The following is a 72089-nucleotide window of genomic DNA, read 5'->3' as shown; positions in this document are numbered from 1 at the left end:
GATTTCCTGACTTGGAAGCAAAGGCTGTTGTGGTGTCAGTTACCGGAACATTCGTTGAGACAACACCCTCGAGTGATGTAGTACTATGACATCAGCAGGTGTCTGGGATGGATGTGCCCAAATCCCCGGATGTATTCATCACAGGTGTTCTGGCACATTGATGCAATGCTTTGGGAAAACCATTCATGTTTCCCAAGTCAAAAGAGTCTTCATTCACTTTAGATTAGTAATTTCAGTCCCAGGAAAGCTTCCTTTGGAAACAATATTTTTAAAACCAAGTGATATATTCATAAAGATGCATGATCCAGCTGTCGTCTGGGGCATTAATGTTCACGGAGCTCTGATTAACATTGATGAACTCCTCAGTTCCCAGCGGCATGGCCAAGACTTTGGATTTGAAGGCCACACCCATGTTCTCATAGTCACCTCAGCCCTCGGGTCCTGGCTTCTGTGCACGTAGTCGTCACTAACACCACATCCACTCTGAAAGGAAACCCAGGTCTTCCTCACTCACACCACATGGACACACCCACACCCATGCATGTGCCTTTGAAAGCATCCGTGAGGGAGTGCAAGGGCAACTCCAGAGTCCGGAATGGCTGGGGGGGCGGGTGCTGTAGGGGAGGTCTACATCATGGCCATGCAACCAACTTTGGATTGACAATCGGGCATTCTATTTTGAAAATATTCTTTGGCCATTCAAGAATTTCCTCTTGGGGCGCCTGGGTGGCTCAGTCGGTTAAGCAGACGACTTTGGCTCAGGTCATGATCTGGCGGTCCATGGGTTCGGGCCCCAGATCGGGCTCTGTGCTGACAGCCAGCTCAGAGCCTGGAGCCTGCTTTGAATTCTTTGTCTCTCTCTCCCTCTCTGTCTCTGACCCTCCCCTACTCATGCTGCCTCTCTCTCTCTCTCTCTCTCTCTCTCTCTCTCTCTCTCTCAGAAATAAATAAAACATTAAAAATTTTTTTTTAAAGAATTTCCTTTCAACCCTTTTACTGTGTTTTTGTCCTCTCCCATCTGACTTCCCCATCCCCTCTCACCCGGGATTACACCTCCTCCCTGGTCTAGAAATGGCTCCCATTTCTGTTCGTTTCAGTTGTGACTCTGTGCGAATAAAGCCAACTGAGGCCAAGGTCTTACTCTTTTATTCAGCATCAATCGCCCCGCCCCTGACTCTCCTGACTCTTTCACTGTCTTCCCTTCCCGCCTCCCCCATGCTCCCCATCACCCGCATTCCTTCTCGTTCCCAACTCAGCAACTCCTATGCCAGACTCGCCAGCGCAGGCCATCCCTGTGGTTTCCTCATCCGTCAGAACATCTGGCTTCACCCGCGGGGTTCTGAATTTGCAGTATTGTGATGTGGACACAAGTCTGTTTATTCCCCCAGATGCATGAAACCTCTAGCTCTTGACTCGTTCAGAGAGAAGAGCGACCGTGATGGTGCAGGTCCACGACTCTCAAGGTTGACGTTGAGGGTGGTGACCGGCTAGCGTGCAGCTATTCCTCATCCCACATAGACCGAGGTGAGTTGGTAATGACTTACTTACCAGCTGAGACCATGCTGGGCAGAGCTACCGAATTCAGTGCAAGTAGAAGGAGAAGGAAATCATATGCCTCAAGATTCTCTTATAATTTTCTATCTTCTCTTCCAAGATTTTTCAGATTAAAATACACAGTTGCTTGCTTCAGCCGGGGCAACGTGAAGATATGTGGATGTGTTATTAAGGAAGTGGAAGTAAATACTAAATGTTTGCAGTGAATGTTTGAAAAGCCTGATTAGTAGGTCTTCTCACTGAATGGCTAACAAACGTGGATATCCTCGCAGATCCACACTCTTTCCTCATTAGATGTAAAATGGATTTTCTCTCTTTTTTAAGTTTACTTATTTGTTTTGAGAGAGAGAGAGAGAGAACATGCGCACATGAGCAGGGGAAGGGCAGAGAGAGAGGGAGAAAGAGAATCCCAAGCAGGCTTCGCATTGACAGCATAGAGCCAGACAGGGGCTGGAGCCCATGAGCCATGAGATCATAACCTGAGCTGAAATCAAGAGTCAGACACTCAACTGACAGAGCCACCCAGGTGCCCCTAAAATGGATTTTTTAAAGGCGATGGAAGTTATTCAAGCACAACAGCCTTGGGATAGAAACGTTCATCATCAAATTAGTCATGGGGCTAATAAAAGATCGAAAATACCCAAGAGAGAAGGGAACGGACATTCTGTTCCACACCCCTCGGCAGGAGGCACACCCCTGCAGGTCTCTGGATGAGGCGTCAAGCGCGAGATCAGCCAGGAGTAAGGCCCCCCGCCAAGACTTTCCATGGAACCGTAGGGAACAACAACTAAAACCATCTGGTTGACAAACGCTGAAAGCAGAGGAGCCCATTGAAGGAAGAGAGATTCAGAGTCCAAAGCAGGATGAGAACAGATAGTGAAGGACCTTGAATACCAAGCTAAGGATTTGGACTTGTTCCTGTGGCGGGTGGGAAGCCACGGGAGGCTCTGGGCCAGGTCTGGGGCGAACAGCCGTGTCTTGGGAAGATCACGTGGTCGCAGAGAGCGACCTGTCCTGTAGACAACAGACGGACAGGAAATGCAGGGATGCCTAGAACGTCAGAACTGGATGGCACAGTGTGGTCGTTTGGATCAGGTCCAGCTAGACACGTGAGGCCAGGGACCCCAGGGCTCAGTGGGCACGAGCTGGTTTGTGTGAGAGACAGGAATCCCTCAGGGGGAGATTTCGTGCTTGAGCCCCCGGAGATGAAAAGATGAAGCCAGAGACTTGAGCCAGGAGATCTTTGTTCTCCAGCCTAACCCCAAGAACCAGAGGACAGGGCTGTGAGCAGATGAGCTGCTCCAGTGAGGACCTTTGCAGGGATCAGGGCTGGGCCAGCTGTCACCTGAGTCGCCGGGGACACAGGGGGAGCATGAGTCAGGAGACTGCAGCTCCTCACCTACCTGGCCCAGAAAAGACCCCAGGTGATGTGGTTATATATTACATATATAATACATACATCCTCTCTGACGAAAGGAATACAAAATCACAATATAATCGGATGTGACAAGGAGTACTTCTTTTGCACAAAAAAATTACAAGAAATTACAGTTGTTAAATGACCAACAGACATCACACTATTCACAATAACAATGTTTTATTAATTACCTGACATGCCGACATAAAGAGATTTTCTTTTTCCAGATATTTTGGCCACACGCTCTCAATAACTTTTAAATTTGTCAACACCTGATATCATTTTATACAGAAAGAAAAAAGGTAAGTTAGTCTTTGTCGTAACATGGCCGAACAGGATGAGGGTTTACAGACTGACAGGGTAGGAAAGGTTCAGCCTCTCAAATCTTTACTGGTAACGTGATATAAATTTTTAGAAATGTTATCAAATTAAGGGACATTTCTATACAATTCACATCGAATAGGAGATGTAAGAAATGTTTGGGGGCATTCCAGAATACCTAGTCTATTAGCTACTGCTAAATATTTTCTGGATTGATGACACTACTTCACAAGCTCGTCACCGACGTCCTCACTGGCGTGATGTATTACGAGGGTATGGTATCTTCACCGGTATTGGGATTTTGTACCAAACAGGGAGAAATTAGCAAGATTTCCCAGAGATGTGACGGACAAGGCCTGTCAAGCCAAGGGAAGAGCATGAACGAAGACACGGTGAGGCAGGAACACAAATTTGCTGGGACAGGAAGCCGGCAGCAGTGGGGGACAGGACTATGGAGGTAGAAAGCCATGTTCCATGCTGGCATGTGGCTGAGACTCCTCATCCTTTAGGCTAAGAAATCAAAGACCTGGTTTTGAACCCAAGCCCAGGAGAGCCTATGCTAAGTTCATTATCATTTAAATGAGATAAACCAGGATCTGAGTCCTAAGTGCCAGTGACAAGCTGTGGACTTTGCTGAGAGTAATTGGACTCTCCGTGGAGTGACTTCGCTCTGTGCACGCATGGGTGGAGTACGTACAGAGCACATATATATGGTCTTGATGTCTGCTTCTTGGCGGACCCAGACTAACACAGTAAATATTTTATTCACATTTATTTTTTCCCTTTTTTTTTTTTTTGAGAAAGAGGGCAAGTAGGGGAGGAGAGTGAGAGGGAGAGAGCGAGGCTTAATCTCAAGACCCTGAGATCATGACCTGAGTCAACATCAAGAGTCGGATGCTTATCCGACTGAGCAACCTGGGTGCCCCTGTTTACATTTAGACGTTATAATTATCCGTGCAATATTAACATTATCAAAAATTTGAAGACTAGAAAAAATACCAACACAATAGTGACACCAGCTAAGCATCACGGCGCACATCCCCACTGCCAGCTCTGAGTGATTTCTTACATTAGCATATGAGGAGACAGGCGCTGCTGGCTTCCCTGTTTTACAAACGAGGAAACTGAGTCAGGGAGAGACTAAGAGATTAGCCCAGAAACCAAGAAAGCAGGTGCTTTGCCCCCATACTGAGCCCCAGCTCTGCCGCTCTGCCTTCCGTGCATCCGTCCAGCAGTGACCTGCCTGGTCAGGCCTTCACCTGCTGTCTTTCCTTATTCTCATCTGCTGTGCCCTGTGTATATATGCCATGCACCTTACATAAGCTGTCGCCGCACCTTTTGGGCCACTTCCTTAGAAGTCCATTCTTTCTTATTGTATTTTCATGTGTTTCATTACCCCCAATGGACCCCATCCTCAGAGAAAACAGAAGCTTCTCCATTAGGATCCAGAGCCCATTCCTCCCGGGCACATGCAGGTGCTCAATAAAACCTCGCTGAATGTTGTTATTCCTCATCAGACTGCATGTAAGATTTCATGCCCGGCTTTTGGGCCATGCCACGAATGTCACGCCACGAATACCTCCCGTGCTGCCACAGAGTCTTCGTGACGATGGATTTTCACGACCATGTTATAGATCACGACTACTAGACACTGACATCTAATTAACCATTCCACACCGAGCCATCCGGAGCTCCTGATTGTAAAAGGTAGTGTTCTAGAGGGTGACGTGAGGAGCAGTTCTATGCACACCAAATTCAAAATTATCTGCCAGCTCAGAGATGAGGCAGCCCCCCCCCACCACCACCCAGTGAGTGTCTTCCTGCTTTGACCCAATGATGTCCCTTCCTCGGGGCCGCCCTGTGCTGATGGGCGGTGGGGAAGAAGGCATGTCACGTCCTTTGCCAGCCAGCCCACACTTGCGCCCGTCTCTCTGCTGTCCCTCCAGGCAGTCAGCCCCGCAGGCTCTGCCAGCCTCCCTGCCCGGAGGGCTTTGCTCTGCTGCACACCAGCCTCTCCCTCTGTCCCCCGAAGCACCTGGTGCAAGGCCACTCGTGCTCATCACAAATGGCAGAGCCTCCCTGACCTAGAAATTCGTCTGAGTCCCTTATGCAGGGCACTGCTTACGGCTGCTGCTTTCCTGTTAGGTCCTGGCCTCTGCGGGGGGCTTCTGGACCTCCCCCTCCTCTCTCCTCCTGGTCCCTCCACCCCCACTCAGCCTCCCCCTCCTACATTACACACACACACACACACACACACACACACACACACACACACACCAGAATGAAGACNCCACTCAGCCTCCCCCTCCTACATTACACACACACACACACACACACACACACACACACACACACACACCTCAGAATGCTTACAAGCCCACTTTTGCATTTTCCAAACTCACTAAGGAGCTGCAGAAAGTCAAGGGGCCTCAGCACTAGTCAGTTTTGACATCAGACCTGTCCTTATTGTGGGCAGCTTTAGAGGGAAGTTCCTGCCTCCCATGCCTGGACACTTGCACCTCTATGTGATGTCCGAGGTCCCCATAGATGTCAGGCCACATAGCGAGTCCCAGGAAGGAAGCTGCACAGAGCACGATGCTATGGGCCATGCACGCATGTGGCCTCAGCATGGCCGGAGAGAGCCTGGTGCACAGGGGGGCGTGAGACGTGGATCCTCAGAGTGGAAGCCACATAACTATTCCTCACATGGACCTTGTAAGGGTGGTGTTTGCAGGCACTTAGTTAAGCTGATCATTCACCAGGGAGCAAACGCAGCCTCCCTCCTCCTCACACTAGAAAGTGTTTATAACACAGTTAGAGCAACACAAGAAGTCTTGGGTGTGGTTGTGGGAGACCAATGGCCAACGTTTATTGAATATTCTTGAGGAGCCCGGGGCTGTGCTGGTCGGCACTCCGCCTGCCCTATTTCCCTGAGCTGATGAGGACAGTGTCTGGTACATAGCCGTTCACTGATGGCATGAGTAACAGAATCCTCAGACCATGGACTGAGTTACTAGTACTGTCTGCATCTTACAGACTGGGAAGTGGTGCTCTGAGAAGTTAAGGTCAAAGAGCTAGGGGTGCCTGGGTGGCTCAGTCAGTTGAGCGTCCGACGTCGGCTCAGGTCATGATCTCGTGGTTTGTGGGTTTGAGCCCTGCGTCGGGCTCTGTGCTGACTGCCAGCTCAGAGCCTGGAGCCTGTTTCTGATTCTGTGTCTCCCTCTCTTTCTGACCCTCTTCTGCTCACACTGTCTCTCTCTCTCTCTCTCTCTCATAAATAAATAAAACATTTAGAAAGAAAATCAAAGAGCTGGTAAACATAAGGGCCAGGGCCCAGCCTCCGGTGGCCCCACCTTCTGGCCATGATTCTTTCCAGGGGTGCCCCACATACTCCTGGACATCAGCAGATGGGGTGCTGTGTCCCCAATGGTGTGGTGGTTATACTGATTCTTGAGGCAAATCTTTATGAAGAGAGATTTGTCTTCCAAGTGCAATATTGAATCAAAACTGCACAGGGTATGATTTCCCATATATTCAGGAGAGGAACTTACATTTGAGTCAATTCCAAGCCAAATAATTAAATATAAGCCCTTAAGCTATATCCCTAAAGATGCCATTCTTTGTGCTATCTTTGTTTCACACACACACAGATGCACACTCCTAGACACACACTCACTCTGAATATTGGCGGTAGAAAGGAAGAACTGAGAATTCTGCCAATAAACAATGTGCTTCAGGAGTCTGAGACCCGAAGAGCTAAAAAGAATCATTAAAAGCATGTTTTCTGGTAGTTGACTTCACGCTTGCTCCTAACAACGCACTAGGATTACAAGTGCAAGTCGCTTCTGAGTCTGGAGGCTACTGAGTGAACTGTGTTTTAATTCATTCTGGAATTACATTCATCCAAAACACCTTCAGAAGAGAACTTTCCAGAGACTGCCACGGGAAAGATCATTGTATGGACTTTCCAAAGCATATTTTGTATTCAACATTCCTAACCTGGGTGATTGTTTTAAAACAAACACAGCAAAGTTGGCCATCAAATTTCCTGTCACACTCCGCAGCCTCTGGTAAGAAAAGCCCACAAGAGCATTAGAGCCCGGATGGTCAGGACCGCAGGCCATGGGGGATATTTGTGGGGAAGAACAGCAAAGCTGCTTCTTATAAACTGATTAGGTCAACATACCTGATCACTGATCATCGGCTAAAAGTTACCCTGAAGGGCACACTGGACATTCACACGGGAATTGTTTAGGCAACACAGTGTTTATTTTTATAGCGAAACCAAAATTCTGCCATTATTTGCTTGGTAGAATCCAGACCAACACAACATCAGGCTTTTGAGAAAGTGGAGATGCTGTCTTCTTTAGGAAAGGGTCATACTGGTGGCGAATGTGGTAGTAAATGTGAAATCATCCCCTGGACAGAGACCAGGCTCAAAATCCAGACCAGCTTCTCAGAGGAGCAGGAGGCTGGGTGAGAAGTGGGGCCATCTGGTAAACACGTCCCTCCTGGGTTTGCAGGCTGTACCAGGAGAGTCTTTGGAAGCCTCGTGTGGGTAAGTGAGAGTTGCTCACCATTTCAATAAAAAATACATGAGCATGCTTTGCAGAAACACATTTCCCCACCTGAAACATGGACTGTGTTTGTGGAGCATGGTTGCTGGATGAGTTCTGCCTAATTCCATTTTCCTCAGAGCAACTCAACAGGAGTAGATACAGATCCATAGGGTTATGCCATTAAATAAGGTCGGGTGGCATGACCCGCTCTGGGACACTCCAAACCCAAGGCCATCCAAGCCCAAGGCCATTTGAGCCCAAGGCCATTTGAGCTCAAGGCCACCCAAGCCCGTGGCCACCCAAGCCCAAGGCCATCCAAGTCCATGGCCATCCAAGTCCATGGCCACCCAATCCCAAGCCCATCCAGGACAGAAGTCTTGGGAGACAAGTCAGGGGTCCTTTTCCTTCATTCCTGCTTGACCTCAGTTGACAGTGGTTTGATGCTGCAAGTTTTTCTGGCCATCCAAACAGTTTGCCTTGAAGCAAACGCTCAAAGACCATACATAATACCTGTAAAGAGTCGCTTGGCAAAGCAAAGAATCCTTTGGTTACACACATACTCACCTCTTAAATCACACGTTTGCTATAAAACAAACCAGCACAGCTACTCTCGGGTGACCACAAAGAGTAGTAATTTGCTTACAGCTCAGAATGAAGATTTATCCTTGAAATGGACCCTTCTTACCTAACAGCGAGTATTTGCATTCAGGGCGCTGCGGCTGGAATTTCTTCACTCCCCTTTGGAGGCTGTGTTTTCTGGAGCCTCTGGATTGTCGTGGCGACTCTGTTCTTCACCAGGCTCGAGCTGTGCCCCTGAGGCCAACGCCCTGTCACCCGACGCAGCCCTCAGCCGTGCGCAGAACAAGGGAAAGAGGTTGTTCTCTTCTTCTCCAACCCATTACTGGCGTCTACATTCCTGCTCTGTATGTGGCCCCAGGTCCTAAAGCCTCCCTTCGAAGACAGCCGCTCCCATGGGAAAACCAGTAGGCACAGAAGGTGGCAGTGACTGGGAGCCCTTCTCTGAGCCACAGAACTGTGGCCTCAGCTCTGCCTTCTTTGCACTTTCCTCTCCCCCAGGAGGTCCTGGCCACAGGATTCTGTCTGGACTCAGTATAGATGACTCACGCTCCAAGAATTCTTCACTTCGCTTGAAAGACCAGCCAAGGAGAGGAAACTCCCTTGCATCTGGCGTCCTTCTGGGGGCCGTGGGGGCGGCGGTGTTCTCCCCGACAGGCAGGGCGGCGAAGGCTGCTCTGTCACAAAGCTGCAGATGTATCTGTTTCCTGAGGTTGCTGTTTATTCTGCTGGAGGCTGAAAGCACCTCGTGAGAACGTTTGATTTTGCTCCTGTGAATTCTTGAAAGGATCGGTTGACGATAGTAGGGCTTTCTGAGAAAAACACCTGTGATGGTCACAAATACCTACAAACATCTGAGGCCTGGTCTCCTTTATACCCAGCAAATAAACAATAGCATAGATTGTTCTAGAAATCTGGCCCTGATGTCCTGTTGCAGAAGCTCAAACTAGAGCTCTCGGGTTCATTCACGAGAGGGTTCTTACCGATGTGTGAAGAGAGGGATCAGCATGCCAATAAGGGCAATAATACAGATCAAAGAAATTCCCTGGGTGCCTGGGCGGCTCAGTCGGTTAAGCGTCTGACTTCGGCTCAGGTCATGATCTCATAGTTTGTGGGTTCAAGCCCCTCGCTGGGCTCTGTGCTGACGGCTCAGAGCCTGGAGCCTGCTTCAGATTCTGTGTCTTCCTCTCTCTCTGCCCCTCCCCCGCTCACACTCTGTCTCTATCTGTCTCTCAAAAACAAACATTAAAAAAAATTGTAAAGAAATCCCTGTGCTGGCCCCAAATCTAGTTCTGAAGCCCAAGCCAGCAGGAATTGCTCCAGAAACTCGGCGCAGCAGTAAGTGGGCTCCCTCCGCACTGTGCTCCTGCTTACCAGGGCCCCAAGGTCCACCCAGAACCAAGTTAGCTTGAGGAGCACCCCAAGGTGCCCTGCCCAGAGCAGACACCCAGAGATGCAAGTATCAGCTAAGCTACTTGTTAAACCATTGGTAGCTTGAAATAGTCCGTGGTGGGAGTATTTATACCATAGAAATTGGCAAATGCTACAAATCATAGCTTTTTTTAAAAAAAAAAAAAGATGATTTGCCAACACTCCATCGCCTGAGCTGGAGTAAAAAGAAGGCAATGGATCCAGCCAGAGCGCAGCCCTTCGAGGCAGGTCACAGGGTTTAAAGGGTGTGAACCACCCGGGCGTGGCTTGGTGGGTCCCTACGTCTGGACATGTGCAGCAGAGACGTTGTCATAGGTGACCAGCAAGCACCAGGTATGGGTCCAGGAGCTGACGGCTTTCTTTTCCCACACGGAGTAGATCCACCCAGCCTGGGGGACAGCAAATGGTGACCTGTCAAGAGAGCAGCGAGGAGCCAGACAGCCAGCTGAGGGGACAAGGAAGAGCCAGGGCAGATTTGAGAACAAGGTGCATCTGGACCAGGATCTTCCAAAAAACACATGAAAGGGCAACCTGGTAAACGGCAAGACGCTGTAAAGCCATACTGGACAGGGACCCGGGCTTACTCAGATAAGCAAAGGTCCTGTGGCCACCTCGGCCAGAGGGCTCCTGGATACACAGATCACTAACTAAAATAAAATCGTGTTAGTTGTGTTTAAGAAGGGCTCGCTCTGCCCCAGGCACTATTTTGAGAGCTTTATCTAGAATATCTCATTCTGCCTTCACAGAAACAGCACAGAATAGGGCGTGCTGACTCCATTTTACAGACGAGGAAGCTCAGGCCCAGAGACTTCACTCAGCTACTGGGAAGAAGAGCCAAGATTGGAACTCAGGCTGTTTGACCCAAAGCCAGCTCTCTGAGGAGGCCCCTCGGGACTTGTGGGTCTCTGCTTCCTGGAAGCTTTCACGCACCGGTTACAGTCTCACCCTCTAGAGTGCTTGCTCTCTCTAAAGCCTGCAGATATTTGAATACAACCTTCATACCCCCCGAGTCCCCTTCTGTCCTCCAGGGTACGCGTCCTTTGTTCCCTGGGTCACTTCTCCTGGGACGTGGCTTGAATTTCCCACGTGGTGAACTTGCCGTGGAAAATCCAGCCGCTCGCTCTGTGTGCAGAATCAGTGAGCGATAGAATGCAGACACCACCCCTTCCTCTAAGGTTATCAACCTCTGTTAAAGCGCCAGCTAGTGAAAAAAGGACAACCTTCAGAACAGTGTGTTAGGAGGCGCCTGGGTGGCTCAGTCGGTTAAGCATCCGACTCTTGGTTTCAGCTCAGGTTATGATCTCATGGTTTGTGGGTTCGAGCCCCTCATCGGGCTGTCTGCACTGATAGGGCAAAGCCTGCTTGGGATTTCTCTCTCTGTCCCTCCCAGCTTGCTTGCTCTCTCTCTAAAAATCTGAATAAATAAACATTTAAAATTTTTTTAAAAAGAGGGGCGCCTGGATGGCTTAGTCGGTTAAGCGTCCGACTTTTGCTTAGGTCATGATCTCGTGGTTCGTGGGTTCGAGCCCCGCATCGGGCTCTGTGCTGACTGCAAGCTCAGAGCGTGGAGCCTGTTTCAGAGTCTATGACTCCCTCTCTCTCTGACCCTCCCCTGCTCACACTGTCTCTCTCTCTCTCTCTCTCTCCTAGAAATAAATAAAACATTAAAAAAATTAAAAAAAAATTTTTTTTTAAAGAATATGTTGGTAGGGTTTCCCTTCTGTAAAGTGGTTATTTGTGTATGATAACATACATGTGTACACACATAGTTTTCAATTTTTTTTATAGTTTATTTATTTTTGAGACACAGAGAGACAGAGCACAAGCAGGGGAGGGGCAGAGAGAGAGAGGGAGACACAGAATACAAAGCAGCTCCAGGCTCTGAGCCGTCAGCACAGAGCCCGATGCGGGGCTCAAACCCACAAACCATGAGATCATGACCTGAGCCCAAGTCGGACGCTTAACCGACTGAGCCCCCACATAGTTTTTAATCTGTGCAGAAAAAACCTCCCAGAGGAGAAAATGGGACTGCGCCCCCTATCATTATGCACAGGTGGTGAGGCTGGCGGTGGGAACAGGCAATCGAGGAATTCCACACAACACGTGCTTCTACACGGACTGAAGCTTTCATAATAATTACGTGTTGTTTTATTATTCAAAAATTAGGGCACAAACACATGGACTTCTGGAAGCCCTTCCGTGACTCTCCTTTTTAAAAGAAGCTATTTAGAAGCTATTTTTCATAACACGAAGATGGACTCTGCAAGAGGCGAAGCAGAAACCTGCTCACATCGTAATTTCATCCTGACTATCACGACTTAATTAGATTTCAACTCACCCTTCTCCCCAAAAGGCTAATATGAAATTTTGAAATTTATGGGTCCCGCCTCCTGCTGTGGTCCTCAGGCAGCAAAGCAATTTTCCAACGACGTGGAAATTTTCCACCCCCTCCACCGGCGCGAGTCTGGGGCAACACGCCTGGCAGCTTCGCACCTTACTGGCCGTTTCCAAGCCCGTGTTGCCGAAGGGAATCGCAGAGTAGCCGACGATGTGTGCAAACCCTCCCAAACGTGGTGCCTGGCACTCACCCCCTCATCTGCTTCTGGGGGTGCTCAAGGTCTTCGTGACCCCCTCAGGCAAAGAGGACAGAGCACTCATGGGCCTTGAGGGGATGCCCTGTGAGGCTGCTCGGTGGGGAATGTTCTGGAGCTGTCGAGGCATGGCGCCCCATACTGCACGGATCACCTTTTCGCGGCGTGGGAACCAAGTTCCATGGAGGGCAAGTGAGTTACCCCAGATCCACCCACTGGGCCCAGCTACGTTCCTTCCAGCCCACATCCACACACTGAACTAGAATGTGGACGGCCCGGAGCCTGCCTCAAATACCACTGGGGGGTTAGACTATGTCAGCCTCTTCGGGAAGCAATTAGGAAAGATCTGTCAACGTTTAAGATTCTCACGCCCTTTGACAGCTTCGCTTCCAGAAATGCATCACACGCATACACCCGTGTGTGGAAATGATTGTGTCCACGCACACTCAGTGTAGCATGATGTGCGTTACAAAAAAATTAGAAAGGACCTAAATATCCTTCCAGAAGCAACATTCAAATAAATCGGGGCACATAGTATGGGATCTATGTAGGCTTTTAAATAAGAAGGGGGGCACCTGGGTGGCTCGGTCGGATAAGCGTCCAACTTCAGCTCAGGTCCTGATCTCATGGGCCATGAGTTGGAACCCCACATTGGGCTCTGCACTGACAGCCCAGAGCCTGGAGCCTACTGCAGATTCTGTCTGTCTGTCTGTCTGTATCTCTCTCAAAAATAAATAAACACTTTTAAAAAATTTAAAGAAGGAAGCAGATTGAGGGGTGCCTGGGGGGCTCAGTCGGTTAAGCAGAGGGCTCTTAGTTTCAGTTCAGGTCATGATCTCACAGTTCGTGAGTTTGAGTCCCGCATCCGGCTTTACACTGACTGTGAGGAGCCTGCTTGGGACTCTCTCTCTCTCTCTCTCTCTCTCTCTCTCTGCCACTCTCCTGCTCATTTTCTTTCTCTCTCTCAAAATAAATAAACTTAAAAACAAAAAAGGAAGAAGGAAGCAGATTGATACGCCCTGATGTGGACTGAGCCCTGAGAGGTAGCCTTAGCTACCAGAGGAGGGAAAAGCGGTTTGAAAAGTATGCGTAGGTGTGTGTGATCCAAGGGGCAGGGGGCAAGGCTATTCAGACTCAGGACGCATTTCATAAGCTTGGACTATGTCTAGAAGGGGTACAAACACAGGCAATCCCTGGTGGTTGTCACAGGGAGAGGGAACGAGGGGTGAAGGGGACCAGGGCCGCGGGCAGGGCCTAAGATTTACTCTCCGCCTCTTTTATTTTTTTTTTAACTTTTTTAATGTTTATTCATTTTGAGAGAGACAGAGCATGAGCAGGGGAGGGGCAGAGAGAGAGGGAGACACAGAATCCGAAGCAGCTCCAGGCTCCGAGTTGTCAGCACAGAGCCCGACACGGGGCTCGAACTCTCAAACTGTGAGATCATGACCTGAGCTACGTGAGACGCCCAGCTGACTGAGCCACCCAGGCGCCCCATTCTCGGCCCCTTTTAAGTCTTCTGAATTGTGTATGTTGTTTATGTATTATCTATTTAAATTTTTTTTTTTTTTAATAATTAAAGAAAGAAGGGAAGTCTTTGCCCATGAACTTTGGCTGACTCTCCAGATACAGCCTATGGTTTCCCGGGTCAGAGAGCTGCTCGGCAGCCAGGGCTGTGACAGAAGGGGAGGGGTCCAGGAAGGAGTGACAGAACCCCATCCAGGAGAGGGGGAGAAGGGGCTTCATGCCTGAGTCCTGAGTGATCGTAGAATCTCAGGTCAGAACGGGTCCTGGTGTCCCGGAGCCTGAATCTCGGGCAGATGTGGGAATCCTGCCCACAATATCCCAACACTGACCTTCAGCCCCAGCACCTGCCCCTAAAAAGGAGGGGTGCCCAGCTCACTTCTGCCATGAGCATTCACAGGCGCACGGTCCCTGGCACATAGTACATGCTCAATAAAATGATCGTCCTGTTGCGCGTGAAGAATGCAGAACATCGCAAGGCCGGGAGCAGGGCCCGCACATTCTGACATTCCACCCACGCGGCCTGGGCACAAGCACTTCCCCGTGTTGTCCCACATGGCTGTCTGAGAGTCCGCTACGGGGAACTACCGTTTTCTTAGCTGCACATTTACACTGGTTTGAAATTTTCAGAGCTATAAATACAGATATACAGATAAACATCTTTATGCGCATAGTATACATAATTTTTTCAAATGTCCTTGTTTTAGGAGCACAGCTTTCTTTTTTTCTAATTTTTTAAATGTTTGTTTATTTTTGGGAGAGAAAGAGACAGAGCATGAGGGGAAGAGGAGCAGAGAGGGAGACAGAACCCGAAGCAGGCTCCAGGCTCTACGCTGTCAGCACAGAGCCCGATGCACAGCCCGAACTCATGAACCGTGAGATCAGGACCTGAGCCAAAGTCGGACGCTAACTGACTGAGCCACCCAGGCGCCCCAGGAAGACAGCTTTCAAACAAAGGAGTGAACTTTTTGGCCGTATTGGGTGTTCATGAACAATAACACGTTGCTACGACATTGACCTTCAGAGGCACCTATTCTAAAAACAAAAGTCCAAAAGAAATGAGTATGGGAGGCAGGGGAACAAATATGGACATAAGCAAATATGGAGCCTGGGTTAAAAAAAAAAAAGCATCCATTAGTCTGGATGGGAGAACCAGGTTTCTACTTATACCTTCAAACCCAAAACCATCTCTGGGATGATCAGAGTCCCGTAACATTTTGGGACCTATGCACAACTTTTTGGCTAAAAGCAAAAATAGCAAAAGGCCTGGTGTGTCAAAAGCATAAAGAGGCATAACATCAAAATGCAGAAAGCTTTCATTTCCTCTGTCCCCAAAAAGAAGTATTTTACCTGTTGAAAGAAAGACGGAGAGGGGAACCTGGGTGGCTCAGTCGGTTAAGCATCTGACTTCGGCTCAGGTCATAATCTCACGGTTTGTGGGTTCGAGTCCCATGTTGGGCTCTGTGCTGACAGCTCAGAGCCTGGAGCCTGTTTCGGTTTCTGTGTCTCCCTCTCTCTCTGCCCCTCCCCTGCTTGTGCTCTGTCTCACTCTATCTCTCAAAAATAAATAAATGTAAAAAAAAATTTTTTTTAAAGAAAGAAAGACGGAGAACAGCATCTTACAGGCGTCAGAGTTGGAGGCTCCCACCCGCAGGCGGGAGGCCGGGGTCATGGGGAGAACGGGAGCTTTGCTGGGGGGCTGGGTGTCACAGTGGCTGGTGACACTGGACGAGGTGTCACCTCCCTGAGCCCCTGTGTTCCTAACTCCTGAGTCACTGTGGGAATTAGGAGCCCCGCCCCATCACCTTCCATCTTTAATTTAACCTCCTCTGGATGACGGATTCCGGGCCGGATGGAGGCTGGCTGTGGACCCCCCATGCTCACACTGGTACCCTGTTCTCACGAGTGGCCAATTAGGCCTAGCCGCCTCCAGGACTCACCACACGCGGCCCATTCGGAGACCTTTCGTGACCAGCTCACCTGATGCTCAGGGTCACCCCATGGGGCGGGCTCTGATTCAGCCCATTTCACAGATACGCCCACTGCAGGCCTCTCGGGTTAGGAGTTCAAGTGAAACGCCTGGATGAGGCTGAAGTCTAGATCCTGGGCCCGGCGTGGTCAGCTGTCCTCCAGGGAATGGAGAAGAAGAAGGCTGCCCGCTGGCCTAGCCTCCCCCGGGGGCCAGGGGGACCGGACGGAGACACCTGGCCAGTGCTACCCCAGGACGGCGGCTCTGCCAGGCCCGAAGGAGGAAGAAGAGAGGGGCACGCGCCAGGCGGGACTTGCGCACGGAGGCCCAGCCCGTGGGCCCTGACCAGCGAAGCCAGAGAAAGCCGGGGCATGTCCCCGAGTGAGGCGGCCCCCGACGCTCTCACGGACCTCACGGAGCCCCCCGGACGGCTGCCTCCTCCCCGAAACGGGAGTCTCCCGGGCAGGACTCCCCCGCCCCCCGCGCTGTGGCCTGACACCTACCAGAGCGCGTGGGCCACACGCGGGCCCAGGAGCAGCCGCTGACTGAGCGACTTCACATGTATGTGGAAGCCGGAAAACACCGGCTTTAGAAACACGAACAGAACGTGGGCCGAAAACACTCAGGACGTAGCAGACCGGCCCCCGCAGCACGGCCTCGCCCGCTGCTCTCTGCCCACGGCACCCCGAACCCCGGCTTGCCTCTGTCCCCATGCCTCCCGCGCCAGGAGCCGGGCCTCTCCCAGCCGCACTCTTTCCCCCACCGGCTATGAGGCTCAGACCACCCTGTCTTCACGCCCACCCTCTCTGCGAGCTCCACATTGCACGGCGGGGGAAACCAAGGCCACACTCGCACTGTGGAAGCTGAGTGCCGCCCAGGACTCTCGTCTCCCACTCTTGGTGGGACCCACGGTGCTGGTCTCCTCCCTCCCACTTCCTCCTCTTCCTCCTCAGGTCCTCGAGGCAGACCCCAAGAGCCCCGACTTCACCACCTGGCTTCCAGAACTATGGCGATTAATTCCATCCCAGGCCGTCCTAAAGCAATGGGAGGGGTTTCCTTTCCGACAGCAGTGTGACATCATTTTCTTGCCTCCTTGATCGGGGTGACCCTTCAGCGCATCCCAAGTCTTGCAGCCCTCGCCTCACTCACCTACGTGGTAGCCTCTGCCTGCCTTTCACGCCTCCCCGACAGTGCTTTGCACTTGACCCCTCTCCTGGGTCAGACCTGGGAATATACACAGAACAGAGTCCAAATGCAGATACTTTCATAAGCACCAGAAACGTTTACTTTTATTCTTTAGAAACATCAAAATGACTGCTCCCTACGTGGGCTTTTTCAACTTAAGTTTACTCTTTAAATCAAATATGGGTCCTCCTCACCCGAGTGGGAAGCCTCTGGTTTTTAAACTTGTTGTTTCTCTTTTCCATAGAGATCCAGACGTCAAAATGGCAACTGCTGGAGTTTCAACCATGACCTCATTTTAAAATTTATAACATCCTCTGGCTTGGACCCAGTGGCCAACATTATTTAGCTCCCTGACCTCCTGATGGAAAAACAGCTCTGTAGCAAAGTTACAGTTAAGAGGTAAAGAGAAGATTCTCCAGGGGCTCCTGGGTGGTTCAATCGGTTGAACGTTCAACTCTTGATCTCAGCTCAGGTCATGATCTCACGGGTCGTGGGTTCAGGCCCCACGTCAGGCTCTGTGCTATTGGCAAGGAGCCTGCTTGGGATTCTCTCTCTCCCTCTCTCTCTGCCCCTCCGCTGCTCATTCAGTCTCTCAAAATAAATAAATAAGCTAAATTTTTTTTTTTAATTTAAAAAAGAAAAGCGCATCCTCCAAAATCCAGTTGTGAGTTTCCTCATCTGACCCTCACTCAGAAGGCATTATTCTGTGCTCAGTGATCCAGATTCTTCAAAATATCCCACAACTTCCAGGATCGAAGTCAGAGCTCGCATACAAAGACCCTTAGAGTGTGGCTGCAACCTCACTTTCTACCCCTACCCTGGAAGGTTCTGGAAATAACAAACCCTTTCCACCATGGTACACTATCTCTTAGGGGTTTTAGAATTTTTGTTAAAGCATTTCATTAATTCTGCACAGTATTTGATAAAGAAATAGTATAAGAAGTAAATAGCTACTCTTTATTTTAGATGGGCACATTATCAGAGATTTATTATAGATTTACAACCCTGTGCTCACAATTGCACAATCCAGAAAGCTCTGACAAAGAGCAGTTCTTTCTATGTTTAGCATAAATTTGTCTGCAAATCTGACCTTAAGTGCCGTGAGGCTATTCAGAGTCTATATTTATCCTACATGGTATGAATATTCAAAGGATTCACTGCAGAAATATTAATGTCCTTAATTACAGGCTATAGCCTCAAACCCCACTATGGGCTTTTATATAAATAGGACGCACACAGTGTATTACTTCCTTAAAATGTTAAGAATTCTGAAATCTGAAACACATCTGCCTTAAGATTTTTAGCTAAGGGGTTTTGGACCAGTATAAGTTTATCATAACTTAGTTCTTAATAACATAGGAAATACATCTTTAAAAATCTATAGGGTCTTCCTATGTAAAGTAATGCCAACCTCCACTCTTCCTCGTTGTAGTAGCTTTAAAAAAATACATCCACGAATTCTTTGTTATTCTTCCCTTCAAAAGATGGAGCTTGATTCTCTTCCCCTTGAATGAGGACTGGAATAAGAGACTCACTTCTAATGAAGCAAATATGTAGAAGGGATAGCATGTCATTCCAAATTAGGTGAGAAAGACAACGTGGCTTCCATATTGGATGCATAGGATTTCTTACGCTCTCTCTCTCCCTCTCCCCCCATGCTCTGGGGGAAGGCAGCTGCTATGTAGTGAGCTGCCCTGTGGAGAAGAAGATCAAATATCAAGTAACCAAGGGTGAGAGGGGCTTCAGCCAACATCTAGCAAAAATCTAAGGCCCTCAGCCCCACAAACCTTTCAGATCTGAGGTCTGTCAGCAACCCCAGGAGTGAGCTTAGAATCAGCTGTCAGCCCCAGATGAGCCTTAAGATGAGATCTGAGCCCAGGGCAACAGCTTGACTAAAGCTTCAGGACAGACCCTGAGCCAGAACTGCCCCACCACCCACCACCCAGCTAAGCTGCTCCCAGAGTCCTGATTCACAGAACCTGAAATAATAGATGGGTGTCATTCAAAGCTGCTAAGCATGGGGTAATTTGTTACACGGACAATAGATAGCTGATACATCTCTCAGTGTTTTCTACCTAAGCATTGTAGTTCTTTCTTCATTGCACTTGATCACAAGCTGAAGTTTTATTTAGTTTTTAATTTATTGGCTTGTTGTTTGTCTTCTCCTTCTCTTATGGGGGAGGGGTCAGACGGTACAGCCAGCATTGTACTCACACCATGTAATGCAGGGCCTGGCTCACAGATACTGAATATACACAGAAGGATGAAAGGAGAGGGAGGAAAGAAAATTATTCTGGGGACAGAACCAGAGAGGCAGTGATCATTTGAAAGCTCCGAACTCCAGAGAACAATCCTCCCCTTCTCCTCACCTGGTCTAGGTGGATACCAGGTCTCGTGGACCCTGCCCTCTCCTCACTGGGGCATGTCCCCTCCCCACCATCCTCACCGCCAGCCTCCATCACTCCTCACCAGTGTCTCACTGGTCTCCCTGTCCCACCCACCCCACCAATCCATTCCAAACACTAACTGTGCACTAGTTGGGGGAAAGGAGAGAATACAGGTAGCTGAAAGTCTCTCTCTTTCTCCAGGACCTTAACGTGTAACCACCCCCAAAAAACTTGATAGCCCGTGGTTCAGTATGAGATTCCTATTCCTTTGGTGCCCCTTCAACAAGAAAAGAGAAATGAAGCCAAAGTACCATCAGTTCTAGAGAGTGATGAATGTAAATCACATCATCTTTCCAGAAAATAGTTTAGTCATAGGTTCAAAAAGACTTAGAGCCATCATACTCTGCCTCCCAGTGACTTCCCCCCTAAGATGCCAGCATGAAGGTAAATTCCAGGACTGCACCAGAAGTTTGAATAAAAATCCAGGAACACACAAGTGCAGCTCAGTGAGCTTCTAGTAGATTATAAGCAACCTGATACCCAGCAATGGCGGAAAGAATAAATAAACCAGGATATAGCCTTTAAGAGAATGTTATTCACCCAGTGAAATTATCCTTTCACAGAGTTTGATGACATGAGAAAACGCTCACACCAGAATATAACGAGAGGTTCCATGTACGTGCACCTGTATTATCTAAGACGCGCGCACAACTGTAAAAGTGCATCTCACTGTGACCACCGATTATCTCCGAACAGAGAAGGAACAGATGATCTTCATCTTTATAATTCCATGCATGGTGCCCATTTTCTACGTTGAACAAGGATTGCTTTAACATTCAGCCAAGAGTTTTCATTTTCTTGAGAACGAGGAGGAAACTAATCCAAAGTAACATCAAAGAGTCTTGTTTGCTGTGTCTGTGCCACGTGTCGGCAGCGATGCTGCCATGACCAGCAATCGTGTCCGCAGGGAAACCGAAATCCAGAAGAAGGGAAGGCACCCCTCCCCCCTCACCTCCCCGCCCTGCGGGTCCATCCTTTGACTTCCAAGACAGCCCAGTGGAGCTGTGAATCTGGGGAGGCTGCTGTCAGGAACAAGCCTGAAATCTTTCAGGCTGAACGCAGCAAAGGTTCACTTTCGGCTCACGCTTTGGGGGTTGGGACATGACATCGGGGGACGCTACCCTGCACCACCCTCAGACACTCAACTCACTCTTCTCTAGAGGCGCTGCCTTGTACAACAGGTGGCTCACCAGATCCCCAGGGAATGGGCCATCAGAGAAGGAGGGGGTGAGGGGTCCCTGCCGGGGCGACCTGGGGGCCAGGCCAGGAAGCGGACTTTGGCGTTTCTGCCGCGTTCCGCAAGCCCCACCCCAGTTCTGCGGCTCCCACTGCCTGTAAGAGAGCACTGGGAAGTGCCCCTCAGCTGGATGCCCAGGAGGAAGAGAGAACAGCCCTTCCTGGGCATCGAGGAGCCCAGCCCCTTCGCTCACTACCTCCCAGCCGCGTGCTGGACAGAATCTGCCATCTGCAAGGCAGAACGCATCTATTTCTGGGTCTGTTGCTCAAAGCAGCCTGGACCCAGGCCCATGTCAGACCTCTTGGGATCCTTTGCTGCAAAGTCAGTCTCTCATCTACTGATCCAATTCCCTCCACTTCTCTTCGCTGGAAGGCAAAGGTGGATTTGGGTGGCCTATCGATAGCAAGAAGGCCGGATGAAAACCAGGCTTTTCTACTGCAGTGACCCCCCACCCCCACCAAGCCCTCCTTCCCACACCTGCTCTTCTCCCTCCCCATAGAGGCAGGACGGAGGGTACAGGCAGTAAGCCCCCTTACTTCCGGCCATCTCACCTCCATATGGAATGAAATGTGCACAGCCTCCCCCCTCCCCACCCCGCCACACGGACATCACACTACCGAAACCCCAAAGGAAACAGATGAAAGACAAGGTGTGGGGTGCAGGCGCGTTAAAGCTGAGCTTGTGGCAAACTCTTAGGCAAGAAGTGGGTATCACACTGAGATACGTTTGTTGTTTAAACCTTATTGGGGGAGTTCAAGATTACTTACTAAAGAGAAAGGCTTTAGAAATGAAGTTTTTCTTTAAAGTCTAATTGGGTCCTCAGAGGATGCAGATTTATTCTGCAGAGGAGATTCAGCAAATGTGCCTCAGGCTCCCAAGGAGAATCCCAGAGCAGCCTGCTTCCACCGGTGCACGAAGCTTCAGCCCAACAGAGAACCCTGCAGAAGGGGCCAAGCTCACAGGAAACAGACCCCGAGAGCCCCGTGTGCAGAAGCCAGGGCTGGGCTTCCCGGGCAAGCAGGCAAGTAAATGCCCAGACGCGGCGCCGCTCACAATTTTTCACCCAAGCATTTCAAACACTGAACTGCAGTGTGGAGGCTGGGGCTCCAGCCCTAACGAGGTGGCCTCGAGTAGATTTCTTTCTGTGCCCCAATGTTCATAGCAGCCCTTGCAACAATGGCCAGATCATGGAAAGAGCCTAAATGTCCATCAACTGACTAATGGATCAAGAAGATGTAGTTTATACAATGGAATACTGCATGGCAATGAGAAAGAATGAAACCTGGCCACGTGTAGCAACATGGATGGAACTCGAGGGTGTTATGCCGAGCGAAATAAGTCAGGCAGAGAAGGACAGATACCATATGTTTGCACTCATATGTAGAACAGGAGAAACTTAACAGAGGACCATGGGGGAGGAGAAGGGGAAAAATAGTTGGGGAGAGGGAGGGAGGCAAACCACGAGAGACTCTTGAATGCCCAGAACAAACTGAGGGTTGACGGGGTGGGGGAGAGGGGAAGGGGGCTGATGGGCATGGAGGAGGGCACTTGTTGGGATGAGCACTGGGTGTTATACAGAAGCCAACTTGACAATAAAGTATAATAAATAAATAAATAAAAAATATATGATACTATTAAAAAATGCGTGAGAGGGGCACCTGGGTAGCTCAGTTACATAAACTTCTGATTCTTGATTTTGCTTAAGGTCATGATCTCATGGGTTGTGAGATTGAGTCTCGTGTCGGGCTCTGCACTGACAACACAGAGCCTGTTGGGATTCTCTCTCTCCTTCTCTGTCTGCCTCTCCCCTGCTTGCTCTCTGTCTCTCTCTNGGGAACCCTTTATCCACTTACATTTTTTACATTTATATATTAAAAAGTATATATTTTATTCTTTATATACATTATTATACATTACATATAAATAATAAATGTTTAATGTATTATTCACCAATAATAAATATATATATATATTCATTTAATATCAAAAATATTACCAGCAGCTACAGCTTCATTTCATAGCCCAGTCTGACATCTGCCTTATTCCAAGTGTGGACCCTGACTATCACCACATCCCCACCACACCCCCATCTTGAACTGTAGGAAATGCAGAATTTTGGTCCCCTCTCAGCCAAGAGAATCGATAACTGCTTTGCAACCAGATCCTGGAGTGACTCATTCACACATCAAAATTTAAGAAAAGGCAGCTCTGCTGATGCTTTGAAGAGTGTGATCACCCTAATTTGCGTCGTGGAGCTGTAGAGGACTTACCGGAAGTTCTGTTTGCGATCCTCCGTCTTACAGCTCTCTACCTCATTATCCAGTTTAATTTTCTCCAGAGCACTTCTCTGTGTGTACATTTAGAATATATAAGCTGCATGAAGCAGGATCTGTTGCAGACCCATGCACAGAGAATTTTGCCTATAGTAAGTGCTCACTAAAAGGAATGTGAGTGACTGAATCTAATTGGGAGAGAAGAGAGGAGCTGGATATAAAAGGTAAGTCAAGTGTTAGTCTTTCTATGGGAAATTCTCTGTAAGGAATAACTTTTTTTCTCTTCTGAAAATCAGAAGCAGGTGTGGTTTCCATAGCATAGTGGTTATCATGTTCGCCTGAAAATCAGAAGCAAACAGTCGTATTGGAATGTTCTCACGAAAACCTACACCTAAATGTTCAGAGTGGCTTTCTTCTTGATAGTAAAAACCCAGAACAAGTAAGTACACGGTGGTACATGTACACCATGGGACACGCCTCAGCAATAAAGAGTGAACTTCTGATATACTCAGTGGCTTGGATGGCTCTCAAAGCAATTACAGGGAATGACAAGAGCCAGGCTCAAAAAGGATATTGCTACAGATTGAATGTTTATTTCCTTCAAAATTCATACGTTGAAAGACTAACTCTCAAGACGATGGTATTAGGAGATGGGGCATATCGGGGAGGGGATTGGGTCATGGAGACAGAGCTCTGATGAATGAAGTCAATGCCCTCATAAGAGAGACCTCAGGGGGCTCCCCACCCCTTCCACCATGTGAGGACACAGCAAGAAGTCTGAGAGCCAGGAAGAGAGCTCTCATCAGACACTGAGTTTGTCAGAATCTTGATCTTGGACTCCCCAGACTCCAGAACTATGAGAAATAAGTTTCCACTTTTATAAGCCCCCCAGTTTATGATATGTTGTTATAGCAGTGCTAACAGACAGGTGCATATTATACGATTCCATTTACAGACTAGTGGTTGCCCAGGCTGGCGAGGGAGAAAGGATGTAAAGGGGTAGCACCAGGGATCTTTGGGAGCATGGAAGAGTTCTGCATCTTAACTGGGGTGGTGATCACACAATCTGCACAGGTGATAAAGTTACATAGAACCATACACACACACACACACATGTGCAGGTAAGATCAATGAGATCTAAATAAGGTGTGTGGGTTGTACCTGTGTCGATTCCTATGTCAATTTCCTGGCTTTGATATTATACTGCAAATACGTAAGATGTTACCATTGAGGGAAACTGGGTTAAGGGTACCTGAGGCCACTCTGTACTAGTTTTGCAACTTCCTCTGAATCGCTATTTCAAAATAAAAATTTCAAAAGACGTGATTGAAAGGTTTGTGATTGAGATAGGGACGGTGTCTTGTTTTAAAACATTTAAGAGGAGCACCTGGGTGGCTCAGTAGGTTAAGTGTACAACTTCAGCTCAGGTCATGATCTCACGGTTCGTGAGTTCGAGCCCCGCATCGGGCTCTGTGTTGACAGCTCCGAGCCTGGAGCCTGCTTCGGATTCTGTGTCTCCCTTTCTCTCTCCCCCTCCCTGACTAGTGCTTTGTCTCTCTCGCTCTGTCTCTCTTTCTCTCAAAAAATAAACATTTTTAAAAATTTAACTTGTACAAGATAATTTTATACTGTTCAGCATGACCTAACCATAGACGTGCCCTGGTTTCTCCTGTACCAAATGTTTCCCTCAAAAAGAGCAGCTGAGCCCAAAGTAATTAAGCCTCTACTTTCACCTGAGTTTAGAAGAAAATAACCCAGGACGACTCAGCTTTTTCTCGTCACGTGCCAGTCCTGGGGCAAAGTCTGGGTACTGAACTGCCCTGCTCAGATGCAGGACAACTGAAAAGACACACGAAGAAGGCTGCACCCGGCTTGGGAGTGACCATGACTGAGACCATGAGCCCCACGACTCCAGCGATGGAACACGGTCTCCAGGGCAGCCATCTCCTAGCCCAAGAGGAGCCACGGCATCCCGTCCATCACCAGCCATATTCCTCCTGAGAAGTGACACCACGTGGAGACTTTCTCCCCGACTTGGACCAGCCGTGTGGAAGCAGGAAATGAGGGCAGGCAACTGGCGACCTTCATCCGCCCTTTCCTACTCTTCATCACTCCATATACAGCCCGTCCCTCTTCTTTTTTTTTAATTTTTTTTTTTTATTTATTTCTGAGAGAGAGAGAGAGAAAGAGAGAGAGAGAGAGAGAATGTGAGCAGGGGAGGGTCAGAGAGAGGGAGACAAAGAATTTGAAGCAGGCTCCAGGCTCAGAGCTAGCTGTCAGCACAGAGCCCAACGCAGGGCTCGAACCCACAAACCATGAAATCATGACCTGAGCCAAAGTCGGACGCTTAACCGACTGAGCCACCCAGGCGCCCCGAGCCCATCCCTCTTCTTCATGTCTGGGCACACGGTTCTCACTTGGGTCAGCATGTGCGTGGCCCGGAGGAAATGGATGAGAGCTCCATAAATAACTGTGTTATTCTGAAGGCCGTTACAATAAAGGCAGAGCTTGAAACCTCAGAAGCCCCAGGGGCTGGACAGGAAAGAGAGCGAAATGGACCGAGTCAGCGGTATGAGTGGGCAGGACACATCCCGTCTGACCCGGGCAGCAGCTGACTGCTTCCTGGGGACCCAGAACACCCCAACTGTCCAACTCTTCAAGACAAGCCAGAAACCTGGGCTTTTATGTGAAATGTACTATTTTACAGATAACGACAATATTTAAGACGCCACATATGCCAACAACGTTCTGCTGGTTCCTACCAGCCTCCCATGCCACCCTGGGGCAGGAGGCAGGCACCACAGGGGTCAAGAGGTCACCACAGGGGACACCAGCTCTCCTGTCTCCTGGTGGTGACTGTCTTGTAAATGACAATGTCATTTAGGACGACCTAGGCCAAGTGGGGGCAGAGCGCTGGACCCCTTCCCAGCCTGTCTGGGAGGAAAAGAACTCCCGAGGAATTTAAAGGCAAAAGACTGGTGTGGGGAGGGGACCCGGCGTGAAGCGAAGCTCAATGCACTGCTGGCACGGGGGGGGCTGGTCAGGTAGAAGCAGAACCAGGCAGAAACCCATTCTGAGAAAGGACTGGCAGAAGAGTCTATAGGGACAGAATTTTCCTGAAAGAGAACCAGGAGGCAGGATGGAGCTGGAATAAAGCCTTAGTCATCAGAGGACGACAGATTCCAAGCCCAGGGGACCCTGATCCAGCCCAGAGATGCCTGCCTGAAATCCTGGGGACAGGAGACTTGGAGCCAAGATGCAAAGAGGGAGCCTCATCACAAACCAGCCAGACCTGGGGGACCCAGAAGAAGACAGGACTTGTCCCCAGAGAGGCCCACACATGCTTTCACACCCACCCCTCACCGGTGTCAGCAGAAGGGCCTGGCTGAGCAGTGAGGGCCCGGCGAGAACCTGGGTGCCCATAGAGGGGCCAGACCCTCCTGTTTTTAAGTTCAGAGGTGAGATTCCTAAGAGAGCCCCGGTATTATGGGGGGAGAGGGCGCCAGCCATCAGATAACAGTGGCAAGAAGATACGTGTTTCAGTGTGAAAACTATACACATTCGATTTCACTCTTGGGGACAGGAAAGTGCAGCCACCATCTGGGGCGGAATGTTTCACTTCCCTAAGGTCGTGAGCTCTTTGAGGGCAGGCATGTGTCTCCTTCATTGAAGCCCCTCCCCGGCCACTGGAAAAGTGTCTGGTATTTGGTCACGTCGATACTTCCTGGTTGAATAAGTTCCCCCATTGAGTTTCACCGCTGTAGACCTTCACACCAACAGCTCTTAACGTTTCTCTAGCGGCCGACCAGTTTCTGGAAGTTGAATCTCAGGTGCAACAAACACACAGAACAGATAAGCAGGAAGCTACTCCTATTGAAGAAGACATGGAGGGACGAGCCCACGCCACCCGATTCCCCTCGGCTGACCCCACGAATCCACCAGGCAATTCCTGGGGCTACAGACATCACAGGGAAATGCAAACAAGGTCATGTTGTAAAAAAGGAGGCTGACAAGGAAGCCAGTGTGACCTCTCCCTCGGATGGCATCTGCAAAAACTCAAGAGAGCAAGCCCCTTGGGAGAGTACTAATGATACCTTAGCATCCGGATTGATGGAGACCGTAAAGTCAGGGCAACCTTTAGTTTATTAGGCGGGGAATAATTAGGCGAAGGGCAGGGCAAAACCAAACCCCAGAACATCACCCTCTTCCCGCCACTGTGTCAGCAGCACCCAGAAGGCTCTGACACCTCATAAATATTAATGCCATTGGCTCAGCATTTTCTGAACAGTCCTAAGTTTGAGCTCTGCCTCAGTGCTTCCTGGGACAAGGAGCCAGCTTGAATTAAGATACAGCCCTCACGGTTCTAGAAAATGTTGAGTTTAGTTCTATTATTATTTTATCCTTCCCACCAAAACCTCAAGCTTTGCATTTGTGTTGAGTCATTCCTGACTAGGTCTCATGACAATGTCACGGTGTCCCTGTTGAGACCCACCCCAAGCAGCTGAGGTGACCCTCCGCTCCACATCCGCCTCTCTAACATTTACCAAGTCTAATTCCAAAAGGAAAATGATGTGAGGTCCTGATGGACAACCAACTTCCTTGAGCTGTGTGGCGTAGACCTAGCATCGTACGGACTTGGAGCCACATTTCAGCTCTGCTATTTTTTCCGTGCAATTATTGCTGATCTGGGCAAGTTGCTTGTTTTTTTAAGTCTCGGTTCAGCACCTCAAAGGTGTGGGAAATAATACCTGTATCAGTTTTTTATCATTCCTGTAACACAGCATCGCAAACGTGGTGGATTAAAACAACTCAAATTTACTATATTATAGTTCTGGGCGGGGCAGAGTCTGAAATGGGTCCCACTGAGCTAAAATCAAGGAGCCAGCAGGGCTGACTACAATAATCCATCAGGATCCAGCCAATTTCCTTTTGCTTCCGTTGGCCTGGAATTAAAATGACAGCCACACTCATTGTCCAAGCTCACTTACTTTTCACCTCCCCAGCAGCAGCGATGACACCAAGTAGGGTGCCCACAGGACACATCAGACCACATGTCCATGGACCTTTCCTTTTGACATTTGGGAGGCAAGCCCCAGGATCCCTCCTGGAGAGGACAACCCCCTCATACACTCCGAAGCCATTCAGCCCGGCTCTCAGGAGACACAGTCATGGCCAGTCTCTTCTTGACACAGTGGGTACACCGGAAGCCTCCATGTGGACATGAGTAGCCAGGTTGTACAACAATCCCAGTGCATTCACTCTGAGTCCCTCTCTACATTCTTGTCCTCTAAAGCCCGAACACTACCTAGCAGACAGGACATCCTCATTTCCAAGTGGCCTTTCTGCTTAATATACACACCACTCACCATGCTAATAGTCTGCGCAGCCCACATAACCAAAGTCCTGCTAAACTGTCCAGGGAAGAGTCTCTGGAAATGCGTAAACTCTGCAGCATCCAGTTATCATAGCTTTACAACTTGAAGGGCATGAAAGGAGAGATGAAGTCTATTTATTTTCACATTAAATGGCTAAGTTAGGAGCCGCTGATGTCTCTTCAGCAGGCAATGTGGTACAGGGACAAGAGTGTGAGTTTGGACTAAGTCAACGTTGGGTTGAACCATTATGCCAGCATTTTAGAACCGTGTGACCCGGAGCTCGTTAAATGCTGAATCTCAGTTTCCTCACCTGTACATTCTCAAGACTACCTACTTTGCAGTATTATCCTCAGAAAGGAAAGAGAGAATACCTACCGAAGTTAGCACATGTGGTACCAAATTCTGCTCTCATTGCCTACAGCTCCGTCTCCAACGACCCCAGAACATGGTGGTTTAAACAGCAACCATTTTATCGTATCTCACATTCTACGAGCAAGAACTCAGGCCGGCCTTGGCCAGCAGATTTCCTCGGCTGCTCATGCTGGTGGCTGGTGTCCCTCGGCAGTACTCAGCTGGTGACAGAGGGCCTGGAGGATGCGTGACAGCTTCGCTGATAAACAGTCAAGTCTCGTCACTCACACTAGTTATGTTCTATAAAACTGCCATGAACCTTGAATTAGTGAATCCTGAGCCACTGCTCCTGGGGGAAATTCAAGGTTAGGTCCCGGAGAGCCTCTGCTCAACAGATCCATATGTAACCTTGTTTTATGAGTGTTTCTGTTTAAAGACATTTTATTTAATATACGTTTCTGCAAAATCACTAGATTTATTACACTTATAATCTAGCAGTGTTCTTTATATGAAATCCTAAAACCCTAGCTGAGAATGCTTTCACATCCTCCTGATGCTGAGTAATGTGACAGTGAATTTCTTTGGCTTTCCGCCTCACCACCGTGCTGTCCACCATAGTTTCACTTATTTTTCTTAATTCAGCCACCATCTCATGAATCCATGGATTTAAGCTGCTTTTCCGTAGCTTCATCACACATATACATGCTATATTAGCACTTTCAGAAGTGGCCTCACGTACAAATGGGCAAATTTCCCCTTCCTTTTTCACAATGTACCACATTTTTGGTTCATTAACACTGAACTCATGGCCAAGAACACGAGAACCCGTGCCTGAATGAAGCTTCTCCGACACTCGCATTTTCTCCTTAAGCACAGCCTTCCTGAGCCTGGGAGAAGGAGACAGCTCTTCAGCACTACCCTCGGGGCCTCTTTAAACAGCAAAATCACCAACACAAGGCACAGAAATCCAGAAAACATGGCACTAAGTGGACTGTGAAAAGGACCCTTGTAGACAATATGAGAGCTGGAATGAGAAAGCCTTGCTCTACCTCTGCTGGCAATGGGCATGTCCGAAGACAAATTCTTTCGCCCCTCTGTGCACATCCATGAATGGCCACAAAGGTGCTGCAAGCATTGATTTGGAGCCCAGATAAATTTTAGTGAGCAGGAAAATTCACAAACTCAGGGTCTGTGAATGATGAAAATCAACTCTATCTGGTGTTTTTTGTGTGGGAATGGCGGGAGGGCCGTTAAGACCGTCCACCAGGGCATCTGCAGTTGGCTCTCCAACATGGTGGCCTCATGGTAGCTGGACTTCATGGGTAGTGGCTGGCTTTCCCCAACGTGGGCATCCTAAGAGAACAATGAGGAAATTTCATGATCGCTCCTGACCTAGCTCTAGAAGCCACCCAGCGTCACTTCTGCCACGTTCTCTTGGTTGCAGGAGCTGGACAGCTCCAAGGAGAGGAGAATTAGACTTCACATCTTGGAGGAGGAGATGTTACGGCCATCTTTGTAAAACACAATCTGCTGGAAGCCTGGAAGAAACAGTAGCTATTAACTGATGCAAAGCAACAACAACAAAAGATGTTTCAACCAAATGCCCACAAGCTTAGAAGTCATTACTCAGGATTGCTTTTATAATCCCCTCCTACCCTACAAGACTTTGGCAGCTGGTGGGATCTCCTCTCTGGCTACATCTTCAAGAAAAAGATAGATTGGAGCTAAGGAGAAAAGCAAGGAGCCAGGCAGTCATACAATCCAGGATTTTAGAGAGAGAAAAAAAATTAGACATCTTTAAATCCAATTAGGACCATAGTCTGGTCCCAGCTGGAATAAGGAATTCATATGTGAAACACCATGATCTAGAACATTGGTTTACTGAGGAACAAGCATCTGGAGAGAGTGTTAAAACATGGGCTTGGACAACCTTGACTTAAATACATGTATTTGTAGGTCTGTAGTATTTTTCACAAATACTCCAAGTTATCTTGGAAGAGCCACTAGACCAGGTGCCCTTCTCCAACCGAGGAACTGGAGTAAACAATCAGCCTCACACCATCAACTCCACTCAGCTCCTTCAGGAGCTACCAGAGATCATTGTGAGGCACTTGTAGACCCACCTCACACCCCCGGGATCTACTGAAATGGCTGTTGGGCCAGGCCCATCTCCCCGGCTAACATAAAGGCTCCAGATCTCTGACATGGAGCTGGAGGGGATGATACCACACATTCCAATGGGACAATGTAAGTCCTCCCTGAGAGGCACCGCATTGCCAGCTATGTAACGTGGTCAGCAGAACGGTGCTCCCACCAATACCTGCCCCAACATTTGGAACCTGTGGGTACGTCACCTCACTGGCAAGGGAATTAAGTTGCAAATGGAATTAAACATGTCCTGTATTGTCTAGTCATTGACTTTTCATGCTGAAAAAAAGGCAACACAATGAATGATTGGCATATGGTAGGGATTCAGTACACGACACAGGAAATGACTGGAGGCCTTCTTTATTTTGCCTTATTCTTATCTTCCAGTATGTTAAACTAAGCATTCAATTTTACTTCAGTACAAGGGTAGTTAATGCAAGAGAATTTTGCAGAAAGCACGGAGTAAGGCAATTAACACAGGCTTGAAGGGTTAACATGGAGCTTTTCTGTCAACATTAGTGACCAGTAGTCTCCCTTGAACTCATCCAGATTCTCTAGAATCACTTCCAGTCTTTACAATCATAGGCAATAGAAACATATTCAAACATACAAGAAATATTAACAACTCAAATCACAGGCAAAGGGCCAATCTCCCTACTACATATTGAGACCCTAGAAAGTAGTAAGAAAAAGACCTTAAAGAATAAAATGGAAGCAAGGACATATGACATAAAGGACACGAATAAGTACTTGATGGGAAAGTAAATACAAAGAGCTTTTGATGCAATGAACCTCACTAATAATAAGAGAAAAGCAAATCAAAAGTGTACGGGAACCCAAAGTTTAATAACACTGCCAGCAAAGTTCTCAAGGAGCAAGCGCTTTCATGTGCAGCTGGTGGAAATGGGAGTTTGTACAGTCCCAATGGGGAGTCAGTGGATGGTATCTGTCAAATTACAAGTCAGTTCCTTTTGTCCATCCACTCCATCTGGGGAATTTATCTGACAGACCAGACCCACCCACAGAGAAATGAAATGATACATTGAAGCTTTGCTTGTGATAGTAAAATACAGAGGGTTGATTTTATAATGATAGGTCAATTTTGTGGAGTACTACACAACTGTAAAAAGCAGGATAAGACTCTCTAGGCATGCCCCGAAAACTCTCCCAGACACATTAAGTGAAAAAGGCAAGAAAAAAGAACAACATGACTCATCTCCTCCCTTTTGGGTAACAAACGGGATAGGAGACAAGACTCAACAAAATATAATTGGTTGTATGTGTGCACGGAGGGTCTCTAATACATGAGATTTGAAAACGAGGCTGGTAACTGGCTCAATGGATGACATGGACAGGAGGTAGGTTTCACTGAGCACCATTTTGTTTTCTGAACACTAATGTGTATAAATGCATCAGCCATTAAAAATTTGATTAAAATAAAAGCATTATTTATTTGTTTATTTATCTATTTGAAGGGGGGAGGGTCAGAGTAAAAGAGAGAAAGAATCCCAGGCAGGCTCCACTTTGCCAATGAAGGGCTCAAATTCAAGAATTTGAATTTATGAGATCATGACCCACGCCGAAATCAAGAGCTGGACACTTACCCCACTGAGCCACCCAGGTGGCCCTAGAAGCATTATTTAGTAATGAAAATTTTTAATGTTCCAAATTGCAAACAACAGATGTCTCTTGAATAAGATAAGGGGCATGACAGAAGGGTTAACAGTGAAATATCTTCCTCTCACGTAAACACAAGCAAGTAGCTTGCAACAGGGGAGATGCAGTTATTAAAGTTTAGAAGTACAGATATGTTAGCTCTTTAAAAAAAATTTTTTTTAGTTTATTTGTTTATTTTGAGAGAGAGAGAGAGAGAAAGTGCTAGCACAGTTGGGGAGGAGCAGAGAGAAGGAAAGACAGCATCCCAAGCAGGCTCGGTGCCATCAATGCATAGCCCTATGCAGGGCTTGAACTCATGAACCGCGAGATCATGACTTGAGCCAACATCAAGAGTCAGACACTTAACTGACCGTGCCACCCAGGTGCCCAAGATCATCATATTAGCTTTAATTTCTGTTTCCAAATAAAATATTTTATTTTTATTATTTTATTATTCCAAATAAAATATTTCAGTTGTGGTATTGAGACATAATAGATATTTGTTTTTCCTGATTTTCCTCTTACAAAAGTGTGTGTGTGTGTGTGTGTGTGTGTGAAAGAGAGAGAGAGAGAGAGAGAGAGAGAGAGCGAGCACTTAACTAATGTCTGAAGAGGATTGACTGTGTTACTCTGTATTCATTTTCAAATATGTTAAGCACAAAATTCCATGACCTGTTTAGTAGAAAAAGCTTTCCAAAAAAGGACCATGATTTCACACAAAATATGCATTTTTCCAAATGCTTCTAGTTATAGTATGTTCTCAGCATGAGGAATCTTATACGAAAAACATTATTGTTTTAATTTTTTAATGTTTATTTATTTTTGAGAGAGAGAGTATGAAGGGTGAGGGGCAGAGAGAGACAAAGAATCTGAAGCAGCCTCCAGGCTCTGAGCTGTCAGCACAGAGCACAACTCCGGGCTCCAACTCACAGACCACGAGATATTGACCTGAGCCAAAGTCAGACACTTAACCAACTGAGCCACCCAGATGCTCCTACAAAAAAACATAACTGTATTACGGTTAGATCAAAATGCATTAAAGGAGATATTCCTGCACTGGACCCTTAAGAAATGACCAGATTTGACATATTTTTAGAACAGAAGTCCATCACCAACTCATGCCCTTTTAGTTACACAAACTCACATTTGACCATAGTCTTTTCTACTTCCTCAATTAATAAAAGGACCAAATCGTTTATCATCCACCTGGGACACTTTTTAGAGCTAAAAAGACAGTAATTATGCAGGGACAAAGACCTAACCCGGGCTGCGAACACAAGCAGAGACACTTTATCTATTACGGTGTTCATTATAAATGCAAACTGCAGAACATTTATAAGGCTAGTTTGGTTGCAATGAATTGCATCTTTCCAATTATGATACAAATTGCTTCCAAAAGGGCATAGGTTGAACTATTCCCTGTAAAGTCACATTGAACAGACCTGGATCGGTTCACAAATTCCTGAAAACTCTCTATGAGATCTATCCACTAAAACACCTGACTTTTGTCAAAAGTAATGATGTGTCCACGATGATTAATGACCACCTTGATAAATGTGATGAAGCCTTTCTAACATTACTCTTGCTGTGGGTTTGTTTGAATTTACTGCGCCTGATTCTTTCCCTAATGCGGAATTCATTTGTGTATTTTTTTTATTATTGTCCTATATTACTTTCTAGAAAAATATCTTTAACATTTTAATTTCTCCCCACTCAACACATAACAGATCTTAGCAAATGTATCAAACTAATAATGGTTCAGGTGTTTCATTCTTAGACTAACATCTCTCGAAACCAAGTCAATCTGGGCCAAGAAAGATTCAGCCCTGTTTGCATTATATACCCAAGTAATAGTTTCCATTATTTTACAGATGCTGTCAGTGCATTCTCTTTGTATAAACCTACCCCAAACCGTTAGTAAAGTGGAAATAACACTGTTACCACACACACTATTGTTCGTGTCCTCATCCTTGGCTGGAGTCTTAGAAGTGCTAGCAGGCACATGTGAATCCCGAGAAATTCTCTCCTGCGTGTTTTGTGTTTGTGTGTGTGCCCTTTTTTCTCATGAAAAACGGTTCGTTGCATTTATCAGCTTCCCAGCAGGGTCACCAGAGGACTCAGGAAAGGTTAAAACAGCTGCGTCGGAGTTGGTGGGCAGCTCTCCTCCGGATGTTTGATCTGCAGACAGACGCGGCCACTTAGGGGAAACCGCTCACCTCTCACGGAAGCAGCCTGTGGTCCCACGCCCGTGTGTGCGGCCCTGCACCACAGACCCACTGTGGCTGCCCTCCCCACGTTACCACCAGACTTCGGTTTTTTATATACGCCAACCACACTCCCAATTCAAGCTTTTGCAGAACTGACCCAGTGGACACGTGAACTCCCGACCCAACTGGTGACATCAGAAGGGTTGGAATCGCTTTTCCAAAGTGGCCTCCTCTCATGTTCATATCTCTCTGGTACCCAGAAAAGAAAGTTCCCCTGTCTGCATTGCAGCAACGCAACGTTTTTAAAAAATAGTATTTGTCAAACACACTATTTTCTGCCTTCCAAATAATAACACTTTTTATATATATAATAGCTTCACATCAAAGTTGATCTCTGTTTCAAAACCCTGGGCCCCTGTCGGAACACTCGGATATGGGCCTTGGGATACGGCTGGGTGGCTGGGTGCTGAGTCCCATCCGTGTTATTGCATTTTTTATCTCATTTAATTCACAATAGCCCAGAACTTGATATTATTATTTTCCTTTTACAGATGAGGAAACTGAGGCTTAATGAAGTTCTATACCTTGCCTGCCCTTCCAGCTGGCAGAGTCCAGATTTGAACCATATTTGACTCCCTGTAAGCCCATGTCCCTGGGGTGAGGGATAACGAACAGTCCCTTGACACCCAGAACCTTGAGCAGTAAACCAACTTCCTGCCAAATAATCTAGCACATGGCCTAACCCGGAGTATTAGCTTTGTTTTTGTTTTTTTCAGTTTATTTATTTTGAGAGAGACAAAGAGAGAGAGGAGGAGGAGGGTAGAGAGAGACAGAGAATCCCAAGAGGGTTCCAAGCTCAGCGCAGAGTCCGATGGGGGGCTCGAACTCAGGAACCAGGAGATCATGACCTGAGCTGAAACCAGGAGTGGGGGAGGGTCCAAGACTTGGGAAAAACCAATGGTATTGGAAAAATCAGAGAACAAGCCTAGAGAAGCCAGGACAGATCCAGGGGAGTGGCAGGTCCCCAACTGCTGGGCTACTGGATAAAAGGGTGAAGTCATGGGGCTCCCATCATGCTCAGCGTTGCCTCAGAAAGTCAGTAGGGAAAAGCCCTCGGCCACTTCCGTACCCACTACCGCTGCCCAGCTCTGAGGAAGCACGCCTGACGAGAACCCTCAGGACAGATGTGGGAAGGCTCTGGAAGCCAGTGGAAAATGCATCCAAAGCCAATCCGCTGGGAAATTAGAAAAGAAATAGAAATTTTTTTTTTTAATGTTTTATTTATTTCTAGGAGAGAGAGAGAGAGAGACAGCATGAGCAGGGGAGGGTCAGAGAGAGAGGGAGTCACAGACTGAAACAGGCTCCAGGCTCTGAGCCGGCAGTCAGCACAGAGCCCGATGAGGGGCTCGAAGCCACGAACCGCGAGATCATGACCTAAGCGAAAGTCGGACGCTTAATCGACTAAGCCACCCAGGTGCCCCAATAGAAATTTCTTATAACCAAAAAAACCAACTACAGTTCTTCCTCAACTTGTGAAGGGATCATGTGCCGATAAACCCATCAGCAATGGAAAAGATCGTATACTGGATATATCCAACCTACCAAACATCAGAGCTTAGCCTCACTGACCTCAAACATGCTCACAACACTTACGATTTGCCTACAGTGGCCCAAAATCATCTGACACAAAGCCTATTTGATAACAAAAGTGCTGATATGTCACGTGAGGTATTGAATACTGTGCTCTAAGTGACAAAAGAGCTGTGTGGGCACAGAGTGGTTGTTAGGGTATCACTTGTTGACTCTGGTCATCGCTGGCTGACTGGGAGCCGCTGCTGGCCAGCATCACGAGAGAGGATCAGATCGCACATCACAAGCCCAGGAAAAGATCCAAATTCCAAATGCCAAGTACGGTATCTCCCCAATGCCTATTGCTTTCAAACCCTTGTAAAGTCAAAAAATCCTAAGTCAAACCATCCTACGTTGGGGGCCATCTGTAGGAACCAGAAAATCAAAACTTGAGGTCTTTTCCTTTGGAAAACACACTGAGGCAGTGGCTTTCTTTCCCGACCGGTGCCCAGCTCTGCCACAAAGCACAGCAGGTGTCTCAAGCTGGGACAGAACTGACAAGATGGAGTGGATTCCAGGGGGAATGAAGATGAATGGAGGTGGAGAAGTTGGAAAGTCAGAAGCCAGGCTGATTCCTGGCTCTTTGGGGGTTTTCCCATTTGTTTTTGTATTTGTTGTTGCCTTTCTTTTCCTGTTTGTTAAAAGTCCCTTCTTTATGCCTGAAATAAGAAAGTGTAACTATGCTAAATCCAGATATTGGGCTCTTTTAATGAATTTTGCTTTAATTTTAATGAGCCTCTTAAGTCTGAAGGTCCAATTTTCTTTAGCTCAAGATAGTTTCTATTTGTTTACTACTTCTTTTCCATTTGCTCTATACTTTCTGACATGAACAGGAGATCCTCCTGAACTGTCATCTGTCCCTTGTTCCTGCCCATTCCTCATCTTCTTCATGTCCTTGATCCTCATTTTTAGGTACAAGGAGAATTTCTCATGTACGTCATGTTCTTAACTCATCCAGTTTTCTACCGGATAGAATCTGTTACTCACCACTTCCATTTAGGATTTTAAATTCCAGTATTATGTTTTTCATTTCCACACATTCTTGCCACTGGTCTTTCTCTGGGACAGCCTGCTCAACTTTCACGGGTTCAATCTCTTCCTGAATGTTCTAAGGAATACACACTAACAAACTTGCAACATTTTCTCCTATTCCTTACAGAACACCATTTCATTGGAAAACATTGCTCTGGTTTCTTTTGAAGAATTTTTTAATTTGCTTTGGTTAGTTATTTTTTTTCACTTCATAAAGATATTAATTTTTTCTGTCTCTGTTAATTCTTACAAACTGTTTATTATCAGGAATCAACATGAATTCTGACACATATTGTTCAAATCCCTCCAAATTCCTTGGACTCACTGAAATTGAAAAACATTTACAGAGATTTAGTTAGCCAGATCAGGTATGCAGCACTGGAGAAGGAAGAGACCTGAAGCAGCACTGTGGCAACTCAGAGCATCATTTCTGTACGAGAGAGCCTCTTCCCAGCAACTAACACTAGATTTATGCTTCAAAAATATCCAAAATATCTTGACTTAATCTAAAAACATCTTGAGTTATAAAAGCAAATTAAAAAATAGTACAGTTGTCTACCACATCAACAGACTAAAAATGAAAAATCACATGATCATGGTAACAGATCAGAAAAGGCATCTGACATACATCCATGGTGAAAATTTTCAGTAAACTAGGAATAGAGGGAAACTTTCTCAACTCAAGAAGGAATACCTATAAAAAACCTACAGCTAACATCATACTTAATGGTAAGAAACTAGAAACTTTTCAATTAAGATCAAGTACAAGGCATATTGCCTCTCACCACTCCTTTTCAACACTGTATTAGAAATCTTAGCTAATGCAATAAGACAAGAAAAGGAAATAGGTTGACTGATTGGGAAGGAAAACATAAAAACTGTCTTTGTAGATGACCTGATTATTTATGTAGAAAATCCAAAAGAATTGACCAAAAAACTCCTGAAACTAAAAATAATCAAATATAGCAAAGTTTCAGGGTACAAGGAGAAGTAATAATACATTACACAAAACTACACTATTGTATTGTAAAGGGATAATACTGTATGTAGTATTTTCTAACTTGCTTTCTTCACTTAATGGCATACTTTAGACTTCTTTCCATTTCAGCACATGTAGGTCTCTTTTTTTTTTTCCATAGGTGTCTAGCCTTCCATTACATGGTATCAAATTCATTCACCCAGCATCGTACTGGTGACAGTTAGGTTGCTTCAGGATTCATTGGTTCGTTGATTGGTTAGTTTTTGCTTGCAGTATGATTTCATAGGCCTCCTTATTACTTAAGATTTCCTTTAAATCTTTCCAAAACACAAAGGTGTTTACAAAAATGTGTTCATTTACGTAAATAAAAATTTTCAAATAATGCTGTTAACAATGATTACCTCTGAGAAGTGAGATCAGAGAGGTGGGTCGTGTGGCAGAAATGTGCTAACATATTTCATCTTATATCCTTTTTCTATGATCAGAGTTTTTACAACTGAATGTAATGCTTTTCTAATTTTCATTAAAACATGTAAATAAGCAATGCTGCACTAACAGTCACACAAACTGTTCCTCTTCTGTAGGGCTACGTCTCAAGGGAAGTATCCAGAAGTTAGATTATGGGTTAAATGGCATGCTCTTGAAAGCGTTGTGCCAACTCTCGTGTTCCGGAAGGATCCCAGAGGTTCAGCATTCTGCATGGGGCTTCCTACAAGCAGGAAAAAATAGTGGAAGTTTCACCCGTGCATCTAGTGATTGGATTTGGTCTTAAAATCCATTAGAAACCATTAATGGAAATGCTGAAGCAGGTGCTGTGTGGCCCAGCTGCATTCTTGTCTGGTTGTAGATCTGGATCAAAACCCTGAGATGAGCCCAGGTGACCATCTCTTCTTATGAAAGCTCAGAGACGTAGCTGGTGCATGAAAGGGTGGCAGAATTGTCAGATAACTGAAAAGTGTAGCTCAGGCTTCGTCCAAACAGGATTCCTACTTGTTTCTTAGAGATTCTCTGTTCTACCCTTTTCTGTCAGTGGCTTCTCTTAAGATCACAGGACACCTTCCACCTAAGCACCCAGGGCTTCAGCTACTTAGCTCAAATACACAGGGAAAAAAATAAATTGCTGAGCTTCTTGGCTGACTGGGCCAACCCTGAGCCAATCACTGTGGCCAGGTGACTGACATATGCCAACCAGCTATGGCCAGCAGTTGTAGGAATCAATCACACTGGCAGGAGGAGAAACAGGCAACTGTAATTAGCTGAGATCCATTGAGACAAGCCCCTGCAACCTTGGAGGAGCCCTTTCCAACCAAGCCTCACCTCTGCACGGTGACAGAGGGGGCTGGGCATGGCGGCGAGAAACCCACTCCATGTACCACATCAGTATTTTCCATGGATGCAAATGAGAAAAACAACAAGTACTGAGCCTATATTATATGCTAGGCACTGAGCAATGTGGCTTTTATAATTGAATCTAAGCCTCACAACAATCCTTTGAGATGGGCGCTGTGACCCTTATTTCACAGATAAGAAAACTTTGGTTCAGAGAGTTTGAGTCATTTGTCTAAGGTCACACAGCTAATATGCATCAAAGCTTATCTCACTGATTTCATAGGCTGCTTGGCAAAGCTTGCTAATAACCTTGAAGTGCATCCAAGTTCAGCAAGATAAATACATTTTTGATCTTATTCCCTTGAGGTCTTTCTTTTTGGTTATTGTTATTTAAAAGTCATATGGAGTTATTTGAGAAATATATATTTATGTATATTTATGTATATTCAAGTCTAAAGTCAGAAGTCAAGATTTGTTTTTTTTTTCTAATTAAGCATCTTCTAGCAGTTGAAGTATTTGGTTTGTGTTATCAGATTCTGGCCTAGAACCAGATGATAGGAATGAATCAGAGCTAGTGTAACTATGAGCCTTTTGAGCTATTACCCGGTACCCAGGTGCGCTGCACTTTTCAATATGAAATCAAATCTCTGTCCTTGTCTCGGGTGAGCAATTATGACATCATGAACTAGGTGTTTGGACGCAGCTCAAAGAGCTGAGAACAAGTTACGAAACCCAGGGAAAGCAAACGCCGGAATTCCAGACAGGTCACACAATTGCCCCCGGGCTTGCAAAGCCACTGATGCCAACTCTCGGTGGGGCCTAGTGGAGCAAAGCGACGAAGGCACGTTTATGCCTTTTCCCTGGAAGAACAGGGATCGTCGAGAACTGTGGAGCTGCTGCTGTGATGAGTCCCCCAGAAAATCTGTTCCCCAAGGACATCGTGGAGGAAGAAATCCCACATTCCCTGCAACCTTGGGGCTCTCAGCTCCACCACCAGCATTTGAGATTGGACCAAGGGTATCTGACTGCAGTCTGGTTGTGGGGAGGGAACGCATGTGGGGGAGAGCAGGTGGGGGGAGGCGGGTGCCTGGGTACACGCACGGACATACACACCCCTGTGTGCCCACGTAGGGGGAATTCCCGTGCATCAACAGGGCAGAAACAGCCAGAAAAGGAAGATTTACACATCCCCAATTCTGCTCAGAAAAAAAACTACAGTTAGGAGCTGCTGTCTATGAAGGAGTTATTTCACACGTCTGCACATCTAAACAACAAAGAAACAAAGACAAAAAACAGAAACAAAAACAGAAAGACTTGAAGGCCTAATATTTCATTAGGATCCATTTTTCTTTTTTTTAAGTTTTTATTTCTTTTTGAGACAGAGAGCGAGCAGGGGAGGAGCAGAGAGAGAGACAGAAAGAGAGAATCCCAAGCAGCTGCACTGCCCACACAGAACCCGAAGTGGGGCTTGAACCCACAAACCATGAGATCATGACCTGAGCCGAAACCAAGAATCGGGCACTTAACTGACTCAGCACCCCTGCAGGTTCCCCAGGATCCATTTTTCTTCAGGGAGACTGTTACATGGAAATCCTGTTGTTGGGATACTGAATTGTGTTGAGCTTTCACGTGAAATGTAGAAGTATCCTTAAACCATTTCAGTTTCTGCCATTACTCAAAATAATCTTGTTGCTTTCTAATTAATACGAAGCCTAGTACCTGAGAGGTGTAATTAGGGCCAAAGAAAAAAGGAAAGTGACACCCATTTTAACACTTGCTCAGAAACCACTAAAAAAAATGGCACTCGGGTTCCATAGGCTCAGGAAACGTCATCCTCAAGCCTGGTGCGATGTTGTTTAACACAAAGCAACGCAACAAGCACTTCCGGGGGAGGGGGGGAGGTGGTGGGAGGCTTCCAAAATATTTCTGCTTAAAAAAGTTGCCTGCCCCTCCCCACCCCCCATCCATGGGCTCAGTGGGCATGGGGGTGGCAGGGCCTCAGGGGGTCGCACCCCACTTCCCCTCCCAGGAAGTGTCTGGCCGGGCCATGGATCTGCTCCCCAAGGTGAAGTGGGCTCCACTTAAAATTTAAGCTGCTTGTTCCACACAAGCACTCGTTTTACTGTCCATCAATAATCATAATCACAAAGCTGATGCAGGGAACAGAAGGGGCTGCAGGGCTGACACCTCAGCGACGGGCCTCTCGGTGCTCCTCCCCAGGGCCTGCACTCTCCCTGCCTGCACTCGGGACTCTGCAATCTGCCACAGGTGAGGCCGAAATGACTCGGATTTTTGGAGCAACACGGCCAGTCCGAGCTGCCAGGTCTACTCAGGATGGGGGCCCTGCTCACTGCCGTCTGGCCAGGCGCAGGCCCCGCCGGGGAGGTGTCTGCAGGGAGCTGGCCCTCAGCGACGTGTGTCACCCCTCCCCCTGAGCTGCCTGCGGGCCTACCTCTGTGCGCATGCCCCGGGCTGACGCAGGGGCCCCTTTTCTGGTCCTCGGTCTCCTGCTGCACCGATAGCTTCTCCAGCGACCGTCGAGGTCCAGCGAGATCTCCAGCGGCCGAGCAGCATCTCTCTCTACAGGAGGAAGCAGAGACCTGAGCAGGGAAAGTGGCTGCAACCAGCACCCCCTTCGGCCTTGCCCTTGACGAATTACACAGCAGTTGAGCATGGGGATGACGGGAAGTGGGGTTCAGGGCGCCCTCTGGCCTCATCCAGGTGGCTAGCGTGGTGCCCAGGATCCTCGCCGTGGCTCCGAGGACAGGGTCAGCGCCGTGAGCCACACCCGGGAAGACAGTGCCCTGCCCACACAGGGCGCCCCCAGAGGCTGAAGAACCCCCCACTCAACATACCCCGGCCTTCCTGCCGCAGACTTTAGCCCTGAGGCCGGGCACTCGCCCCTTCTGAAGTGGAAACTCGGCCCTTGTGCGCGCATCAGCCGCAGCCTCCACCTGCAGAACATTCCGGCCCCGCCCCGCTCCCGCGGTGCGCGCTGGGACTGCCGGGTACAGGAAACACCGGGGTGATCCCCTCGGGGATCCGTGTGCGCGTCGTACTTGGATAAGAAGTTACGAGGATTTGTGAGCACGACGCAGGCGACACCCAGCGTCCCGAGGGAAAGAGCAGGGTGCGGGGACAGCTGGCACAGCTGAGGTGTCTGCCCAAACCAGCTTCCCTCCTCCTGGAATCGCCACCAACACCCCCTGCCCGGCCCTCATTTCTTTCCAAAGAGAACGAGGCAGGAGGGGAAAGACCATCACTCTCCCGAGCAGGCCCACAGCTCGTTGGAGAAAGAATGGAAGCTACTGTGGCTGCAGAGGGGCCATGGGCCAAGATGTCGCATGTGCCCGCTGTGATGTGGCCAGAAGCGCAGTTGCCTCTGTGGGCTTCGGCCCCAAAGCCGGGAACCTCGCCTTAGGTCAGAAGACCCTGAATGAGAATCACTGAGAAACTCGGAAGACGTGCTCGGTGTGAGACGAGCCTGGCCGGGCCAGGCCTGAGAACAGCTCCCGGGGACAGAGCCAAGCGTCAGCCGAGGGACCAGTGCTGCTTCCACGGTGTGGACAGAAGCACCGTGGAAAGCGAGAGGTTGGCATCAGGGGAAACTGAGCCAGGGGAACAGGAGCCCTCTGCGCCGTCTCTGCAATTTCTCCGGAAACCTAAAAATCACTCCAAAGCAAAAAACTTTTTCCAAAAAATAAGAAAAAAAGTTGCCTCCCTCCCTAAGGGAAACTTCCCATGCAAGTTGCCCTAGGCTCATCAGGGGGCAGCCATATTTTGTATCACGTGACCGTTGGCCCTCAAGCTGATTGGACCAGAACAGGCCACGCCCCCGGGGGTGGGGGGAGAACCCTGTGATACAGCTGCTTCTCTCTGTGGGGCCCTGTGCAGAATGAAAACATGGGTTCTCTTGTTCAAAAACGAGAAAGAAAGTGTCATTACGTGCAATAAAATATTGCACGTGTTCTCCTTTCTTCCACGGTCTCTCTTTACAACTTATCATGGTGTTCTTCATTTGCCATTTAATGTTTTGAGTGAAGAAAAATTAAAATTTAAAACTTTTACCATTTCTGTTTATATTGTGCAATTCCTGTTTAGATGCAATTTAAGCATTTAACTCATGTCCTGAAGAGCCAAAACTACCCGATTTGTATTTTGTAGCTTGTACATGCACATATATATCCTTCTTACCAGAACATCGGAAACGCTGCAAAACATTAACTGTTTTTATTTCATTTCTTGATACGCGCATATTCTACTAACACTCTAATTTTGATTTACTGATCAGTAAGGAACGACTGAAAGGAAAAATAAGAAGTTTCCCTTTTTGTCCTTTCTTTGTATGCCATCATTTTTGGCACGAGTGGTTGGCTAATACGGTGAAAAAGAGTGGGTACGGTAGGATCCATGGGCATTTGTGTTTCTCACTGCTATTGACTTCTTCCTGCTTTTTAAACAAGTTCTGCATCTAATGGGAAGTGTGCCTCTTCGGGTGTTTTCTGTCCCCTCCCCGAATCCAGCCATACATGCAATAAGATTATCACTTCCCTTTTACTACTTTGAGTCTCCCTGAACTCTCCATGCAGCCTGGGTCCCTGGAATTCTGGGAATTCTGTGCGTGTGCTGCATGTGCATGGGGACGCACACATCGTATGTACCTCCTCTGCGCACACTTGTGCTCCCTTGTCCCATTGGGTTTTGCTCACAAAACACAAGTTCAAATATAAAATCATTAATAATTTCAAGTAGCAAAGTATCAAACCGAGCACAGGGACCCTCTGAGCACAGGGGTCGCCTGTCCACAAAGCTGGCCCTGCTCCTGGTAACAAACATCACCGTAATTAGTTTGGCCAATAGGATTCTCTCTGTCGGGAATTTAAACAGAGATGTAACAATGAGAGAAGCATCCGTCCCTATGAACCCAGAAAAGCAGCAGAGGAAGAAGATACCTGAGCCACAAAGGAAGCACCATAGAGACTATTCATAAACTTCTGACCCTGAGGTGTCTGGAATTTTCCTTAGCTTCCCGTTTCTGCCTCTGCGTGGTCTGTACTCCATCGTAGTTTCTGCATTTTGTGTGAGGTCTGGATATATGGCTCAACTTATACTTATTACCACCCTTTTCCTTGTGATACATCTGTCATTACTCAGCATAATTTGAATAATTATTTGTTTCTGGCAGCTAGGAGCCTGATAAACATTTAAGGAAAATGGTTGCTATTGGTACGATAATTTTTTATTTTTATTTTTTATATATTTTTTTATTTATTTCTAGNGGTCTGGATATATGGCTCAACTTATACTTATTACCACCCTTTTCCTTGTGATACATCTGTCATTACTCAGCATAATTTGAATAATTATTTGTTTCTGGCAGCTAGGAGCCTGATAAACACTTAAGGAAAATGGTTGCTATTGGTACGATAATTTTTTAACAAGACGATGAAAGACGGCTGCATTTTAGGTAAAGGAACCCCAAGAATGAATACGTCCGTGTCCCTGGCACATTAGCTGAGATGATACCTGTTCAAATAACAACTTCCCTTCTTAGAGAGAAATAGTGCCTGTAGTTATCGGATTACTCAGGTGACTCTGTGTGTGTGTGTGTGTATACACATATACACACATATATACAAAATCACAAACAACCTGAATGTCCAACAAAAAAAGGTTAGCTAAATAGATTGTGTCATTTGAATGATCATTTCTTTGGGCAATAAAAAGCATGTTTCTTTTTTAAAAAATGTTTAGGGGGCACCTGGGCGGCTCAGTCGGTTAAGCGTTCGACTTCGGCTCAGGTCATGATCTCAGGGCTTGTAGGTTCGAGCCCCGCGTCAGACTCTGTGCTGACAGCTCAGAGCCTGGAGCCTGCTTCTACTTCTGTGTCTCCCTCTCTCTCTGACCCTTCCCTGCTCACGCTGTGTCTGTCTCTCTCTCAAAAATATATAAAACATTTTTTAAAAATATTTAGCAGTGTACCTGTGAAGAAAATCATAATATAACTGGAAAAGCAGGATAAATATGTGTACTTACCTTAACATTGAGAATTGTGTTCTGAAAGCGTACATATTCATTTATTTATTTACAAGCTATTTGTCTCTGGACTAGAGGATTCATAGATTTTTGTTTATATTTTCATTTTGTAATTTTTAATTTTTAGGTATATTTTAGGATAGGATATAAAATTAATAAATTGCTCCAAAAATCTAATAAATTCCAATCATCGTAATGCTACACTCAACAAATAACGTTATAATTATGCTTTGACCTCTCATGCAGTTAAGTATAGTGATTAAGAGGATGTGTTTCTGAAGTCAAAGGGCCCTTGGCTCAAATTATAGGTCTGTCATTTTCTAGTTATTTGACCTTGAGCAAGAAAACTTAATCAGCCTGCTTCCTTATCTGTAAGATGAAGTTTTTAACAAATGACCACTTTTAGGGCAGTATTTATTTTTTTAAGTTTATATATTAATTATGAGAGAGAAGGAGAGAGCACGAGTGGGGAAGGGGCAGAGAGAGAAAGGGGGAGAGAATCCCAAGCAGGCTCCAGGCTATGCTGTCAGCACAGAGCCCAGTGTGGGGCACAAACCCACGAGCCATGAGATCAGGACCTGAGCAGAAATCAAGAGTCAGACACTTAACCGACTGAGCCTCAGGGTGGTACTTCTTCTAAGAAGTAAATGAGATGATTAATTCCCTTCTGCTTTTCATCCCTTCTGTTCATTGTGTATCTGAGTGACTAGGGTAGTGGCTGGCATGTAGTAGTTGCTTTATAAATATTCAGTGAGTGAATATGGCCTCATACAAATACACATGCACGCTGTGTGAAGGTAACGAGAATCACAGCAAAATCAGGACAATATCATTTTATTTTATTTGCTCCTTTTTTGCTGACATTTTGTGTAACCTGTGATATGTAAAAATAAATATCAACTTCAGCTTCCTTTTTAGAAATTTTTGAATGTTTATTCATTTAATTTGGAGACAGAGAGAGAAAGTGCTCAGGCAGGGGAAGGGAGAAAGAAGGAGAGAGAGAATCCCAAACAGGATCCACGCTGCCAGCTCACAGCCTGAATCGGGGCTCAAACTGAAAAACTGTGAGATCATGACTTGAGCGGAAATCAAGAGTCAGGCGCTTAACCGACTGATCCACCCAGGCGCCCCAACTTCAGTTTCCTTTTCTTAAAAAATTAGTAATGCTGTTTTATGTTTTGTCAACTGAAGATCCAGGGTGACATTATAACGGATAATACCTCTATTTTATGATTTTTAATTAAATTCATTTATTTAATATTTAATAAGTAGCTAATTTACTGGGTTCAAAACTTTAAATGGTTTTAAAATGATACAGAGACGATCTCCTTTCCTCTTCTGTTGCCTTCGCTCCTCTTCCTAGAATTCTCTCCAGAAAACCACTGTTATCAATCTCTTGGGTGCTTTTCCAGAGATTTTTAAATCTACTGTCATTGAAATTTTGGTCCCCCCAAAATACATCCAAGCCGAATACCCAGTAACTACGCATGTGACCCTATTTCAAAATAAAATCTTTGCAGGTGCAATTAAGTTAAGGATCTAAAATGAGACCTTCCTGGAGTCAGTGACCCTTATGTCCAAAGACAGGTGTCCTTCCAAGAGAAGAGAAAAGCAGAGGAAGATTTGGGATACAAAGGGACCATGTGACCATATAAGCAGAGATTGAGGGGATAATATTTTATACTTCTAACCTCCAGAACTGTAAAAGGATAAATTTCTCAGGGCGCCTGGGTGGCTCAGTCGAATGAACGTCTGACTTCAGCTCAGGGCAGGATCTCACAGTTCATGAGTTCAAGCCCTGCATCAGGCTCTGTGCTGACAGCTTGGAGCCCAGAGCCTGCTTTGGCTTCTCTCTCTCTCTCTCTCTCTCTCCCCCTCCCCCACTCACGCTCTGTCTCTCTCTCTCAAAAATGAATAACCATTAAAAAAAAAAAGAATAAATTTTCTTGTTTGTAAGCCATCAAGACTTTGGTAGTTGGTATGGCAGCCCAAGGAAACTAATGTAACACCTAAACGATATAAAAATATCGGTTGACTTTTATTCACTATGTAACAGTCGTTCTTAGAGTTTCGATGTGTTATCTATACTGCTGTCAGAAAAGTCAAAACCCTGACCAGGTTTTAAACCATAGGAAAGTTGGAAGAAAAATATTTTCTACTCTTTGACAATACTCAGGCTTTAATTATATGTTTCTTGAACTGCAGCTTCAGGGAATTTCAAAACACATAATTTAACCTTCTTCTGCCATATGAAATACTCTATTGGAACTAACGAGATCAGGGCTATTATATTCAGTTCATCTTACCCAGAAGGTAGAAGTAGTAATTCATACTTTCAGAGAGAGGGAGAGAGAGAATTTGCCTGAAGTGGCCAATTTTAATTTCTGCATTTTCTAGTTTTTAACACCGGGGTTAAGCTGTAGTTAGTGCTGAAAATAAATGTGTGTTGCTTGGAGCCAAAGGCAGAAAATGTGCATCTCATGAATAGTGCCAGGCATTCACCCTTTTGTCTGGAGATCATGGGGATGGGATGGAAGGGACAGAAGGGGGGGAGGGGGGCGGTCAGCACACTGAGGAGCTCCGGGGAGGGCAGGGGGGCGGGGCTTGGGAAGGCGGTTGTTTACAAACAAAATCACTGCAACATTTAGCAGTGTGCAACGTGCTGGTGCGTGATACAGCTGCGTGCACTTCGGTGATATTAGTATAAGCCCTCATTGCCAGATCCTTCCACCCCCAGTCACCCTGTCTGACTCTACACTAGTGCTCTAAGGTAACTGCTCTCCCCATTTCACAGATGCAACCACTGAGGTTTCTAAGATTAAAAAAAAAATGACTTGCATCAGGGTGGAGCCAACAATAAGCTGTATACAGCCTTGAATCCATATTTTGGGACTTCAAACGCATCCCTCGTTTCGTTAAACAGCAGCTACTTTTTAAATGACAGTAAATCTTCCCTGCACGGGTGCACGAGCCTGCTCATCCCGTTTGAGAGGAGAGACGCAAACAAAGCCGGCCCGGGGTGTCAGGACCAGAGGCGAGTTGACGTCAAGGGTGCTGTGGGGGCTCTCGTGAGGACCAGCTTTCCAAATGAAGCACTCTCAAGGCTGTTCCACGGAGGAGACCCTAACATCACGGCGGGGGTGGGCTAGGTGAGCGGACAGACCTCCTCAGTGCATTACCTGATAAGAGTCAACATCAGGGCCAGAAAACGTGCCCACTTTACCCAATACGTAGCAGAATGTGATAACTCAAAATGCCAAACAAAAAATTTCAAAAGGAGTTTATATGATTATGCAGATGCTGTCCAAAAGGGATTCTTTTATAGGAGAAGGGCACATACCGGCTTTCGAAACCACTAACAAAGATCCCAGTTTACCTCTAGCTGGGGAGCCACAGGGCTGGCCTGACCCAAGGCCCCCAGGGAGGTGGGTCTTGTGCTCTCGGGCTGCCTTGTGCTGATGAGAACATCTCTGAAGGTCAGTTGGTCCGGCAGTCTCGTCTGACACGCCAGGCAGTGGCTGCGGTTTGCATCTCTTTCTATAGATTTGCAGGCAGAGGAAATGAGGCCGCTCCCTCTTTCTAAAACTCCGGTGGGCCTGGCAGTTGCCAGGATTGAAGTCGGATGTGTGCTGTGTGTGCAGTTTTACACACAGTTTGCTGTGTGTGCAAACTGCATTTGCATATTGTATTCTTGTTTGAAGGTTGAATAACGGATTCAGGTTCTGAGCAGTAGAAAGTCTACATAAATGATTAGCCAGGCTGTGCTCAGCTGAACCTTGCCCCACTTTTGCTGCTGCTGCTGGGCTTCAAGAATGAACCCAAGGGACACACCTCTGAGGATGGAGATCCGGGGCTCCCGAGGGGTCCGGGAGAGGCCGATGCAAAACTGTAAGATGTTTTTCCCGATGACCAAGGAGCGTGTGGTCTGTGGAACGTTAGACAGTGTGGGAGGCTGGCATTGCCCTGCTTAACCTGAGTATGAGCCGAAGGCTACCATGTGTTGGGAAGAGCTGCCGATCTGGGTCATGTGACTCTAGGGGTCTAGCCGATCTCCAGAGCACAGGACAAGCTGGGAGATACATTTGTGACAACTAGTTAGGAAAAAATGTATTCGAGCCCACCATTAACGACCTACCTGGTGTTCTGTGATGTGCTGAGGTTGAGAGAGAGAAAAGGAAAAGGGTTTCCACCTCAAAAATAGTAAATTAACCACATGTTATCAAAACTCATAAGAAAGGTAGGGGTGCCTGGGTGGGTTAGTCAGCTGAGCATCCGACTTCGGCTCAGGCCATGATCAGGTTTGTGAGTTCAAGCCCCTCATCGGGCTCTGTGTTGACAGCTCAGAGCCTGGAGCCTGCTTCGGAGTCTGTCTCCCTCTCTCTCTGCCCCTCCCCCAGCATGCACTCTGTCTCTTTCTCTCTCAAAAATAAACATTAAAAATTGATTTTAAAGAAACTAATAAGAAAGGTAAGTAAACTGTTGAGCCCAAAATTAAAATGAAAGAGTCCATGGTGGAAATGATATGAGCAAATCCAGGATTTGCTCTAAAATCGTTGGGCAGGGAGGGGGCGGAGGATTTGGTAGGACACGAGAGGAAGTGAGTTAATTATTGTTGAGGCTTGGATTTCAGTCTATTAGGGCTTCTTATTCTATCAAGTTGCATATGCTTCTGAAACTTTCCACTGTAGAAAAAAGAAGTTAATATTTTATTTACAAAACCCATCAGACACATTAAATTAAACCTTGCAAGAATTGTGATGTACCTGTATGGAGAAATCTGTCTGTAAAGAGACAGACAGAATATTCCTGGATGGGAATTTTTGTTATCATAATGACATCAACATCCACCCTAATTAATCCATAAATTCAATATAATCCCAGGCAAAATCCCGACAGGCATTTATTGGAACTTGATTCTTAAGTTCATATGAAGAAAATATGCAAGAAAAGCAAGAAAATTAAAAAAAAAAAAAAAAAAAAGCACCTCTCTGCTTCTCTTTAAATTATTTCAACTACTTTTTTGCTTTGGAACATTCCTAATTCTTTTAGGATGGAAAGTTCTTAAGGCGATTTCAGATCAAAGAAGTGATCTTCTATCAAAGTTATCAAGCCTTTTCTCATCCCTGTGACTCTGGAAGCCCTTGATCATGTTGTGGATGTGCCGCCGGGAACAGCCCAGACTGGGCGCTGGTGGGTGTCCCTGCAGCGAGAACATTCTCAGCCTTCCCAGAGGGGAGGAGGGGCGGTGGGGCCAGAGGTGGCACAGATCAGAGACGGTAAAGGCTGGGGAAGGGCTGTGGTTTCCTGTCACCTGGCAAGAGCCAAGGAGGGTGCCAGAGGTTGAACTGGGCTGAAGAAATGACGTGGTCCAGGGCTGGCGAAAGCAGTCCGTGCATAGTGGGGCCAGCATTACACGTCGCAGGGGAGGAGAGAAGTCACTGTGGGTGTCACAGCATGAGTGCCATGAGACAGGGCACTGAGAGTGTGAATGCAGGCACCTCCTTCTTTGCCCACCATCAGCCAGCTGCCAGTCACTCGCAACAGCAGAATTTCACCCCTGGCTGGAAGGTGGGTGGTTTGCCAAGTGCATATAAGGACCACCAGTGAGTGCCATTCCAGGGGCACCTGGGGGGCTCAGTCAGTTAAGCGTCCGACTCTGGCTCACGTCATAATCTCACAGTTTGTGAGTTCGAGCTGCATTTTGGGCTCTGTGCTGACAGCTCAGAGCCTGGAGCCTGCTTCTGATTCTGTGTCTCCCTCTTTCTCTCTGCCCCTCCCCCACTCACACTCTCGGTCTCTCAAAAACTAAGAACATTTAAAAATTATTTTTTCATTTAAAAAAAGAAAAACGGGAACCATCGGTACCATTCTAGAAGAGCCCTTTCCGTATTCTGCCTGGAAAGAGAGGTATACAACCAATAGGTATCAAAGTAATTACCTGGGGGTGTTGTTTTTAAAGAGACAATAAAAATTATATAAAAATCAGTGTTGCCAGTACAGGGCCTGGTAATAATAATGATATGTACAGGGCTTTAGCTTCTTGAATTGCGAGTCTGTGACCCACAGAGGCGGATGTGCGCACAGTTGTTTGCTGAGAAAATGTCACGCTAAATAGAATTATTTCCCGAACATCCCCTTCCAGTCCCCAGTGCGCAGTAAGATGGAAATCGCCAGGTTATCTTTGGAAATCATCCCTGGGTTGGAAACATCTGGGTATTACAGAAAATTGAAAAATTTACTGGGGGGAAAATTACCCTACTTTTCATATATTGTACAAGCAAGACAAGAACACACAAATAAAATAAATTTTCTTTCAGTGGCTGCCGTAAGAAGCCATGAAAAAACAAAAACAAAACTCGGGCTTCATCATATCAGAAATAAGTTTGTTTTGAAAGGCAAAGAAAAAACGAGTTGGAAAGAATTTTGCTATTGCCTTACAGATATGGACCCCAACTGACATCATTTATTTTCTCAACTCCGTGGCTGTCTGTGGCTACATTAGAGTCCCCTGAGGACTTTCCCTGGCCACCCTTCACAGCTGTGGTCAAGCCCAAGTGTGGCTTCTGGTGGGCAGATGGGCGGGGCTGAGCGGGATTGGAGGCAGATACAGCCTCTAGAATGGAGGGCCAGACAGCACTCCAAGCCCATTATCAATCACTTTGAACTCATCTCTAGCTACACACCACATGCCCTTCCAAATGGAATGGGTGACTAAGACCCATAATAGATATTGTAAATATGTATAAACATCAGCTATCTTGAATGTCAAATATCCTAATAAGACAAAAGCAGATATATTTTCCTCATTACCCACTCAAATATATTCTAGTCTTTTTGTTGCATAATTAATTTCTTACTCTATGCTGGCTCATTCCACTTCTGGGAGTGTTTCTTAATTCTCTCTCTTTTTTGAAATGTTTTCTCTGAGAGAGAGCATGCACGAGTGGGGAGGGTAGCATGGAGAAGGGGACAGAAGGTCTGAGGCGGGATCTGTGCTAACAGCAGGGAGTCCGATGGGTGGCCTGAACTCAGAAACCATGGATCATGACCTAAGTCAAAGTCTGACGCTGAACCAACTGAGCCACCCATGGGCCCCTCTTATTTCTCCTTCTGGAAAGACCCAATGAGAGCCTTCAGTTGGAGGTAGCTGGACACAGAGCCAGCCGTGAAGATAGAAGGCACGTACATGCCAATGTCTTCTTTCCAGGTGACATGTCCTTATGACCCCTGGGTCTCCAGCCATCGACAGAGGCTCTGATAGCCCAGAAAACCCACATGCTACGTCCTACACTGTAGCTGGCCTTGTACCCCATTTGGTACCTCATCACTGATGCTTGAAAGTCTGAGATCTTGAGATGAATAATGATTAACCAAGACTAAATGTTTGGAGTTTCCCGCGCTGAAACAGCTCAGGTGGAACCCATAAGAGAGGTCACAGGAGACGGTACCCCCGTGAAGGGAGCAGCTGACATTCACACAAGGAAACTCGGAGGGGCTGGGGGTGTAGACACCACCGATGGAGAGGGGCTATAAACAATCTGTGCCTTTCACATCTTCTTTCTAGCTGCTCCGAGTGGTAACACCGAGCGGCTCAGCATGACCATCTGCACCATGGCCACTAGGAGCCTGGGGAGAACTTTCACTTATTAACTACTTATTCATATTATTAATTGTCCCCCATGTGATCAATGAGGCAAACAAGGACGAGAAGTTTGGGGCGCTTGCCAGAAGTCACTTAGAGGTGGTAAGAGGCAAAGGTGTAATGCAGGGCAGAGGGCGGGCGGGGTCCCCCAGGGTCACTGCTCTGTGCCTCCCTTATGCTTGGTAGGTGCTCCGCAAACCACACTGAGCAGATTGCAATCAGCGGGAAGGAAGCATCGGCCCCTGGTCTGGGCCACATGGAGTCACATCCAGGGAAACAAAAACACGAAAGGAATTCAGATCTTCACTTTGCGTCTCAAAAATGCCAAAGGGAAAACAGACAAGCACTGAGAAGCCAACTTTCTTTAATATCCTTTTCCTTCTCGATTATTCCTCACATTGAGCCACAGCTGCCCTCTGCTTCCTAAAATGACATTCTCCTCTTCAAATACGCCCCTGGAAAAGCTCACTCTGAAATCTAGCCCATATGACTCCCAAACTTTCCTTCTCCGTGCCCTTTTGTCAGAACATGTAGATTCTCTTCCTGCTGAACACTCTTTCTCTTTCAAAATCTTCACTACTTTCTCAATGGTTCAGGCTGTGAACACACAGGCGCACATGCACACACACACACACACACACACACACATGCACGTGCGCACACAGTAACTGAGTTAGAAAGAAAGAAGTAGTGTGTTGGGCAAGAATTTCCCCACGCAGGAAAGTGGGCATCAGATGGTGTGCCCTGATTGATGACATTATTTAGTCCCAGGTCAACCCACCCTTCCTTTGGCTCCCTGCCCTGAGAACCACCTTCGAGGGGTCTCAGCCTGAAGAAGCTGTTTTAGGGTGTTAGGGATGCCTATTGTTTCTTTTGTTTGTTCATTTCTGATTTTGTTTTCCAGAAACGTTGTGTTTTTGTTTGAGTTGATCACATAAAAGATTTCTGTTCAAGACTAGAGTCTACACTTAGGAAATGTAACTCTCAATGTTTGTTTATTTAATTTTGAGAGGGGGAAGGGGCAGAATGAGAGGGAGACAGAGGATCCAAAGTGGGCTCTCTGCTGTCACAGATGCAGGGCTCAAACTAAAAAAAACATGAGATCATGACCTGAGCCGAAATCGGAAGCCTAACCCATTGAGCCACCCAGGAACCCCTCAGTGTTTTTCTTTAAAATTATCTCTTTACTGTTCTGGTTTTGTCTTTATGTTATCACTCTTATGGGTAAAATTGTGCCCCCCAAAACCAAATTCATGCGTTGAAATCTTGACTCCACTGTCTCAAAATGTGATTTTATTTGGAAATAAGACCATTGCAGATATAACTAGTTAAGATGAGGTCATACTAGAGTAGGTGGGTTCTGATCCAACATGATTGTGTCTTTATAAAAGGGCAAACCACCTGGGTGGTTCAGTCAGTTAAGCATCTGACTCTTGATTTCGGCTCAGTCATGATCTCATGGTTCACGGGATCAAGCCCCAAGTCAGGCCCTGCACTGGTTGACCTCACAGTGGATCCTGCTTGGGATACTCTCTCCCTCTCTCTCTGCCCCTCCCTCACTCTCTCTTGCACTGATGCTCTCTCTCTCTCTCTCTCAAATAAACTTAAAAACAAAAAGGATATAAAGAGAAATGTTGACACAGAGGCATACACAGGGAGAATGCCGTGTGAACATGAAGGCTGGGAATGGGCTATGTTTCTATAAGCCAAGGGATACCAAGGACGGCCAGCAAACCACCAGAAACTCCGGGAAGGGTCTGGAACAGATTCTCTCTCTCGGCCACAGAAGAAACCGGCCCTACGCACACCTTCATCTTGCACTTTTGGCCCCCAGAACTGGGACACCCAGTTGTGACACGCTGTTATGCTACACTAGCAAACACACACAGGCTGACATGAATAATCTCATATCATCCTCCTTCCACTCTTGACCCTTACATTTCATTGTCATTCTTGCATCTCTTTCTCTTCCTTTTGATTTTATCTATCTGAATATTTCAATCTTTTTGTATTCAAACTTTGTATCTCTGCTCCTTTGCTCTTTTGGTTCCTTGGGTGATATATCTTCCTTTGCCTCTGGTCCTCTCAATAATTTCTCAGATGGGTTTTATCAACTTTTGGCCCTGTCATCCACAATGATTTCTTCTCACTGTAGCTGAGAGCAATGGTGTAACGGGGGTGTGCACCCCAGAAGCCTCCGGGGTAGTCAGTGCTTTTTTCCTTTTTTCCTCTCTCCACTTTTCCTTAATGGATTTTCCGTCTCTTCCAATGCTGATCTTCTGTGTATTTTCAACATGTTTATCTTGAGACTCTCATGCCAAAAACCTTCCCCTAAAACAATTAGGATTCTCTGTGCACAGATCAAACCCTGGATTATTGGACTGTGTTGTTTTGTATGCCATCCGCCATCATGTCCCTTTTGGACACATGTTGCCCCGAGGTCACACAGGGGCCAGTGCTAGGTTGAATGCTCTGTACTTGCATCTTGAACTTTCTCCACTGGACCCTGCAAATCACACAACTAGTCCTGTTTGGAGAGGAGCGTTCTCCAAAATCCATGCCTTTGTATCTTTAACCGCTGTGTGCTGAGTAAGGTGCATGACTGCAGGTCCACCAGGAAAGGAGCATCCGTGTGAGCCATGGGCAGGATGTCCCGAATTCCCCGCTTGGTTTTCATGAAAGGAAGCCCAGAAGAGGCTCTGTGGTCAGTCTCTTCAATGCATTTCTAGGCAGCCTGCCTTGAAAGTGGTATATTTCCAGTAGGACTGGAGCCCATCAATAAGCAAAAATACATTTTTACAATCTTCAAGGCCCAAAAGAGAAGATTGAACAAAAAAGAATTCTTTTTTTTTTAAAGATTTTATTTTTAAGTAATCTCTACACCCAACATGGGGTTCGAACCCACAATCTTGAAACGAGGAGTCGCACACTCCACTGACTGAGCCAGCCAGGCACGAAGAACAAGAGAATTTTATAGCAGGAGATGGGCTGTTGAGTGACACTTGAGCTCTCACTAGGGACCTGAAAAATTCACCAGGCCTGTAGACTTGGTAAACTCCAGGACCTCAGGCCCTGCAGCAGCCTCGTGGTCCCTACGTGGCCCCCAGAGGAGTGCGTCTTCCCTGACTCCCGCCCACAGACACTGTCTCAGGTGCCACCAGCAATCTGGGCCCACCTCGGCTCACCTCCCACCCTAAGTCACCCCTGAGAATCAAGGCCCCTCTTGACTCGCTGGTTAGATCCCTGCCTCCCTCCTCCTCCTTTCCACACCCCTGCTCTGTGAGCCCCTGCAATGGCTGGACAGATGCCTGCAAACACAGTAACACACACTTTCTCATTAGTAGCGGCCTCAGAGAATGTCTTCCTGAGCTGCTGGGGTTTTCAGAGCAGCTTCCCTGTCCACTGTCCTCCCCACTGGACTTCTCGCCGCTGAACAAAGCCAGCCTCCCCAGCCCAGTGAGGGGCCCTCAGCCCATGCGCAGGCCTTGACCACGGACAGATTCCCAGCATGCCCCAGTTCCCGCTTATAAAACAAAGCAGAATGGAACTCATCAACATGCAAAAATGTGTTTTCATAGCTTCCAAAGCCTGAAAGAAAAGATTTTTTTTAAATAATGCCTTAAGAGCTGTTGGATAAATTTTCTTTCTCTTTTATCCCCCAAAAATCTCATAAATGTTTTGTTTTCATTTTACCAAAGAAGAAAACTTTATTTCACTTGCCAAACATTTTAAAATTCATCTGGCAAATACATGTTTAAGAACATCTAATATATTTTTGAAAATGAAAATAAAGATAATGAACAGAGACATACCCTAAAGAATACCTTAAAAACATACCCTAAAAGCAAAACAATGAGGATTTAGAAGAAGAAGAAGAAGAAGAAGAAGAAGAAGAAGAAGAAGAAGAAGAAGACGAAGAAGAAGAAGAAGAAGAAGAAGAAAAATAATTACAACAATACAGTGATGGTCGAGAAACAGAAAGGACAAAAGCACATGTTATAAATAAATGCAACATATTATAAAAGGTAAAGTTACAAATTGGGGAAGAAGTGAAAGGGTTTTCAGCAAAACCACATGTGTAAAATTGACTAAGAATTTGGGAGACTGAATTATGGTCTTACTTTTCATCTTAAAGCAAGATGAATTCCAGATGGATTAAGGAAGTGTATAAAACAAAGCCATAAAAATAATAGGGGAAAAAAATGTGGTGAAAAATTTATGTGACATCAAGGTGAAAAGGGGACTGTAAGCTCAACACCAAAGACAGACATGTTGACAGAATCATTTTGACCAGGATTGCCAGACATTTATGAGGCCAGAAATACAGATTATAGATCGCAGCCCACATATCACAAGTATAAATATCCGAAAGTTATAAATCAAGCTGACACCATGTTCAGTGAAATCTATTTTATCCTTCTAGTTTGACAAATATACTGTCATAACAACAAAAACGAAAAAAAAATTGCATAAAGCTATGGTTTTCATAGGATTGGAAGTTGGCAAAATACCAAAGACCGAATTTAATAATTATTGCATGGTATCCAGTGTTCTGTGACTGAGCCAGCAATGTTTGGGCAAGCCATACAATACATATATACATAACTAATAAAATATTTTATATTTTTTCTGTATAAATGCTTTTCTTCACTTCAGAAAAAAATCACTGATTTATTATTTTGCTTTCCACATAATTTACATTCCATTGACACTAATGTTTTAAGGGATTAAAAAGCAAAACTTAGAGGCATCTGAGTGGCTCAGTCATTTAAGTGCCCAACTCTTGACTTTGGCTCAGGTCACAATCTCACGTTTCATGAGATTAAGCCCTACATTGGTCTCTGCACTGACAATGTGAAGCCTCCTTGAGATTCCCTCTTTCCCTCTCTCTCTCAAACATTAAAAAAAAAAAATGTAAAATTTAATTACATTCCAAACGTACAAAATTTGAATTATTTTAGTGCATTTTCAAATAATAGTTTTCTTCTAAAACATCCTAGGTTATCTATGAAAATTAAAGGGCCAAGTTTTAATTAATGGCTATCAGACCTTTAAATTATAATTATTTATGTAGAGCAGCATTTTCACACTTATTTTCATTAAATCTTACAAAATATTTCAAAATTTTTCTTTTTTAATTTTTTTTAAAAAATTTATTTCTGAGAGAGAGATAGAGACAGTGTGAGCAGAGGAGGGTCAGGGAGAGAGGGAGACACAGAATCTGAAACAGGCTCCAGGCTCTGAGCTAGTTGTCAGCACAGAACCCCATTCGGGGCTTGAACCCACGAACCGTGAGATCATAACCTAAGCTGAAGTCGGACACTTAACCGACTGAGCCACCCAGGCGCCCCTAAATCTAACAAAATATTTCAGTAAACACAATGCTTTTGCAAGTCCAGCATTCACTGGAAGGCAATGGAATCATGCTCCCTACTGACGTTTACATGTGTGTGAGAGATGCTAACCCTTACCGAGAAAGTAATGCTTGTGTACACATTAGAGGCAAGGGGACTGTGAATTATTTAGGATTGCAGTGTGCTCCCTGCCACCACTTGCAATCACCTGACCACTGGAGTCTGGAGACGAAGGAACAGGGAGGCTGCCCTATACGCCCAGGCGTTTGCCGTAGCCCTGAATGACTAAGCATGGTTGTGCTGATGGTCTATTACATGTCATGCGTGGTGCTAGACACTCTCAGGGGGCACGCGTTTGAAATCTGACAGCCTTTATTTACTCTTTTGCCCAGAGACAAAATACAGTTCATGGCTCCTGGGAGCCATGGGATCTCTGAAAGAGTGAGTCAGTAAACCGATGGCTTTGGCCGACAACAGATTTGCAAGTCAGGGACCCGATGCTATTTTAATTAACCACATCCTCTACTAGCACAGAAATTTAAATCACCAGCTTTTGCTTATAGTTATTTGCACTCTACATCTAAAGCATTACTCCTTTTTTAATAAAACACATAGCTAAAAACTTTTTGCTACCATCGTTAAGTTAAACTGGCAATAAACACTGAACTAGAATTTCAGGACAAATAGCTAGTGAGCCTAAAAATAATTTCTCGTTATGTGACATTAACTGTGCTAAGCACCTTTTTGTTTAACAAAGGACTTTAGAAGTCATTATTAAAAGGGAATATTACAAAAGCCAACTCTTGGAAACCAACCCATAGGTCATCGTATCATAGATTTACATATTAAATAATAGTAGCCCAGATAAAACTATAATACCCTTCTCCAAGTCATCCTTTGCCTAGCCACATTCTCATTGGAATACTGTGCTAAAGAAAGTGGCATTAATATTATACTACATTAAACTAAACTGAGATAATTATAATCCTAAATTTCATTTAAAAAAAAGATGCACTGTTCTCAGTGCATCTCAGTCGGTTAAGCATCTGAGTCTTGATTTCGGCTCAGGTCATGATCTCACTATTTGTGAGATTGAGCCCTATATCACCCTACACTCATAGCATGGAGCCTGCTTGGGATTCTCTCTCTCTCTCTCTCTGCATCCCCGCCCTCACTCTCAAAATAATAATTAAATAAACTTCAAACATTGTCCATTGATCCAGTAGAATATTGTACTCTGCTATTCTCTTGGATCTCCCACCAGCAAATTACCATCTCTACTTCACAGAGAAACTCTTCATGGAAATAACATTTGATCTTGGAAATAATAGACAAATTGTGAACAGAAGTGTTAATCAGTTGCACCTTTAGAAATGAAAGACCTATATATTGAAAACTACAAGACATTAATGAAAGCAAGGGAAAAAGACACAAATAGATGGAAAGATATTCCCTGTTCATGGACTGCAAGAATTAATATTGTTAAAATGTCCCTACTACCCAAGCAATACACAGATTCAGTGAAATCCTTATCAAAATTCCAGTGGTATTTTTCACAAAAATAGAACAATCTTAAAATTTGCATGGAAACATAGAAGATCACAAATTGCTAAAGCAATCTTGAAAAAGAAAAACAAAGCTGGAGGCATCAGGCTCCCTGATTTTAAACTATATTACAAAGCTATAGTGAACAGTATGGTATGACCATAAAAACAGATACATAGGTCAATGGAACAGAATAGAGAGCCCAGAAATAGGCCCATGCATAGAGGTTCAATTAATTTATAACAAAATAGCCAAGATTATCAAATAAGAAAAGGACAATGTATTTGATAAGTAGTGTTGGGAAAATTGGACAGTCACATGCAAAAGAATGAAACTAGACCACCATTTACACCACGAACAAAAATTAACTCAAAAGGGATTAAACCTGAAGCCATAAAACTCACAGAAGAAAACATAGATGGTGAGCTCCTTGACACAGGTCTTGGCGATGATCTTTTGAGTCTGCCACCAAAAGCAAAAGCAACAAAAGAAAAGACAAGTGGGCCAACCTTAATCCAAAAGGCTTCAGCACGACAAAGGAAACAGTCAGCAAAATGAAAGGGCAGCCTACCAAATGGGAGAGAAGAATCGCACATCATATATCTGATAAGGGGTTAATATCCAAAATACAACATACAGCTCAATAGCAAAACAATAAGCAATTTAATTCTAATTTTAAAAAGTGAGTAGAAGACCTGAATAGACATTTTTCCAAAGGAGACATCCTGATGGCCAACAGGTGCTTGAGAAGATACTCAACATCACTGGTCATCAGGCAAATGCAAATCAAAACCACAGTGAGATCACGCCTGCCACGTGCTAGAAAGGCTACTATCAAAAAGACAGGAAATAGCAAGTGTTGGCAAAGATGTGGACAAAAGGGAATCTTCATGCACTGTTGGCCGGACTGCAAATTGGTGCAGCCACTGTGGAGAACAGGATGGGAGTTCTTCAAAAATTAAAAATAGAACTACCATAGGATCCAGCAATTTCACTTCTAGGTACTTATCCAAAGTAAGTGAAAAGACTAACTGAAGAGGTATCTGCACTCCTATGTTCACTGCAGCATTATTTACAGTAGCCAAGATATGGAACCAACCTAAGTGTCCATTGATGGATAAATAAGTAAAGAAGTCATAGTGTGTATGCATATATATAATATGATAATGGAATATTATTCAGCCATGAGAAAGAAGGACATCTTATCATTCGAGACTACATGGATGGACATTGAGAGTATTGTGCTAAGTGGAATAGGTCAGACAGAGAAAGACAAATACTGTGTGATCTCTCTTATATGTGGAATCTAAAAGAAGGGAAAGAAGAGGAAATGGAGGGGAGGGAAATGGGGAAGGGGAGAGGAGGGGAGGGGAGCGGAGCGGAGGGGATGGAAGAAATAAAAAGAAAAGAAAAGAAAAGAGGAAAGGACTGTTTCCAAGAGCACAAAACGTTCATGAGATCTAGAACGGCAGACTTCTTATAGCCAGTTCTGTAGGCGAGAAGCCCATGGCTTGGGCCCCAGACAGCACTGGGGTGGAGCGGATGCCGGGGGAGCCTGCAGAGGTGCTCTGCCCAGTGCGAACCAGCACTGTGTCGAAGGGATGCAAAACTCTCCAGACATGGCTCAGGAAATCTATGACAAGACCACACAGGGCGACTTGATGTGTGACTGGAAAGGGCGGACATCAGGCAGGAAGTTAATGCTGGTCTGGGTGGACAGAGCGGGCACGGGGATGTGTTAGGTCTTGGTCCCTGGGATGAGCACACCCAGCCTCCGGAGGGAAGAGCCATGAATGGAAGCGGGACAGACACTAGACCCATCACCGAAATGAAAATAAGGCCCAAAGCCAAGGTCTAGGTGGCATGACTTGGGCCTGCAGGGGGTATAGTGCAGTGTCTTGGACCCAACAATAAAGGAGGAGTCATTTATAATGACCCGCCTAGTCAGACTAGTTGCAGAAGGGAAACCTTGCTAAGCCTCTCAGGGTTGTTCTGGCCACGTTTAAATATCTGCCCAAGAGGTAAAGTGCAGTGTATTGGGGGGTGGGGAGGGTTGTCCTTGGACCCCACCTAAAGGAAGAAAAGGGTCTTTGAGGCTGGGCTACAGAAGTGGGAACTGACACAGAAAATTGCCATTTGACAGAAGTCATTCCACCAAGAGTATAAAATCATTCAATTTGACCCAACGTGTTTATAAAAACAGTGAGAAAGGGGAGGGTGCAATAATGAAGATTTGTCCCCAAACCTAATTGCTTTTAAAATCAAATTTCTTGATATAGTGCATAGATATACACCAAGGGGAGACAATTACAAAGAAACTTTTGTTTAAACATTTGTTATATAGACTCTCAATTCTTAAATCACACCTATCGCTTCCTCCCACAGTTAGGAAGACTTTTGACAAACTTTGAAGAGGACAAAAAAAAAAGATGGCCCTGTGTCCTGTCTAGCGCACCTTTCCAGGGTCCCTGCTCACTGCCTTTGAGCTACTTTACAACTCTGTAAGTTGTAGAAAATAAATACCAGTGCAAATTTCTTTTGCCCATAAAAATGGAAATTAGTTGTATCTCCTGGAATTCAATTGATTGCCACCAGTTTGCATCTCTTTGTAAAATCATTTCTGCATCTTGCCTGCCTTTATCTGTGTAATAGTTTGTATTCTCCTTTGAACAGTCTGGAACATCTTACTGGTTCCCTCATTCACTAATGAGTTACAATAATTTTTTCTATTTTTTAGAGAGACAGAGAGAGCACGAGCAGGGGAGGGGGCAGAGGGAGAGGAAGAGAGAACTTCAAGCAGGTTCCGTGCTCAGTGTGGGGCCAGACACAGAGCTCGAGCCCACAACCCTGGGATCATGACCTGAGCCAAAATCAAGAGTCGGACGCCCAAACACCTGAGCGATCCAGGTGCCCCCCCTCGTTCATTAATGAGTTAAAGAAAACGTTGGGTGTGTGTTCATTCTAAATCAGCATGAGAGTCATAATGAAACTTTCCTTTAAAGATTGTCTTTTTTTTATGTCTATTTATTTTTGAGAGAGAAAGAGAGAGAGAGCACAAGAATAGGAGGGGTAGAGACAGGGAGACACAGAATCGGAAGCAGGCTCCAGGCTCTGAGCTGTTAGCACAGAGCCCGACACGGGGCTCGAACCCACAAACTGTGAGATCATGACCTGAGCTGAAGTTGGATACTTAACTGACTGAGCCACCCACGTGCCCCTAAAAATATTGGCTTTCAAAGCTACAAAAGGGGTGAGACATTGCGAAGATGTAAGTTTGTATTTATGTGTATATTGGACCAGGAATAGAAAAGTCAAAATAACAGCATTTGTGACAGAAGTTCTGTGAACTGGCGTTTGGAAGACCTCCCCCTCCCGAGGGCTGGCACAGATCGCGAGGCCCTGGGCAAGTACGTTCCTTTCTCTGGGACTCAGTTTCCGCCCCTGGGGAAATGAAGGTGAGCTGCACTAGCTTCAATTTCTGTGATCCCACACCATCAAATTCAACTCTATTTGTTTTTGAACAGGGGGCTCATAACCAAGCACAAATGCAAAATCCTTTCATAGCCTAATGCATGAATCCAAATCATCAAATACTGAGTTGAAATATAGTTTTCTCTTTTTTTGAAACATTTTTTTCATTTTTGAGAGACAGAGTCAGAGCGCAAGCGGGGGAGGGTCAGAGAAAAAGGGAGACACAGAATCGGAAGCAGGCTCCAGGCTCTGAGTGAACAGCACAGAGCCTGACGTGGGGATCCAACCCACGAACTGTGAGATCATGACCCAAGCCGAAGTCAGACGCTCAACCGACTGAGCCACCCAGGTGCCCCCAAAATACAGTTTTCTAAATATAAAGCAAAAGTCTGTTTCCCATCACTGAACGGGGGTGGGGAGGGGCAGAGAGCTGCCAGCGGCCAGAGTTCAGAATTGGCATTCCTGAGCCAGAGCTACTTCAGCAGCTGAGAGGGGCCAGGAGGACTTCGGTCACTTCAACGGGCACATGGGAAGAGGGGTGCAGGCAGCGCCCCCACCCCAAGATTCAGTGGCTGGAGGTTATCATGTCCAGAAGAGAGGTTTTAATGCAATTACCCTATGCTAGACCCACGGAGCATCATTAGTTAATCAAATAATCAACAGACATAACAGCCCTGGCAAATTTTAATTTGAAGTAAAAGAGCCGGTAGGACTGAACTGACAAAGTGAAGTCCATCGGCTCGGAATATATATACACACACATTCGGAACTGCTACCAGTTCCAAACATCCATGAAATTTTTAAAAGTTATTCATTTGCAAATCTTTGATGAGTATTTATAGGCCCATGTTTAACTGGGCAGGAAGGAGGGGAGTGGGTGTGAAAGGAGTTACCAGCTGGCCGCCGCGTTGGGACAGGCAGCCTGTCTCACAGGACAGCTTTAGAGTCGCTTTCAGAAGTGACTACAAATCTGCACAGTCCACCCACAGGGCGGAGGGGAGAATGGAGCTTCCGGCGCCCACCCCTGGCGGCCAAGATCACTCACCAGAGCACTTGACCCTGAACTTGTGAGTTGGGCGTGTAGCACTGGTGAATCCTAGCTGGTCAATCCTTGGTGACGACAGGGATTCCAGAAGCAAGAGACAAGAGACACGCGGCGTCAGCGCGAGGCAGGGCACCATCCGGTGGCTCCCTAAGGTGTCCATGGTCTGGCTCCCTGTCACTGCCAAGGTCGCTCCAGTCAGAAATCGCGGCATGCACACAGATGTGCGGGGCGCATACCTGGTCCAAACACGTGGCAATGTGCCCATGGTATTCAGACGTAATTCTATTTTGGCTTCCTTTGCCCTCTTCCTGTTTCCGGGAGAAAAATGCCTGATCCCTCCCATATTCGTGCCTCAGAGGAGAAACCTCGATTTTTTATTCCTCTCGCTTTGCTTCACCAATCAGCATGAAATATATGTTAGAACAACTCCGTAAGGAGAGCCACGTTTCCAGCACACTCACAACCCAGGTAAAATCACGTCCCACACAGGAAAGTTCACTGTTGTAAGTTTAAACTGTCCCCCGAGCCGGTAAAATCCTGTTCCTAGAACCTGTGTATATTTTATGACTCGCTTCCTGTTACCAGGCCCTAAATCTTCTGTAAAGGAGTCATTAAAGCCGAGGAATGTGAACCAGCAGATGGGTCTCATTCTCCCACATCTGGCGGGGTGCACATTTACAGTTGGATGAATGGTGGCCGTTCTCACTGCTTCCGAGTTCCATTTGACACAGGCCTGCAGCTGGGTGCAGTACAGGCCTGGCCTGATTTCTGAGTTGCTCCTTCAGCAATGGTTCCCACCTTCTTTTGATGCTGTTGCTGGTCTCTCATGTTAGAGTACTTACGGTAGGTACTCTTCATTGATGCAAAAATGTGTCAAAGAGCACACATGGGCTCCCTGGCCCGTGTTCATTATATTATGACACATGACTCAGCAAGACAAATGAAGAGTAGCTGGTCAAATTTTTTTAATGTTTATTTATGTTTGAAGGAGAGAGAGACAGACAGACAGGGCATGAGCGGGGGAGGGGCAGAGAGAAAGGGAGACACAGAATCTGAAGCAGGCTCCAAGCTGTCAGCACAGAGCCCGAGGCAGGGCTCGAACTCACAAGCTGTGAGATCACGACCTGAGCAGAAGTCGGAAGCTCAACCTACTGAGCCACCCAGGTGCTGCAGTACCTTGTCGATTTTAAAGAGCTATACAAGGTCAATGGCCCAGGGGACGCCAGCCTGGAGATAAATTCAATCGCAATAAGTCATTCACAGAGATTATTTTGTCTTGGCCCCGATCTGCTATGTGAGCTCCCAACCTTTCCTTCCACCCACTTCGCCCCAGTCATCACTGGGGTACCTCCCAGGGGAGCCTCATGTGAACCACATGCAGATTCTCATCTCTGTGCTGACCTGCAGCTGAGTGTCCGGTTATGGGCGAACGAAGCTCAGGTTCAGGCCGGGGCCCATGTTTCCCTCTCCCAAGTAAAGCTTGGCAATCTTTGCAAACTTGTCTTTTCTTGCTCTAGGATCCTTTTCTGCAAGGAGGCATGGAGTCATGAGAAGTCTTTGCAATGAGTTCCCAGCAGCTCTCCTGGCATTGGCTCTTGGGTTCCCTAACTCTCGAACAACGTTTGGCTGAACAGGTGATTCCTTCCAGAGATATCGCTGGAGCCACTTGCATCCCCTTGCTGAAGCCACGGTCCATACAGAAAGTTGGCTCCTTGTTATAGAACTCAACGTGAATAGCTATAGAGAGCCTCCAGCTTGGAGTGTCCTGAGTCACACCTGGGTGGCTAATGGGTGTCAAGATCCCTGGGGGAGGATTGAGAACAAGAACAAGAAGTTTGAATGCATAGCCTGGTCTGCACCCAAAGAGACCAGCCTGTCTCGATTTGCCAAGGACATGTCCGGAGGATTGACTTAGTCCCAGGAAAATGAGACGATAGGTCACCCTCCCTGTGTTTCATGTGTTCTTCTTCCCCACTTTGGAGACCATGGGCTGGTGGCAGTAGTGGGTACCTTTCTGACCTACTGGCTCCAAAGACGTGAGAGTATTCCAAGGGAAAAGTATCTCTTCCCCAGAACAACCTTATCCACGATGAATACACATGTCCCTACCTCCGTGGGAATGCTATCCTTCTCTCTCTTGCGACTTCAAAGAGGACATAGCAATTTCCTTTTTCTAGAAGTGCTGCAAGTACTGCAATAACCACATAGAACCCTTGGTCTGAAGGCAAATTGGGCATGGCCCCCAATGTCCATTCCAAGATAAAAACGATCTATGCCACCAATGCCCATTCCAAAATAAAGTTCAGTGGGAAAGAAAGATTCCTGACCAAGCATCATAAAACACTATAAATGCCAGACATATCTCCTGATTCCTCCATTTCACCAAGCATGCTTCCACCTCAGGCCCTTTGCACTAGCTCTTCTTTCTATTTGAAATAGGTTTTCGCCCTTCAGATCTTTGCATGGGTCACTTCTACACTTCATCCAGATCTCTGCACAATGTCACCTCCTTAGAGAGAGCTTCCGTGATTAATACGTCTGCAATGACATTTCCCCATTCATACTCTGCCTTGTTTGTCTTCATGGCTTTAATATTATCTGGACTTTATATCTCAATTTGCCTATCATATGTCTTTTCCACTAACATATGACCTTTACTAAGGAAGGAACTAATTATGTTCATCACTATTTTTTTTCTTTTTCTTTTTTTTTAAAATATTTTTATTTATTTCTAGGAGAGAGAGAGAGACAGCATGAGCAGGGGAGGGTCAGAGAGAGAGGGAGACACAGACTCTGAAATAGGCTCCAGGCTCTGAGCTGGCAGTCAGCACAGAGCCCGACACGGGACTCGAACCCACGAACCACGAGATCATGACCTAAGCGAAAGCCGGACGCTTGAGCGACTAAGCCACCCAGGCACCCCCATCACTATTTTTTTTTTCATTTTTTAAAATGTTTTATTTATTTCTGAGAGAGAAAGAGAGAGAAAGAGAGAGAGGCAGCATGTGCAGGGGAGGGTCAGAGAGGGAGACACAGAATCTGAAACAGGCTCTAGGCTCTGAGCTGGCAGTCAGCAGAGCCTGATGCAGGGCTCGAACCCATGAACCGTGAGATCATAACTAGAGCCGAAGTCGGACGCTTAACTGACTGAGCCACCCAGGCACCGCACATTCATCACTATTGTGTCCCAGTGCCTAGGACAGTGCTTGCAAAATAATAGATCTCAGTTCAAAACACCAGGGTCATGGAAAGAAGTGGGTGTCACTTGGTTTCTTGGATTCCAGATAAGGTTTACTATATCACACTACATATGTTATATAATAATAGTCCAGTGACCTCTCCTGAAAGCCTTCTCCATATTCTCTAGGGAGGTCCAGACATTTCATGGATACTTCTGGTTCTTACCATCTGGGATTTCTAGCATTGTTCAATTTAAGTTGCTTGTCTCCACGCACCTTGGGCTGTCTCTCTTCCAATTGCATCGAGATTCAGTCTTTTAAATTGGTGCAATCCATGAGACATTCAGAAAAGTCCCTTGTGTTAAGGAGATGAAGACCACTGCATTGTGGCGATGCTAGCGACTTAGAAAGGAGTACTGAAAGAACAGACAGAAAGCCAGCAAAGACAGAGGAGATGCAAAGAGCACCCTAAACTCACATAATGTAATTGATGTAATTGACTCCACCCAACAGCAGAACATAAATTTTGTACAAACCCATACGGACTGTTCACCAATATAAACCATGTGCTGTCTGTAAAGCAAATCTTCATAAATATAGAAGGGTGAAAATCATACAGAGTGTTTCTTTAATGGACAGAATATTTGAATACGCTTTTCACAAAGGAAGATATGTGAATGTACAGAAAGATTATGAAACGCGTTCATTACCATTCGCGATTCCGCCGGAGAATGAAAATGAAAACCATCTTAAGGTACCAACCACGCTCACTGAAACACCTAAAATTAAAAAGACCGACAATACCATGTGCTGGAGAGGCAGGGACCCTCTTTTGAAAACCAACCATCAGGTCTCTGTGGAGTGAGATACCCCCACACTGCACCCCACAATTCCACTGCTGGGACTTATGCAAGATCAGCGAAAGCATCCTTCCATAAGACTTGTGCAAGAATGCTCGTAGCACCTTTCTTCATAATCGCCAGATTGGAACCACAAAACCCAATTATCCATTGACAGGAAGACCAAAGAAGCAACGACTGTGCTGTATTGATACAATGACTATTACCTAGAGATAAAGTACTGACTCACTACTGATTCATACAACATGGGCAGATCTCACAATCTCCCTGAACTCACATACGCACTGTGCGGTTCATTTGCATAAAGCTGGAGAAATGGCAAATAACCCACAATTACAGAAATCGGAGCTGTAGTGCCTCTGTTAGGCGGGGGTTGACCAAACAGTGGGAAGAAGGAAGCTTCCAGAGTGATTGACAAATTGTATAGTTTGATCGGAATGTTGGTTTTGCAACCGTCAAACTCGTCAAACTGAACACTTAAGATCTGAGTATTAGATTCCAAGTAAGTTTTTCCAGATGACACTAAGCTAGATTTTTAGGGACGCACAAGTCAAAGCAAAGAAAAGATCTCATCAAAAAATGAGAGTGGCGGGTGTCCTGGGGAAGACACACATTTGGGGGGCGGGGAGTCCTGCAACACTCTCATTCTCCACCTTGGACAGGACTTTTGGTTCCATATTTGTTAAACACATATTCACGGGCGCCTGGGTGGCTCAGTCGGTTAAGTATCGGACTTCGACCCAGGTCATGATCTCACAGCTTGTGAGTTTGAGCCCCACGTTGGGCTCTGTGCTGACAGCTCAGAGCCTGGAGCAGTTTCTGATTCTGTGTCTCCCTCTCTCTCTCTGCCTCTCCCCTACTCAGTCAATCTCTCTCTCTCTCCCTCTCAAAAAATAAATAAATATTAAAAAATTAAAACACGTATTCACATTTTATGCTGTTTTGTGCATGCATGTCACACGTCATCATTTTAAATAATTTTTAAAAATGATAATGGCCAATATTCCAGCTCTTAAGAGATCCTTCATCTGTTTCCACAGCTGATCTAAGCCCACATCCCCTCTTACTGCTTTCATCCACTCTCTTGTATTTCTTTAATGTGAAGCAGATAAGCTTTTAGCTTTTTGTTTCTTTGTACCTTATGGCGCAACACCCTCAGGATTTTAGATTTTCATCAGCTAGCTTATCATAGTATTTTCTTAAATAAAGACAGCTCCCTGCCCAAGAATATCTAGGCATTCGGCTAATACAATCGACACCTTCCTACACACATAAAAGACAATAGGTAGATAGATGGGGTGAGGAGTAGTTGTAGATAAATATAGACATTTCTTAAGAATACTGCATTTTCAAGATTCCAGGATAACAGGATCCTAATACTTCGCTCTCGGTTACAAACTCCCAGTTTCTATGGCAATGTCCTATCCCCAGCCATCACTGCCTTTTTCTGAGATCCCTTAAAAATGGGCTATGACATTTGATATCAAATCCTTGATACCCAGCTGAGTGAATAGTACCTGATTTTGACAGTGCATTTCACGGTGAAATGCAAGTGGGTGTGCATTCAGATTGTGCATCACACACCCTTGTAGGGTGTCAACTACTTAGAAAATGGAAATGCAGCATTAGCACCCTTCAGAGCTCAGATCCATCCTCAGTAGAAAAGGGGTGGGTCTGAGCAGCCTCCACCGCCAAGTCCGTTTTACAGGCAGATTCCAGGAAATACCAGCGCCCTCATGACTAAAACTTGCTTCTCAACATAATCCCAAATCATAGAGTCTGTTACTAAAACAGCAAGACTTCAAGATACACTTTTATGTCCAGCCTATTTTAGGACACAAAGTATGAGGATTCGTGGGCATTGTGCAATTTGTTCCTGATTTCTTTCCCTCTCTCTAGAAATTGCATTCATCTGGATGATTTGAGTCCCAGGGGAATTTAAAAAAAAAAAAAAAAGGCAAGAAAAAGCATAGAGCATGGGTCTCAGGTGTCAGAAGGCGGCCTCACAGCGTTAAGCCAGCCCCCAGGACTGAGCTGAGCCCAGGGAAGGGGGAGATCACAGAAGAAAGCTTCGCATCAGTGTGCACGGGTGACCCCTGCGCCGTCTGCCCGTTCCATCCATATCAAATCCTAGGTGCACAGCTTAGTGAAGAGTCCATCACTCTGATGATGCGTTTTACAGTGAAACTCCAAGGCTCACCGTCAGTCAAGTCGCCCAATAAAGACAAAGCACTGAGCTGCTCGAGACCGGTCAACAAGGAGCCACACTCTAGCACCGAGTAAAGGAGGGCAGCATGAAGTGCCCAGCCCCCCACTCCTCAGGTGGCCCAGCCTTCGAACAACACCCCTCCACCATCCGGGTCCAGTCCTGTGTTTAGTTCTCCCAGTATGAGGTCATGCTCTCTTCACCCCAGCTCTGGGGCATGGGTCCTGTCTGCATAAAGAGCAGGGATGGTACCCAACGGTGCCGGAATGCATTCAGCGTGCCAGGCACTACTCCATACTCTCGATTATGACATTTGTTAGGGGCCGGATTGTGTCCCCTCAAACTGCAGACGTTAAATTCTGAGTACCTCAGAACGTGAGCATGACCTCCGAGAGTTCTACGAACATAATAAGATCTTGGGGGCCTGGGTGGCTCAGTCGGCTAAGCGTCTGAATTCAGCTCAGGTCATGATCTCACAGTTGGTGGGTTCGAGCCTCATATCAGGCTCTGTGCTGACAGCCAGAGCCTGGAGCCTGCTTCTGTGTCCCCCTCTCTCCCTGTCCCTCCCCTGCTCACACTCTATCTCTCTCTGTCTCAAAAATTAATAAGCATTAAAAAATTTATGAACATAAGATCTTAAAATCTGTTCTGCAGCTCTGAGAGGAGCAAACTGAATTAAAATTTATTGGAACTCTTCTCCAGGCAGGCACAGTTCCTGGCACATGAGAGCAATCCTGTTAGTAAAAGACATAATCCTTATCATTGAGAAGATGACAAACAAACATGCAAGAAAACGGAATAACTAAAAGTCTGAGTAACAGCTCACGGTAACACTTGAGTGGATACCATATTGCTGTTCAAAGGTAATCTCCAGATGACTTGAAAGATAAAATTGTTATTTGAGGAACATTGACTTTTAGACCAAGTCCCTCAGACATCTAGAAAACATATTTTCCAGCAGAGT

The 72089-nt window shown here is 46.1% G+C and overlaps 1 long non-coding RNA gene across 2 annotated transcripts; it reads right to left on the bottom strand.

Annotated features, from left to right (window-relative positions):
- Nucleotides 1-30052: 30052 nt before the first annotated feature.
- Nucleotides 30053-64986, bottom strand: LOC144227186 (uncharacterized). 2 transcript variants are annotated; one of them, XR_013333865.1, is made up of 3 exons: nucleotides 64881-64986; nucleotides 42240-42367; nucleotides 30053-30345 (listed from the first exon to the last, which is right to left on the bottom strand). It is a non-coding gene; the product is annotated as an uncharacterized LOC144227186 (long non-coding RNA). The 2 variants fall into 2 exon arrangements; XR_013333866.1 differs by lacking the exon at nucleotides 30053-30345 and adding an exon at nucleotides 39034-39167.
- Between the last annotated feature and the right edge of the window lie 7103 nt (nucleotides 64987-72089).

The sequence above is a fragment of the Crocuta crocuta genome, unplaced genomic scaffold (assembly GCF_008692635.1).
Source record: "Crocuta crocuta isolate KB4526 unplaced genomic scaffold, BGI_CrCroc_1.0 scaffold290, whole genome shotgun sequence".
In the NCBI taxonomy this organism is placed as follows: Eukaryota; Metazoa; Chordata; class Mammalia; order Carnivora; family Hyaenidae; genus Crocuta; species Crocuta crocuta.
This window is presented reverse-complemented; position numbering and strand designations above follow the sequence as displayed.